Source organism: Miscanthus floridulus, chromosome 10 (assembly GCF_019320115.1).
Source record: "Miscanthus floridulus cultivar M001 chromosome 10, ASM1932011v1, whole genome shotgun sequence".
NCBI classification, from domain to species: Eukaryota; Viridiplantae; Streptophyta; class Magnoliopsida; order Poales; family Poaceae; genus Miscanthus; species Miscanthus floridulus.
The window spans coordinates 108128714-108200525 of NC_089589.1; the positions used below are offsets into that span (position 1 = coordinate 108128714).

The 71812-nt window shown below is 46.1% G+C and overlaps 3 protein-coding genes, 2 long non-coding RNA genes and 1 pseudogene across 7 annotated transcripts; 4 read left to right on the forward strand and 2 right to left on the reverse strand.

Annotated features, from left to right (window-relative positions):
* Positions 1 to 240: 240 nt before the first annotated feature.
* Positions 241 to 3004, reverse strand: LOC136486943 (uncharacterized). 3 transcript variants are annotated; one of them, XR_010767076.1, is made up of 5 exons: positions 2649 to 3004; positions 2050 to 2242; positions 1199 to 1443; positions 883 to 1093; positions 241 to 578 (listed from the first exon to the last, which is right to left on the reverse strand). It is a non-coding gene; the product is annotated as an uncharacterized lncRNA (long non-coding RNA). The 3 variants fall into 3 exon arrangements; XR_010767077.1 differs by having other exon boundaries at positions 883 to 947; positions 1052 to 1443; XR_010767075.1 differs by having other exon boundaries at positions 883 to 1443.
* A 1268-nt stretch (positions 3005 to 4272) lies between these two features.
* Positions 4273 to 5694, forward strand: LOC136489239 (probable E3 ubiquitin-protein ligase RHC1A). The gene is made up of 2 exons (XM_066485933.1): positions 4273 to 4306; positions 5210 to 5694. The coding sequence occupies exons 1-2, from the start codon at positions 4273 to 4275 to the stop codon at positions 5692 to 5694; spliced, it is 519 nt and encodes a 172-aa protein (XP_066342030.1).
* Positions 5695 to 16951: 11257 nt separating this feature from the next.
* LOC136489240 (putative FBD-associated F-box protein At5g50270) lies at positions 16952 to 49361 on the forward strand (annotated as a pseudogene).
* Positions 32071 to 35317, forward strand: LOC136486942 (uncharacterized). Its single transcript, XM_066484032.1, has 7 exons — positions 32071 to 32190; positions 32276 to 32489; positions 32579 to 32776; positions 32863 to 33036; positions 33110 to 33499; positions 33590 to 33799; positions 35108 to 35317. The coding sequence occupies exons 3-7, from the start codon at positions 32660 to 32662 to the stop codon at positions 35180 to 35182; spliced, it is 966 nt and encodes a 321-aa protein (XP_066340129.1). The 5' UTR covers positions 32071 to 32190; positions 32276 to 32489; positions 32579 to 32659; the 3' UTR covers positions 35183 to 35317.
* Positions 49362 to 51075: 1714 nt separating the features above from the next.
* Positions 51076 to 52025, forward strand: LOC136485278 (putative FBD-associated F-box protein At5g50270). The gene has a single exon (XM_066482192.1). It carries the CDS (start codon positions 51082 to 51084, stop codon positions 51886 to 51888), a length of 807 nt encoding a protein of 268 aa, XP_066338289.1. The 5' UTR covers positions 51076 to 51081; the 3' UTR covers positions 51889 to 52025.
* A 5291-nt stretch (positions 52026 to 57316) lies between these two features.
* On the reverse strand, positions 57317 to 58078 carry LOC136486263 (uncharacterized). The gene is made up of 4 exons (XR_010766737.1): positions 57863 to 58078; positions 57664 to 57774; positions 57475 to 57559; positions 57317 to 57392 (listed from the first exon to the last, which is right to left on the reverse strand). It is a non-coding gene; the product is annotated as an uncharacterized lncRNA (long non-coding RNA).
* Between the last annotated feature and the right edge of the window lie 13734 nt (positions 58079 to 71812).

The window sequence follows — 71812 nt, forward strand, 5'->3', positions numbered from 1 at the left end:
CATTTAAAAATGCCTTTAAAAGTCATCAAAATGCCTTCAAAAACCTTTTTAGGCATTTTTTTAGAATGCCGCCTATAACATGAAAGTAAAAGATCTTTTGAGACGTTTTTTTTAGAATACTTTTCAATATCAACATTTAAAGGCATTTCTAGATGCCTAGAATACTTTTTAGAGGAAATCTGTACTAGGCCTTCAAATATTGATGGAGGCGTTATTAGAAATGCCTCCAAAATCAAGGTATCCATGCAAGACTTTCTACCAATGTCAAATTAGCACATTAACAATTTGAGCACACATTAACATTGCATGCATCCAAACTTTATAGACATTAAGTTTTCATCTCCAAATATCGTACAGCAAGTGTCCAGCTAGTGCAGCTCACCACCGCGCCGCGCCACTGCACCATGCCGCCGCGCAGCCGATTATCTCCCGGACGCTGCGCCGCCGAGTCGCTCCACGCCGCTGTGCCGCCGAGTCGCCACGCCGCCGCCACGCCAGGCTGCCACGCTGGTGGATGTGATGGATCGCCAGGACGACGACGATGATGTGTACGTGCAACAAACAACATGTTGTTCAATCTGCACAGTTAACTGAAGCCTGAAGACTACCAACAGACAATCCAGGCTGAATAATAGAATGCACAGTTAACTGAAGCACCTGAAGACTACCAAAAGTTCACAGTTAACTGAAACCTGAAGACTACCAAGTTCACAGAAACCAGAATGCTACCTGACAATACACTGAAATCTGAAACCTGAAGCCATGCAATGGACAGAACTGAAACTGGATTCTAGCTAACATATGCTTACTATTGATCGTAATACAATGGATTGAACTGTCTACTCTGAACCTAAACAGAGGCATATGAGGAATGAAACCAACCTCCATCTGTTGCTGCACCTTGCAGGCCATCGCAGCATGTGCTTGCACTCCTTCTGTTCTTCCATCTATATCACCCATGACATGGAACCCAAAAAAAAGATCGTTCACAATAGGAGGATTAATACAGGAAACTGAAAATCACCATTTGTAAGACCCTCTGCTTGCACACCATCTGCTGCAGCATCATCTTCATCTCCATCTGCTCTTTGGTCTTGAAAACGAACAACACAGGAAAACATGAAAAAAAAAAATGAGAAAAATCAGAGCATAGAGAAGAAAGACATGGCAAAACAAAAAATCTGAGAAAAAAGAGCACCTATAAGAGGATTATGCAGATCAGCTATTTGTCCACCCACTGTCACTTCATTCTAAAAATCCCAAATAGTTCAATGAGGCCAAGATATTTCTCAAAAGCATAAAGAACTATCCAATTTAAATACCCAGGAGATCTGGTTATCACAAGATAATCACAAGATAATCATAAGCTTGTGGATCTCGACAAGGCAGACCAACCATCGGCAGCACCGCCCGGCCTTTTTTGAGGGCCTTTAATATGTCCATCTCTATTGCAACAAAGAAGAATAATTTCAGTCTGTGGTGGCAACATGGTACACGTTCGAGATCAAATATTACCTAGACAAAGCTATATATGCATCTGAAAAAATTATCAGTAGAAGCATCCGACCACTAAAGAGGTAACACCAGCATTCATATATTTGGACCACAGCCATTAGAAAATGCAGAAGTTCCCCCCAACAAAGTGACTGTAAAAACACAATGTTCAATAGTCGGTCGTCCAAAGATTAACCCAACGTAATGCAATATTCTACAGCCAAAGAGCTACATGATATGTAATTCAGATAGGTGAAGTTGATCAGAAATATTCTCAACAACTACTCTCCATACATAAATGTTTTGGCATGTTTGTTATCCAGAACAAACTAATATCTCATATGTGCAGGAGATCAGTCATCAGTGTAAAATAAAAACAACTACAGACCTAAAATATTCAAAATGGAAACATCCATTATGGACATAGTTTGACATTACACAAATCATGCGAACATAGTTTTGATCTATTGTCTTTTCTTGAACCCCATGTCAACATATGCTAATTCCAACAAAGAGAAAACACTCAAGATATCTACAATATGTTCATACACCTACCAGATGCGGTGGTTACACCATCCTTCTCAGCAATGAGTTGCCGGGGCAGCCTTGCCGCATGATCAAGCATCCACGATGTCACGTTATTGCTGCCAACAACAGCATCTTACTATCGGCATATAGGAAGGCACGCAGCTCATCAATGTGGACGATGTCCAGTGCTCGGCAAGCCACCAGAGGTACCACTGAAAAACTGAACCCAAAATATAAATTTATAATCTAATTGAGGAAGTCATTTAGCAAAAAAAGGCTACATGCTTAAAGTATGGATCATGCAGCAGCTGGCATATGTAAGAGTAAATAACTACACAGATTGAGTAGCACATCTGATTAATTTGCCCTTCCATTCAATTGGAATGTCGACATACACAAGGTACATAAATGTGTCAACAAAGACCAAATTTAGAACACAACTCTACACTCAAGAACAAAAATAAAAATTAAGATGATAGCATCATGGTACTATTGAATCTAAATAACAAACATGCCAAAACATTTAGAAATGTATAGTAGTATGCAGACACAATCACATGAACCTGTAGATCGGGGTGAAGAGGGATGGATGGATGGACCGGTGGCACCCAACATGTAATGCGTACCTGACCGAAGAGTTCGAGACGAACGCGGTACAAAACTTCCCCGTGGGCAAGGAAGCAGCCGTCATCACCCCGTGGGAGAAGGTGTCGGCCGGATCTGGGGGAAGGCGAGCAGCCGCTTCCCATCACAAATTGGGAGCCCGGCTGCCTGCTTATGAGGGTGTCGTGTCATGGGCGACGAGGCTGAGTGCCAAGGAGGCCAGCGAGTTCCGACCTATCTCCGCAACGGCGACGCGTGACTTCCCACGCCGTTGCGCCGCCGAATGCCACCGACCTCGCGCGGCTCCCCACGACTGAGCGACAGCGGCGTGGGAAACATGTGCTGTGAGCAGCAGCGTGGGTTGACAGCGGGGACGCGAAGGGCGCGGCGGGAGGGGAGAGAGAGGAGGAGGAGGGAGACGAATGAGAGGAGTCGGGGGTCGGGGTCGGGAGGAGCTCCGCAAATTCACGTTCGGGGAGTTTTCTGAAAAATGACAAGGTTGCTGATTTTTTTCTTCTTCACGTGGAAATAGAGTACAGACCAAGGTCCTATTTTGGAACGCGTATATACTACGCGGTCTTTCTTGGATGGACTGCGGGTTTATTTTATAAAACATGGAGTACTTTTTTGCAAATCAGTGGAGGCCTGGCGCGAAAACGCCTCAAATAGTTGCAGGTTACTAAGGCACTTTTGACAAAACGCCTTCAATTGTCACATGTAATTAAGACGTTTTTTAATTTTGCCTTTAAAAATATGTTTTTAGAGACCTTTTGAAATAAATGCCTTTATGCAACAAGAAATTAAGGCACTTTGAAGAAATGCCTTCAACAAAATGCCTTCTATTAAGAGACATGTTGTAGTGAAAAAGGTGTTAAGAAATTTTGCTTTTTCAATATTAGGTATAGATAATTGAATTCTTTCGGAAAAGAGTTCCGAGTGTAGCGTGGAAAAGCGGTAGACGTGTCGTCATGACACATATCATCATTTGTCTTGCTAGAATGGGAGGAAAAGCAGACCCTCAGATGCTGACAAAGTGACATAACAGGAGTGGGTCAACCTGAGTTGCTGTTGCCTTCACTACTAGAAAACAGATCTTTCACCTATTTTGATTTTAGCCTTTAGTCTCGATATTTTTTGCGTTCGGGACTAAAGGACTTTTAGTCCCGGTTCGTAATACCAACTAGGACTAAAAGTCATCTTTAGTCCCGGTTGGTGTCACCAACCCGGAGTAAAAGTTCACCAACTTTTACCAACCGGGACTAAAGGGTAACCTTTTAGTCCCGGTTGGTGCCTTCAACCGGGACTAAAGGTCTTTTACCCAGGACTAAAGGTCTTTTACCCGGGACTAAAGGTCTCCCACGAGTCTATTCAAAAGAAGAGCGCACATGACTTTGTCACAAGTGGTGTGCAGTTGAGTTGGTAATATACCTACGCGCGAGGAGAGAGATGTTGGCCTTGAGGATTTCCTTTATTTTTTTCTTCCGTGGGTGACCTTTAGTCCCGGTTCCCAGTGTAGACCTTTAGTCCCGTGAATTTAGTCCCGGTTGGAAAAACCGGGACTAAAAGGCCTTCCCAACCAGGACTAAAACCCGTTTCTCTAGTAGTGCTTGTTGGTAAGGAAACTTGGATCAAATTTATGAGCGATGGATGGGCAGATTCACCTCTGACGCACAGGCCACGGGTAGTTAAGGTTGTACTCCTCTGTCCCTAAATAACTATTATTTTTTATTTTCGTACCATAAGTTTTACTAGATTTATAAAAAATATAACATTTGTATCTCGAAGTAAATTGATTATAAAAATAGATTCAACGATCTATCTAACGATATTAATTTGGTACCATACATATTAATATTGTTTTTTATATATTTAGTTAAAGTTGTTTCTCGGAAAATAAAAACGACAGTTATTTAGGGACAGAGAGAGTATTTGGTTTGAGCAATAAGTTAATCTATCATCTAGTCATTCCTAAAATTTTTGTTTGGTTTGTGGAATGGAATAAGTTTATTTATGTATCATCACCTTATTCCTCGTAAGTTAATAATTTAGTATTAATATTAGAAATAAAGTCATTTAAGCAAATTTGAGAAATGGAGTGACGATTATATATATATATTTATATATATATAGAACTACTACTCTGTAGCTGGCTAAAAAATAACTTATTCTGTAGCCACTTTAAGTTACGATAATTACTATATTAATTTATGAGATTATAATAACTCCTTACTAAGTGGTTTACTATAACGTTATGGTAAATATCCCCGTGTGCTATAACAACACAACTATAGTAAATATATATTGATATTATCGTAAATTAGTATATAAAATTATGGTAAATGGAGGTGGCTATAGAATAACTTATTCTGTAGCTGGCTACTGAATAGCATGTGTGTGTATATATATATATATATATATATATATATATATATATATTGTGTGTGTGTGTGTTAAGTGACAAACCAAATACATCCTAAATATATCTGTCTAGTGTCTATGCACCTCGACCAGAATTACTAGCAAGGCATAGCAAAGCAGTTGCGCTGCTGTGGTTTGCGATGTTGTCCGTCACCTGCCTCGCAAGGCGCCGCCGCATGCACTGTCGCGGCAGCGACGCCGCGGGGTCGGCTGCTGCGGCTGCCGCAGGACGGAGTGCCGGCACGCAGCAGGGACGGCTGCGGCGCCCGCAGGACGCAGACTCGGCACCAGAGTACGGGCGGCGGCGTCATCAGTCAGACGGTGCACGGCGAGCATGCTCTGGCTCCAGGGGCCCGCAGGCAGCGAGGACGTACGGGCTCAGCGGCCGCAGTCGCGCTGGAGTCGACGGCTGCTCGCGATGCTCGCGGCGAGGCGGAGGAGGACGCGAGCGCGCCGTCGTCGGAGGCCTCGTCCGTGCTCTGCGCGGTCTGCCTCGAGGAGGTGCGGGGCCGGCGGGCCGCGGCGGCGGAAGCGGAAGCGATTACGCTGCCGTGCTCCCACGCGTACCACCCCGGCTGCGTGCTCCCATGGCTCGCCGTGCACCGCGCCTGCCCCTGCTGCAGGGCCACCGTTCCGTCGCCTGAGAATTGACTTCAGAGCTCCATGGAGCAGAAGCTTCCCATCCATCTCCTGAAATCATGTAGTCCAATTACTACTGCCTGTGTGGTATATGTTCTAGATAATTTGGGATATTATGCTTTCGATGTACAGTTTTTTTCTTAAATAAACTGAAGATTGCAGTGGCTGTTGAAAATCGCTAGTTCTGAGTGTCCACGGGCAGCTGTCTCGCTGCACCGTGCTGTGAACCACCTGTATGCCTTCTCTACAGAGGTTGTTCATCCCCTGCACCTCCTTTCTTAATTAATCAAGGGATGTTGGCCTATTTTATTCCTTTATCTAGATATATGTTCTGGACTATATACATATTATATTTTGTGTACGCTTGTACTGATTTTGACTCTAAAGTTTCTTGACAGAACTATAGCTTATCGCTCGTAAATTTCTACACGATCTCAACCTCACCTGGTCCTTAGGAAAAAGAATCGAACTCCATACTATAGAGCCATCGATGATCGATTTGAAAACATGGTCGTGTTAGATTTAGAGCGTTAATTTTGGATTGGAAATGTGATATCATATTAGATTTGGATTGAAAAAGTTTGAACGAGGGGTAAGATGCAGATGTGGGAGTGTAATGTGCGAGTGGGCTGAGATGGATGAAAAAGTGAGGGAAATCAGTTTTTTTTTATATTATTATATAAGGTATAGGATGAGATGATGATTGTCTCTTAGCCTTTGTTATCCGATAATGCTCAGCCACGGGCGTATGGACGCCCGGACGCGGTTCCCACGCATGCGCAGCGGACTGGCTCTCCATATCTCTCTCTCAAAAAAAATCCTCATCCCGCCTCTCCTCGTCGCGGCATCACCGCTCATCCGCTCACTGCACTTCGCCCCGCCGCAACCCTTCCCCCGCCGCGCCACGTTCCCCGCCGCGCCACGCCCTTCCCCCATCGTGCCGCACCCCATCGACGGCCACGCCACGCCCCATCCCTCGCGAGCGGACGACGCTGGACGACCGCGGCCATGCGAGCAGCGGGGCCATGGCGACGAGTGTGAGCCTAGGCCACGAGCAGGTGCGGGAGAAACGCTGGACGAGCGACGAGCCACGCCGATGGGAAAGAGCGTGCGGAGCGACAACCCCTTGACGTGAGTTTGCTGGCTACCGCAGTCCCCCACCAGGGAGGCTGTGGCCACCGACGACGCTGTGTTTCAAGTGTTTCAGGCGTTTTAGACTTATGTTTCAAGTTTTTCATCTGAATGTTGCAAAAGTATATATGAGATGTTGCATATGTTGCACTTGCAATGACAACATACACATGTTACAAGCTTATGTTTTCAAGTGTTTCAGGTGTTTCAGGCGTATATTTCATGTGTTTTATTTAGATGTTGCATATGTTGTTATGACTATACACGCATGTTTTAAACTTATGCTGCAAGTGTTTCATCGGGATGTTACAAACGTAGATCTGGATGTTGCATATATTGTTATGGCTATACACGTATGTTTCAAGTGTTTCATCTGTTTCAAACATATGTTGCAAATATTTCATCTGGATGTTTCAAAAATAGATTTGGTGTTGCACATGTTTGCAATGGCGCCGGTGGCTGGTGGACAGCGGCCTGCCGCAGGGCTTCGGCTCCTACCTCGCGCCGCGCCCTCTCCTCTCCCTCCTCTCCCTCCCTTCCCTTCTCTCCATCTCGCCGCGGCAGTTCAAGGTCGGTGGGGAAACCCTACTCAATGAGCGCACAAACACCCGTGCAGGTGGTGGCCCTGAGTGGGCCGACGACGGTGTGATGCCCGCGTGGTGGCCCCGCAACAAGCTTTGGTCCAGGTCGAGACGAAGCTTACGCACGGGAAACAGAGCAGCAACGGACATCCGGGCGCTAGTCCTGCCGCTTGTAAAAGAGTGTTGGGTGACTGGTGATCTCTCTGGTTACAAAGTTGAATACCGACTCTAATTTCCATACTTCATGTTGTCTTGGACAAAATTAATAAGGCAACACTTTTAAGAGTTTGACTATGAAAATTCTTAATATTAGTTTGAATACAAAAAGACAACACACATAGGTTAGTTTTCAAAAGTACTTTAAAAATTATCTATTTGTTATTTCTTTTTATAAGTGCAATAGAAAATCATTGTCTATGTTTGCCAGACAACTGTCATGTTTGTACTTTGGACGGCCGCCTTTGTAAGCCTTCTGAATCAAATCTGCTAATGGTCTCAAATCTGCTAATGGTCTCAAATCCAATCCAAAACTATGGCACTCGGCAAAGGCCTAAAAACACTCGGCAAAGGCTTTGCCGAGCGCTGCACTCGGCATAGGCTACTCGGAGAAAAAAAAGTCGGCAAAGCCTTCTTTGCCGAGTGTCATTTGTCGGGCACTCGGCAAAGCCTTTGCCGAGTGTCGATCGGACACTCGGCAAAGAAAAGTAGCCGTTAACAGTGCGCTTGCTTTGCCGAGTGTCTCAAGGACGACACTCGGCAAAGAATTTATATAATTTTTTTCTCAAAATTGTTTGCCGAGTGTCGGCTCTCGGCAAAGAATTTTTTTATTTTTTTTAAAAAGTCTCTTTGCCGAGTGTCTGCGGTGACACTCGGCAAAGCCTTCCCCTTTGCCGAGTGCCGTGGCCTGACACTCGGCAAAGAGCCCAGCTTTGCCGAGTGTCCTTGCCATTACACTCGGCAAAGCTGGGAAATCTGGTGTTTTCCTCCAGTTTTTGCCAGCTTTGCCGAGTGCAGTGGGCATTGCACTCGGCAAAGAGGCCTTTGCCGAGTGTGACACTCGGCAAAACGTCTATAATTGCCTATTTTTTTCTTGTTTTTACATTCCAACACTTCCATCACACATTCAAACAGAAAATTTCACAGATATTCATCACATTCTTCAAATCCATGACATTCATCACACATCCATCCCATTATCACACATTCATCACTTACATATCACAAACACCATTTAGAAGTCACAAACATAAGTGTCTGAATATATCACATCGAAATTCACAAGTTCAAAAGTTGTTCATCATCTAACATCCAGTTTATTACCACAATTCCATAAACATGGATAAGTTCAAACTCATTACCAAATACGCCTTTGATTGGGCGGTGACTGATACGAATCCTGAGGATTAGGCGGATTATTGGAACCCGCCGACTGAGGCTGCACAAAGGAGTATATATTCTATGTGTTAGACATGTACTTGGCTAGCTAATAAGAAATTACTTGCATGTAAGAGACTGCAATTAACTTTCATACTCACATGTGTAGGTCCATCCCAGGGTGAGGCTGCAGGTGGAGGTGGTGGAGCGAGCAGCTCAGGTGGCACAGCAAGACCCGTATGTTGCCCAAGGCTTTGAAGAAAGCCCGTGATGCTCGACAACCGAGTCTCATAGGTCTCCGTGATGCCCATCAACCTACTCTCATAGGTCTGACGCTGGGACATTAGCTGCGCCTGTAGCTCTTGATGCTGCCGAGCTTCTTCTTCGAGCCGGGCCTGCAACATTTCACTCCAATGTTTCAGTAATGCATAGCTAATTACGGTGTGTAAAAGTCAATATACGATGAGTCAAACTGAAATTACCTCGAGGACGTCGACCCGCTGCTGTGCAACGGTCGGCCGTGTGCGTATGGCCGGGCTCTCGCTCGTGCTCCAGGCTCGGATCGTGGAGAGGTCGGGGACAGCGGTCGAGTCGATTGTGCCATCGGCAATCCACATGCGGCCGTGCTTCTTCCCTCCTCCCAACCTCATGACGAGCTCCGTATCAATCTCCTGCGTGCACGGGTCAAAGTCTGGCCCATGGACTGACCTTGCCGCTGACGTGTACTCGCTGATGTGGGTGTGGACGCTCGAGTTCGTGTACTCCTGGGGCCCGTCCTCCAGGCTGAAGGAGACGTCAGACGTCGCCTTTCCCTTGTGGGACATGCACCATGCCTGGAAGTCCGAGCACTCCTGGCCTTGATGTGCCGCCCTCTACGAGAAAGACATCAAGAAGATTAGAAATCAGTCATAATTGAGCATCAGAATAGATAAATGAATTCGTGTACCCATGCGTCTCTGTATCCGGTGAGGTTGCAGCTGCCTTGATGGTGTGCTGGTCCTTGCATCTCCAAACGCCGTTCCCTTGCAGCGTTGTGCGTCGAGGCATACCCCTCCATAAACCAGTTGTCCACGATCTTCTCCCACACCTCGGGATACAATCCGCACCACCAGGGAATCATCTACATGTCATCTGGTAATTGACATATAAGATGATCGAATTAAACCTACTTATTCTCAAAACGAATCAATCTGGATGTTCTCATGTACCTCAATGTACTGCTCCCGGGTCAGGTCCATGGTTCTGGCATCGGCCTTTTTGACCCTCTGTCCAAGCTTCGACCCGTAGTAGGTGACAACGGCCTGGATCTTCGCCTCGTGAATCATGTCGACGACGAGCTTTTTGCAGGCTTTGGTCGCCACCTGATCCTTCCTACCCTCAAATCCCTCCTCGCATTTGAAATAAGCCTCTAGACAAACATGATATTTGTATGGATATTTTTTAAAGAAAAAGTTCAATGAAAGAAGCAATGCTATGCGAGGAGACTTACCCAGAACTCCCCAATGACCTATGCTGCCTTGTTGGGGTACGGCTCCGTATCAGCTGCGATGGTGTAGTGGTCAAACGAATAGGCCGCCAATGTGTTGTTCTTGTACGTGACGACGCCGGGGTAGTGTTGCCTACACAGAAGACCCAGGTGCCATTGGGGGTGCGTGCACCAGCACCGGACACAACCACCCAGTTCCTGCACATGTGATTAAGAAAAATTAGTAGTTCATCTTTGTTTGAACTTATCATATGAAGTAGGGGCAAATAAAATGTCAAGTTTACTTACTTTTTTCCCTTCAGGGTGAATCACTCGGCGGCGGTGAGGAAGCAGAAAAGCAGGGAGGCTCGCGGGACCTCGCAGGTACACCCTCGGGGCAGAGGAAGAGGAACCCGTGCCTCCCGCCAACGCCTCCTGCTCATCGCCCTCGGGGGGCGTCTGTGAAACCTCCTCCTCCTCCTCCTCCTCCTCCTCCTCCTCGTGCGCCCTCTCCACAAGCGTCACCGGCTCCGCCTCCTCCGACACCTAGAGACGTGCCGGGGGCCTCCTGCTCCTCGGGTTCCTCCTCCTCCTCGCGTCCGACCCCTCGGCCTCCTCCCCCGCTTGGTAAAGCGACCTGATGGGCCTGTGACGCCCACCCGCCATCTTTGTTGAATCAACTGAAAAAAAGAAAAGTATTACATGTATTAGAAATAATATTCATGCTTACAAAACACTTAATTAGAAATAGATGCAAAATGATAATCAACTTTAGTATTACATTTATTAGAAATAATCGTCATTATTTGGATTAGCTGGATCATAGGTCTCATCATCGCTATCAACATTGTCCAAATCATCAACACTAATTGAAGGAGGAATGTTGTCTTCATTGTCATTGCCTAAACGTAATCGCTCAAGCATTTGTCGGTCATCCACATTTTGGACCTCATCTCCAGCATCCTCATCATCAACCCTTTCATTGTCTACTTCCATTTCTATCGCTTCGGTTAAGTCTATCACAAAGCTTCCTTGTAGCCCCTCTTCTTGAAAGAACTCTCCCTCATATGTGCTTGGATTGAAGTTGTAATCTTCATCGTTTGGGGTAGGTAGTTTACCATGTGGTGATACCTTGTGCATAATAGCCCAACCCTTAAGCTCTTCGTCTTGGCACGCGTATGGCATATAATACACCTCGTAGGCCTATTGAGCCACAATATAGACATCTTTTCCTGGGTAGACGGAATCTGGTTAAATCTCCACTAGCCGAAGATTAGGGGTCCGTCTCGTTGCTCCAGGATCAAACCAGTGGCATTTGAATATGACAGGATTAAGAGCTTTGGAACCATGAAATGAAAGTTTATAGATTTCCTCAATTCTTCCATAATATTGGACCTCATCAGTGCCTGGTGTTAAAACTCCGCTATTTGTGGTCTTTCGATTGGGCCGACTCTGCTCGTAGCATGTTGTTTGAAAGCGATATCCATTCACGTCGTAGCTGTTAAATGACTTGATCCTAATGGCATAGCCGTTTGCAACCTGTCTTAACTCGTCACTTATAGTAACATCAGTTTGGGCCTTTCGTTTAAACCAAGAAATGAAATCAGGCCTCCCTGGTCCCGCACCCTTTGAAAGAAGGGTATCAGTTTCCTGCGGGGTTGGATCCCTTCGTCCTTGCCAGGTTTGATGAGTGAATTCCCTGTACCAAAGAGAAATAAGGGGTTTGGATGCGAAATAGTGTGACGGCGTATTGAAACAAGGGGGTTGAGAACTTACCCAATGAACGGCTACACCTCGACAAGGTTGGTCAACACATACAGCATGATACTGCGCCACTCTTCATTTTTCAATTGCTTAGTGGTCGATGCACTTGCGCTTCCGAGCTGCCCTTGGAAAAGGCTGAGCTTCGATTCATTTTCGCCAGCATTGTAACGAGGGGGTGGATTATGCACGCTAGGAAGGAGGTTCGATTTGTAGTATTTCTGTGTGAAGGTTCCCACCTCCTCCCTAATAGTTTCCTCTGCAATGGAAGCCTTAATTTTGGCCTTATTTCTACATTTTGTTCGAACAGTCTTCAGACATCTCTCGATTGGATAGCACCACCGGGCCTACACGGGCCCCCCCCATATGTGCCTCATAGGGGAGGTGCACAATCAAATGCTGCATCGGCAAAAAGAAGCTGGGTGGAAAGATCTTCTCCAACTTACAGACCAACACAGGTGCCGCTTTTTCCAAGTCACGAATGATGGACCGGTCAAGCTCCTTTGCACAAAGCTGACGAAAGAAATAGCTCAACTCTGCAAGCACTTGCCATATATGATCAAGGACATAGCCTCGAACCATCGCTGGAAGAAGCCGCTCAATCTAGATGTGGAAGTCATGACTCTTCATCCCATTGACTCGCAGAGTGCCTAAGTTGACTCTCCTCCTCAGATTCGCTGCATACCCATCAGGGAACATTAGCGTTTGGATCCATTGAAGTACTTCCCTCCTCTGATCCCTGGTCAAGACGAAATCGACCTTAGGCCGCCTCCATGTCTTGTTGCCTCTAGGAGGCTGCATCTCTTGCTTTGGTCTATCACATAACGTTGCTAGGTCCACTCTAGCCTTAGTGTTGTCCTTAGACTTTTCAGTGTCCATGAGTGTTCCCCAAAGTGCCTCGGCGACATTCTTCTCGGTGTGCATTACATCGATGTTATGTGGCAGAAGAAGGTCATCGAAATAGGGGAGCCTCGTCAAGCCTGACTTATGTGTCCACATATGTTGCTCACCATATCCCACAAACCCACCATCTGGAGCGGACACGAGAGCATCTATCTGCGCATGAACCTCGGCACCAGTCATCATCCATGGTGGAGGGTCTGTCACTACGACACCTTTCGTAAAGTTCTTGATGTCTTGTCTGAATGGATGCTCAGAAGGGAGGAATTGCCGATGTGCGTCGAACGACGAATACTTGCCACCCTTCCGTAACCAGATGAACCTCAAAGCTTCCTTGCATACTGGGCATGGGAGCTTCCCATGAACACACCAACCGCTGAATAACCCATACGCCAGGAAGTCATGCATGGAGTACTGGTATAAAACATGCATTTTGAAGCTTGTCTTTGTAGCTCTGTCATATGTCCATACCCCTTCCTCCTAAGCATGGATCAATTCATCAATCACTGGCTCCATGAACACACCCATATTACTCCCCGGATGTCTAGGAATTATCAACGACAAGAATATGTTATGTCGTTCAAAGGAGACACCGGGGGGGAGATTGAGGGGGATAACGAACACGGGCCATGTTGTGTATGGGGCAGCCATCATTCCATAAGGATTGAACCCGTCTGTTGCCAACGCAACACATACATTACGAGCCTCTCTAGCTTTTTCACGATATATGTCATCGAAGTGTTTCCATGCTTCACCATCGGCTGGATGCACCATCTTCTCCGGACTGTACCGTTTTCCATTTTTGTGCCATGTCATCTGTTTCGCGGATTCCTCGTTCATGAATAGCCTTTGGATCCTCGATAGGAATGAAAGGCATCGTACGATCTTCACTGGGACTGTCGTCTGACTCTTCTGACCATCACCAGAGTCTGTCTCCAGGTACCTAGACGATTCACACTTTGGATAGTACTTTGCGTCCACATGTTTTTTCCAGAATAGGACGCACCCCTTCGGACAAGCATGTATCTGCTCATACGGCATCTTAAGTGCTCGAAGGAGCTTCTGTGAGTCGTACATGCTCTTTGGCAGAATGTGGCCCTCCGAAAGTAGGGTGCCAATCATGGTCAACATCTTATTGAAGCCGTCTCGACTGATGTTTAACTCGGACTTCAACGCCATCAAGCGTCCAATGGCGTCAAGTTCAGACACCGAGGACCGATCATAAAGGGGCTTCTGAGCAGAGTTCATCATCTCGTAGAAAGCCTTTGTGGCTGCCTCCATCTCCTCCTTCTCACGTTCGTCAACGCCGAGTGCTTGGTGAACATCATCTAATAAGTCTGGTACACCGGCATCATCATCAAAAGCTTCGACGTGTGGTCTCACCACCTCCTCTCTCGTACGATGGGCTTCACCATGGTAGATCCACCGGGTGTAGCCCGGCATATATCCATTCTTCACAAGATGTTTACCCATGTCGACCCTATTTATCCTTCTCCTGTTTGCACATTTGGAGCAGGGACACGGCTCTAGCAGATGTGATGACGAAGCCTTGGCAAATGCCTTGTTCAAAAAAGTCTCAGTCTTGCGAAACCATTCATCTGTGTACTCCATGTGACTTTTCTAGCCCGTATACATCCGCTCACGGTCATCCATCCTCTAAAATGCCAGCGAGTAATGCAACCATCAACTACATCTACATGACTTTCATACTGTCTAATAGGTGAGGATAGGTCCTAATGCCACCCGCGGATGCCTAGATGAGGTTAGTTACCATGGTCTGCTCCTATCCCAGACATAATTTCGGCAGCACCTCCCCGCTGTTCTCCCGATACACGTCCTGGCAGGGAGAGTGTGTATCCGGAGAACAACGGGGAGGTAATGCCGAAACCCTGTCTCGGATCGGAGCGGACCATGGAAACTAAACTCATCTACGCATCCGCGGGGTGTCCAAATAACGTGGACAATCTGAAAAAGATACGGCCGTAGATATGCAAAGATATGCATACCACCAACCGTATCTCTTTCGGACGGGAGACGCCTAACTTGGTTACGCGATCTACGACCAAGGTATGCAAAAGAGGGGTTATAACTAGGGTGTCGGTGGAGTCAGGCTAGCGGGGCGGTGGCGAGTCGGTGCAGTGGCGAGGCGATGCGGTGCAGGCATACCCGCAACGCCGAGGAAGACGATCGGTGTAGCCAAGGTGCTCCGGCTCCGCTCAGACAGTTCCTTCACCTGCATGAAAAACAAATAGATTTGGGTCAATTCTAAATTTTGGCAGCACCTTCCCTACACGGGGAGGTTTCCAAAACCTGCAAAAAACAATGGCACAAAGGCCGACAATCACAACGGCTCGAAGGCCGACAATCACAACGGCTCGAAGGCCGACAATCACAACGGCTCAAAGGCCGACAATCACAATGGCACATCATTATACCTTGGTGGCAGAGGCGTCGACGAGACGGGAACACGGGGAAGATGGCATCGAGAAAGGAATGGGAAGGCAACCTCCTTCCTCCTTCTTCCTCCTTCCTCTCCTTCCTTCTTCCTCTCCCCCTTCTTCCTCCTTCTGCACCGGTCATTCGGTGGGGCGTGGAGGGGCGGGGAGCGGCGGGGCAGCGGCCGGCAGGGCCGGGTGCGGCGCTCTTCGCCGGTCGTAGCGGCGGGAAGCGGGGCTGGACGCGGCGCGGCACAAATCGGCGGCGGGGAGGGTCGGGGCGGGGCTTGATGCCGGCGTCGGGGCAGCGCGCGCGTGCAGCGGCGGCGCGGGGCGGGGCGCCGGGGCAGCGCGGGACGCCGGGGTAGCGCGCGCGGGCGGCGCGCGCGGGCGCGGCGGCGGCGCGTAGGCGGCGGGGAGCGGTTGTGTGGATAGGGTTTGGCCGGGGTGGGCCGGCCGGGGCCCATTTTGATGTTAGGTCCTTTGCCGAGTGCCACGGGCCGGCACTCGGCAAAGGTTTTTTTATTTTTTATTTTTATTTTCTTTGCCGAGTGCCCTGTCTCTGGCACTCGGCAAAGACCCCCTTTGCCGAGTGCCAGGTCTGGCACTCGGCAAAGATTTTTTTTTGCTCCCAGATTTTTCCTTTAGGGTTGCTACAGTGCTTTAAAGTACATGTTAAAATTTGGTTGAATTTTGTGACTTTTTACTATATTTTTAGAATTATTTTTGTTTTGTTGATTTATTTCGCAAAAAGCAAGTTTGAACTGCAGGTGCATCGAATAATGAAATCTAATCATTCGAAAAATGATTGTCATGCTAGTGAGTGTGTTTTGAGGCCGTATCCACGAACTTGCGGGATATTTTTCACATTTTGTTAACGAAACATGAGGACAAAGTTGCGGCCAAAGTGTTTTTAAATTGTATAAAATTCAAACGTATTCAGAAAATCACGAAACTTGTGGATGCATCGTTATATAGCATGTGGAGCCTATGGTAAAAATTTGAAAAAGTTTCGTGCACGTTGTCATGTACGGTGCTTAGAAACCAGGACATCTCCACACACGGCAAACTAAGACATTTGGCACTCGGCAAAGTAGGAAACACTCGGCAAAGCCCCTATTTCCCGTAGTGACACCAAGCCATTCTATTTAGCAATTTTAGTCCAATCCAAACCACCCCTACTACTCCACTTCTCTAAACTAAACCAAGCCAATCCACATGGAAATTGAAGCCAAACCACGCCGTGACTATGGTGTTGAAAGCAGTTGCAAATCGTTTAGCGCTAATATGGTTGTTTCACTGGGTTACCACTACCCCGTCGGGCCAAAATTAAATGCTTACCAAAAAATATTAAGCTTGGAATTGTGCAAATGAGAGGGGCCCACAAGGCCACAAACAATACCATGCCGGACGCCCGGAAGTCCATCTGTCAAAAAAAACCCAACCGACTTTTTCTCCCTCAAAAAAAAAAAAAAGGAAAAACAAATCGAGCCCTTCTGTAGTTCTGTGTTGCGGTGGCGTCAATCTATCTCTGTCCTCCAAGCTTCAACCTTGCAAGTTGCAAACCCTAATCCCAAATCAACAGCAAACGCTGTCCGATCGTCAATCGATACGTCTCCTATATGGGTGGAGATAAACGCCGCTCCGGCGAGGATCGCATCAGCGGCCTCCCCGACGAGCTGCTGCACGACATCCTCGTCCGCCTGCACTCCGCCCACGCCGCCGCGCGCACCAGCGTGCTCTCCCGCCGCTGGCGCCACGTCTGGGCGCACCTGCCCGAGCTTCGCCTCGACCAGCGGGGAGCGACATCAGGCCCTTTCCTGGACACCGTCGACACTGCATTCGGCGGCTACTTAACGCCTACCCTCGAGCACCTGATCAGCATCTCCCTCTACGCCGACGACCGTGGCCGCCCTCCCGTCCCGGCCAGGCGCATTGCGCCGTGGCTCCAATTCGTAGCGGAGCACGTGGTGGGCGAGCTCTCTCTTCGTCTCCGTGTGCCTCATTGGTTCCTCTATGGCTCTATCCGGAATCAGGAGTCAGAGGCAGTGCTCGAGCTTCCCGCCTGTGAACGAGCGAGGCAAATCGAGCTCTCGATCTCTTACACATGCATGGCGTGTCCGGCCCCAGGCGTCCGGCCTGTTCACGGCGCTGACGACCCTGAAGATAATCTCTGCCCGCACGGTAGGCACCGAGCTCACAGCTCTTGTGTCCACGCAGTGCCCGAGCTTGAGGGACCTGACTCTTTTCTTCATGGTGGAGCTGATTGCCGGCTCTGACGTCTCGCTGCACTCTAACTCGTTGCTCTCGCTGGTGCTCCGCGTCAGAAACACGCGGCGGCTAGAGGTCGTGGCCCCAAAACTGGAAGAACTCACTGTATATCATCAGCCAGTGGAGGCTCATATCTCTGCCCCAAAGCTTGTCATGGTTGCTTGGAATGCTGCTGTTGGCCCTCATCTAAATCAATTTGCTGATGTTGGCCGTTCCCTCCGGCTAATAGAAACCAACAAAAATTCTGCAGTGCCGTTCCTGACTAAGCAGTTCGATGAAGTTGATGAGTTGAAACTAAACATCAACGTTGCACAGGTGTGTGTTGGCATTAACGAATTTCTGTTGGCCATTGGATCTTCCACACGGGTGAGCCGACCGCTCACCGGTGTTGTCGACCACATACTATGGCTAGAGATAGAAGAAGAGAAGGAGAACAGAACGCACACACACAACACAAGCACTAGCTTTGGCCGAAGCTCTGCAGAGGAGATGGCAAAACCGAACTCGCTCGCTTTACTGAGTTGCAGTGCGAAGCTATATATACAACTCTACCCATCTAATCCTAGTACACAGACATGCTAGGCTGCCATGCTGCTATAGTGACTAGATGTGACAGCAGGGCTGACTTTGGCCCCTGCCCCTGCTGTGGCTACAGTGTGGCAGGGGAGCCTTTCGGCGCCTGCCCCTACCGCGGCTACAGTGCAGCAGCAGGGAGCCCTTTCAGCGCCTGCCCCTGCTGCACGTTCACACGGTGGAGAGCAGCAGATTACTTTACAATTCTACCCCTAATCCTGCTGCTAACCCTAGAAACTCCACCATGCCAATCATCTTCTTCAGCTACATGAATCGAAGACGGCCGAGCGGCTTGGTGAGGACGTCCGCAAGTTACCGATCAGTTTCGACGAACTCGATGACGATCTGCCCTCCATCGATACAGTCCCTGAGAAAGTGGAACTTGATGTCGATGTGCTTGCTCCAGTCGTGGAGAACCGGATTCTTCGCGTGGGCGAGGACGAGCTGGTTATCCACCATCAGTGCTGGTGGGTGAGTTTCCACACCGGTCAGCTCGCCCAGCAGCCGGCGCAGCCACACAGCTTGCCACGCCGCTATGGCTGCCGCCACGTACTCTGCCTCGTACGTGGACAGCGCCACCACCTTCTGTTTCAGCGACAGCCATGAGATTGGAGCTGACCCGAGGAAGACGAGCACGCCAGAGGTGCTCCGCCGTCCATCGATGTCCCCCACCATGTCGGCATTGCTGAACACAGTGAGCTGCAGCCCAGTTCCGTAGGTCTTGGGGAAGACGATCCCCTGATCCACCGTCCCCTTGACGTAGCGCAGTAGCCGCTTCACTGCGGCCTAGTGATCCTCTCGGGGATCCTGCATGAAGCGACTGACGTAGCCCACGACGAATGCAATGTCCGGCCTCGTGTGGACTAGGTAGCGCAGACCGCCAATGATGCTCTGGTAGAGTATTGCATCTACCTTCGCCATGGTACTGGCCTTCGTCAGCTTCAGTCGCTCCTCCATCGGAGTCACGCATGGCTTATACTCAGCCATGCCGCTCCGCTCCAATAGCTTCGAGGCGTACGTGCTCTGACCGAGCGTGAGCGCCTCCTTCCTCTGTCTCACCTCGATACCAAGGTAGTAGGAGAGCGCGCCGAGATCGCTCATTCGAAAACGAGCTACCATCTCGCGCTTAAAGCTATCGATGTCCTCCACACGCACGCCGATGATGATCAAGTGATTCATATACATGCCGACAATGTGCTCCTCTTTCCCCCGTCGCCGCGTGTAGAGCGCATGCTCGGTTGCGCACCGCGTGAACCCAAGCTCGCCCACCGTGGCGTCAAGCTTGGCATTCCACACTCGCGGGGCCTGCCATAGCCTGTAGAGCGCCTTGCGTAGTCAGAGCACCATGTGCTCCGCTCCCTTGACGACAAAACCCGGAGGTTGCCTGACAAAGACCGTCTCCGCTAGCTCACCGTTGAGGAAGGATGATTTTACGTCCAGGTGATGGACGCGCCAGTCCTTCGCTGTTGCCAAAGCCAGCAGCAGTCGGATAGACTTCATGTGCGCTACCAACGCAAAGACTTTCTCGAAGTCGATGCCCTTGGGCTGGACAAAGCCTCGAGCGATGAGGCGCACCTTGTGCTTAACAATAGCGCCATGCTCATCCAGCTTGACCTTGTACACCCACTTCAGGCCAATCGGACGGCATCCTGGAGGTGGATCGATGAGCTCCCAAATCTCATTTTCCTCGATCGCCTTCATCTCCTCCAGCATCGCCCATTGCCAATCTGCATCACGCTCGGCTAGCGTGAATGTGGGTGGTTCCTTTACTCTAACGAGAAGCAGCTCTGGATCATTGAGCAGCTGACTCACCAGGCCTGAGGACCCTGTGCCGCCGATGACACTACAAGAAACCTGTTAATCTGTGACGAACCAAATCTGTCACAGATTGCTGAAAACCCGTCATAAAGCAGCGTCTGTGACGATTTCAGATAACGTCATGTATTGAGCGTCACAGATTAACTCAGGTGATGTTTTCTTCGTTATCGTCACAGATCAGCACAATCTATGACGTTTTTAAACTATCACAAACCACCCTCAGGCCCGTGCAACCCAGCCCAGACCCAATGTTTTGTGACGAAAATAAACGTCACGGATGGTTGCCACGTGGCGACCATCTTGGCTGGTGACGTGGATATGGTTGATGACGGGGTGGTGACGTCGATATGGATGATGACATGGCTGGTGACGTGGACGATGACATGTCGGGTGACGTGGGCCCATTTGTTAATGGGCCCATTTTGAACTGGGCCACTAACATGGGCCATTTTTCAGCCCACTGAATCAGATCAAAACCCACTAAACATGCCTATTAAAAATTGAGCCCACAAAATTCAATCTAATTTCTCAGCCAATATATCACAATGATCATTACAGCCCAGAATACATACCAAATTATATCAACCCATCAACCAAAATAAATGTATCTTAGGTTTACATTCAAATCAGATACAACAGCAAACATAATCTCAGGTATATTCTTAGTCTACAAAGAATCTCGGGAAAACAGATTAAGGCTCTGTTCGTTTCAGCAGGGACCTTGAACTGGCGGGGGTTGGCAACCATGGTCATGAGGCGCTCAATCTCATCTGGGGACAGCTCACCAGCCCTGCACAAAAATATAATCGTCAGAGCTGAACTGAATTAAGAGTAACAACCTACTGACTATGCAACAGTTTGGAACTATGTTTGCTGGTTGTCTAAATAGTGTTCAAGGGGCAAAATCTCCAGATGTTCCCAGGGATCTAGAGGTACCAGTTTGTACATCTAGTGGGTATCCAGAACAGTGAATAAGTTGTAACTAGGTGGTTAGCACAGCTGCCTTCAATTCTTTGCTAGCATGTAGTCATGAAACAGGAGAGAATCTTTGTTCTTTCAATAAATAAGGTGAGTCAATTTGAGTTCGATTTGTAACTCTGGTTTTGAATTAACAGAAAACAGAACATCAAAAATTAGTAGCCTTACATGGCTCTATTTTGGCCTCCATCCAGTTGTTCATATTTCTTAATATGCCCAACCTACCATGCTGATTCATCAGCTAGAGTACAGTGATAGTGAGCAACAAATCACTCGGACATATGGCTAGAGTCAGTATCTAAACATACCTGCAAAGCTACAACATGTACTGAATCTCAGTGAAATGCCCAAGCATAACTGTGACCCAAAAGAAAGGAATCCCTTCCACTCGAACTACCGTATTGACATCACTTTTTCAGGCCGCAGGTTCACCTGCATCAATGGTGAAGTATTATTTATTTATAAAAGCAAAGTACATGAAAAGATAACTCTGAAAATATCACCAGCCCCCAGATGCAACCAGCTGACAAGAAGCTTACAAGAGTGGGCAGTTAGGTCACTAAACCTTGGTTTAATCACAACCCATAACACTGATCACCTTGAAGGAATAACAAGAATGCTTATGACCCAATTGTATGCTATACTTATCATGGACAAAACTAAAAAAAATTATAGCCAGTTAACATAGTACTACGCTAGTAGAGCGATAGCTTTGGGGGGGCGAATACAATTAGGACAGAAACTGCATTGCCTAAAGCAAGCAATACTTCTAGGTAAATGCGATTTCCAAGCAAATCAAGTGTTGGAAGGAAAAAAAATATTAACCTTGTCAGGCAATTAGTCTGCTCAGCCTATAGCCAGGAAATACGTATCAAATCATACCATTTATATCATGAAATTTAGGCAGGAAAAATAGCAGGTCCACATTGGTACAATTCATTAGACATTAACTAAAACAGTTTGACATGCGAGAAAAAAATATTATTGTAAGAAATTATATAGGACTGTTTGAAGCTTGAGAGCAATCTATAATGGGTGCATCTATTCCAACAATCACACTATATAAAATAAGTTTCAAATAATTGTACAACTCAGGTATAATACCAAGAACATAAGGACGCCCTAGCCTCACTCAGGTATAAGACCAAGAACATAAGGACAACTCCAAGCGCAGCGATGATGAACAAGGGCACCAAGATCAACCACACTGGCCCTACCCAGATTTGCTACAATCTGTAAAACAACTCAAGAGACACAAGCACAATCCAAATGGAAACACAAGGTACACAGTACTATAACTGCAATCCCAAACGAAAAATGTATACCTTGTGCCCATTTCATCGAACATGTTGAGGGCATCATCCATAGAAGCATCCACACTACCATAATATCTCACTGGCTACATCATCCACCCAAAGTTCTTCAAATTAACCGAGAAAAGGAAGGGCAAGTAAGAAAAGGAGAGGCACATACATCTGATCAGTACCATAATTAGATGCTTATTGACGGACCTCCTCCAAATCCGTGAGTAGCTGTCGCACGATGGCGCCATACGTGAGGGCGAACAACTCCAGATCGTCGCGTTGTCCCTCCCCTGCTTCCACAGCTGTGAAACCCAAACAAGCAGATCAGAAAGCGAATGGAACGCAATCGAATCAAAGGATAAGGATAAGGAGAGGGATTGTGTGAGCTCAAATCAGACTCCTGGATGATCCTCCTGGCCTCGCGGAGGACGGATGGGGAGACGAAGACCTTCAGAACCCTAGCTTCGGCCCCACTGCCGCCTTGGGCGCCGCCTCGGCCTCCACCTCCTCCATGGCGTCCTCCGGCCTCAGCTGCATCATCGTCGGCCCCTAGACAAGCAGCGGCCGCAGCCTCTCCATCGCGCGGGAGAGGAGCCGCAGATCGAGAGCGCTGGCACCCACACCACACGGTGTCCGACGGGGACTCGGTGGGGGGACGGCGGCGGAGACGTGGAGGCGCGGCTTCCCGACGGCGTCGGGAGGTGGCCGGGGGGCAGGGGCGGCGAGGGCTGTGGGCGGCGGTGGCGGGGGCAGGGGGCGACGCAGGAGAGGGGAGAAGAGAGGAGTGGCTGCGAATGAGAGGTAGGGTTCGGGGGGAGCCGGCTCGAGGGTTTTGATCCCCCAAGGAAGGTGCGCAGCTGTCCATCTGGGATGGACGGTTCAGATGAGGCGCGACGAAGTTGGGCCATTTGCGCCTGGATGGGCCATTTGCAAATCTATGACGAAAATTTACATATCGTCACTGAAACGTGGCCCAAATTGGAGCCCGAATGGATCATTTGCAAATCTATGACATTTTCTGTAAACGTCACAGAAAATTCGTCACAGATTAACAGGTTTCTTGTAGTGGATGTCGTCCAGCCTATGGAACCGCACCTCCTCACCATCGTGGAAGACATCCATGAACTCAGTGATGTCGTTTGGAGGTGAGACGAACTCGATCGGTGTCGATAAAGTCCCTTGTTCCGCCCAAGTGCTCGGCACCCCGGCTATAGTGCTTGGCACTACTCCTGGACCGCTCGTCACCACTCTTAGAGTGGTTGGCACCACTATAGGAGTGCTCAGCACCAGTCTTGGAGTGGTTAGCACCATTGCAGGACCGCTCGGCACTCCCTCTCGGAGTGCTCGGCACCCCTCCCGAAGTGCTCAGCATCACCCCAGGAGTGCTTGGCTCTGTTGCTAGAGTGGTCGGCACCTCCTCTCCAGCGTATCCACCACCATGGATGACCAAGTGCTCGACGACGAAGGTGCTGGTGAAGCCGCTAGCTTCCCCCGTGCCCGGACTGTCCTAGTCCTAGGCCGCCTTCTCATCGAACACGACGTCGCGCGAGACAAGCACCTAGGCAGAGGTCTCCTTCTATTCCTCCTCGTTCGACTCCATCTTCATCAGCCCCGAGAAAAGAGAAGACTCCTCCTCCTCCTCCTCCTCCTCCTCCTCCTCCTCCATCTTCATCAGCCCCGGGAAAACAGAATTCTCGTCGTCATCCTCCTCCTCCTCCACCTCAGCCCAAAACAAGATCAAAGGCATCCTCGCAGTCACAGAAAAGGTCCTTGGATTCGGTCGCTAATGCCCCCAAAGTGGACCAACAAAAAAGAAAAAGGCCGTTCAGTGGCAGCGTTACAAACTTGATGAAAGAAAAATTTACAACACACATCTCGAAGGAAGATTGTGTTAGTTTCTTCAATCTATGTGCCTCACTGTCTCCATTTTTGTTGAAGTCCGAATTCGAAAGGCAAACACAGAATCAGTATGCTACAACAAGAGCCGAAGAAGTACACAATGAAGATTTAAGGAAGATACAGAAGTACGTCGAAGACAACCCTGAATTAACCATGGAAGAGGCCGCGAACATCTATTATGATGTACAATGGACGGGAACACCGACAATGAAGTATAAAAGGGGCGATCTTTTGGTTCCTGATCACCAGTATAAAAATTTGACAACATATATACGCCAGTTGCATGAATATTATATGGCTCAAACAACAGAGACGGAGGACTTTAGTTTTGAGGTTATTATCCGTTCGCCACATGTTTTTCATTATCCTGAAGAAGAGAAGTTCGATGTCGAGTGTGAGTGCTTGTTCTAGCTATACTAGAAACGCTCTCTCGATACACAAATGTTGACGTTGTGGACTATGTAAGTATCCTACATGCACAATATTACAATTAACTACTCTCTCGGGACACAAATTGCTAACTTTTGAGCACTTCCCCTAATTTTATGTAGGTGTATAGCAAAATTTTGCATACTAAAAAGCAAATGGGATAACATAGACTTCTTGGACCCCTTGTGAGTCAATGAGAAGACATGTTTAGGCCTCCATGGATGTGACGTGGAAGACCTGAAAGTGAGATTGATTGCTAATTCAAGATGAAGAACAAAACCCACATATTTCTAGCCTACAACTGCGAGTATGTATTCTCGGCTTTTAATTTTATGCTTTTTTTTGTTAAGATTATTCGATAATTAGGATTCTGTGATTGCAGCAACCATTTCGTCTTCATTTGTGTCAATCTTACTAAAAATCTGATCGAGGTGTGGGACTCAAAGAAAAAACCATTTCATCATCTGGATGCACTGGTGGCAATGCTGAATTAGTAAGCGATCCTAATAACATATTATTTTGTAATCACACATACCGCTTTCTAATGTTTCTCCTTTTAATGTTGCACAATGTCCGAAGAAGACATATTTGTGGGACGTAGGTCCCATTCAAGGTTGTCGAAATGGAGGGAAGTACCTAAAACAGCCGGCGGGAAACAATGAATGCGGGTTTTATGTAATATGGGCAATGCTTCGCTACATCGGCGGGAAATCAAAAGAAGCATATAAGTTGGTGTGTATAATCCCCATTTCATTTATGTCTGTTAATAATTCAACAAAATGATTTACTGATTCCTCTTTGGATATCATCTTTTTTGAACGACAGCGTAAGAAATATAACTACGAAAGGCTGTTAGACATGGAGATCGTCGCATTGCAATCGGAGCTGACAAAATTCATCTTAGCCGAGGTATTGGAAAAAGATAGAGTATTTTCCATCGCACAATCCGTGAAGTTCAAGGACCAGTATGGCCCAGAGCGGCTCACTAGATTATTGTAAGAAGTCCGAGAACATTGCACAATCCGTGTAGTCGGGGAACATTTCTTTTTTATTTTGAGGGATCGAGATCTTGATAAGAACATATAACCATAACATTTGTAATGTTTAATATTGATGGACCTGTCGTCTACGTAGCATATATATAAAGCGAAACCCGATTCTATGAAAAAATATAAATTAAAATAAATTATAAAACAATAAAATACGAACGGGACATCACTGTGGGTTAGCAGCAAACCGGCATTGTTGTCGTAGCCATCACTACCGGTTAGCAACAAACCGGCAGTGTTGTTATAACTATCACTGTCGATTAGCAGCAAACCGCCAGTGATGGTCATGAAGGCACTGCCGGCTTGAGCACCAAACCGGTAGCGTTAGATTAGCTATCACTATCGGTTCTTGTCACAACCGGCAGTGATTCTTATGATAACACTGCCGGTTGAATCATAAACCGACAGTGATGTTCGCGGTCACACTGCCGGGTGGTCTCTTGTCACAACCAGCAGTGATTCTTACGATAACACTGCCGGTTGAATCATAAACCGACAGTGATGTTCGTGGTTACACTGCCGGACATGGTCTCATGAACCGGCAGTGTTGGTGGACCTGAATTCTGCCGGTTTTAGTAAAGAACCGGCAGTGAAGTTGAAGAACACTGCCGGTTTGTAGGAACCGACAGTGATAGCTAACCCTCATCACTGCCGATATGGTTGTGCCGGTTCAAAATCCGATAGTGATGGGGTGTTTTGAACCGGTAGTATTGTCGTGATCTGGGGTAGTGCTGGTTCGTCATGGATTCAGCACGCACAACCTCTACCTGGCGCGCCACTATCGACGAAATCTGGTCGACAGTCTACCGAGGGGTATGTCCACGGTAGTAGATGAATCGGTGGAGATGCACGTGAGGGAGCCGGATGGTGACACAGAACGTAAGAGACAACGATTAGGCATGTTCAGACCGTTAGCTTGACGTAATACCCTACGTACTGTGTCTTTGTGGATTGTATTGTGAGAGATTCGATGCCTTAGGCTAAGCCTAGGATCTGTACGAGGATGTTGACTAGGAGACTGCTGCCCCTCCTTATATACTCTAGAGGGGTATGGTTACGAGAAAAAATATCCTATATGGTATTACAATATCTTCTTGTAGCCTTTCGATGCACGCAGACTAGTGTCGTGCGCCGTCTGTCTTCTTATGGACTGGACCACTTCTGATGGTGCGACCCATATCTTGCCCTGGTACCGGGGTTCATAGCCCCACAGATACCATCTCGGGCATCCGAAGGGAAGTGCGCATGGATATTCGGGCACAGCGCTACTACTACTGGAACGCGGCGGTTCTCTGCGCCACCGGCACATGTGGCAACCTTGATTGCCACGGTGGATCCTTCCTCATCGTCTACGTGGGCTCCAACATCGATGAGACGTGGATCTCTACCTACTCATCTGGCACTTGGAGTCTTGGAGTAACACATTCGTCCATGATCACCCCTACGCCTACCCTGATAATGACCACATCCGTGACTATATTATTGGTTCGACGCCCTGTGCGCACATGGGGAATGCAGTCTAGTTTCTGTCAAAGTCGTCGAAAACAGTTGTCAAGTATGATTTAGGTTTGCATGAAATGTCTGTCATTTTAGTACCGCATAAACCCGACCTTTTATCAGCCTGCTGTGCTCACAAGCATAGAGGACGGTGGGCTGAGATATGCCAATATTTATGGATTCAAACTCCACATGTGGTCGAGGAAGGGCCCTCAAGTAGATGCTGGATGGACACAAAACGGAGTTATTGACCTTGAAACTCAGCTCCGTAGTAATGCCATCTTGACCTCACCTTGTGTGGTTGGCTTCGTGGATAGGATGGGCGTTGTTTTCTTGAGTGCGGAGGACATGATCTTCAAATTTGATCTAAAGACCGAAGACCTGAAGAATGTATCAAGGGCGGAGCTTTATATGACGTCTTGCCATGCATGAGCTTCTACACTCCAGGTATAGCTCGTTGCTCCCCTAAGTTTTGTTTTGTACGTACTATTCAGATTTCAGAATGAGTAATATTCTTCTATCTAGTCACTAATATAAGATCTTGATGGTAGTCTTGAGATTAAAATAGAAACAGACCGCAATATTGGTACTAAAATGACCGGACATATTTGTTTTGAACTCGATTTTGTCATCCATAAATAAATTTGTGCTAGTGTTCCTCTTGAACTGGATTGTTCTGTCACATCCTAAATGAATTTGTGCTGGTGTTTCTACTTTCTCTTAACTGTTGCTGTGAATTTCTGTTATTTGATTTGTGAGAAGCGTGTTCATCAAAGGCAAAATTGATTTTTTAGTCATCTAATGCTATTTTCAAATATTGTAAATTTCTACAGCACTGGGAGCAACTTGTGAGGGACCAAGCGTATAGCTGGCTCAAATGCATGAAAACTCAAGGTGCTTTATGTCAGGGCTGCTTGATCAAGGGGAAATCTTCTAGTAATAATGGTAAATCCCATGGTATCCATGGTGGGATAGCATTGTTAGCATTAGTGAGGACGGTGAGGTCAAGATGGCATTCCTATGGAGCTGTGTTTCAAGGTCAATAACTCCGTTTTTTGTCCATCCAGCATCTACTTGCGGGCCCTTCCACTACGGGAAACGGTGACAATGCCGAGTGCTTTCTGTTTGCCGAGTGCATTATATCGAGCACTCGGCAAACATAACATTTGCCGAGTGTATACTCCAAGACACTCGGCATACTATTACACTCGGCATATCTATTATTTACCGAGTGTCAACACTCGGCCTCTAGGGGACACTCGGCAATAACCACCACGTGACCCGCCCGTGCGCCGTTCTACCGGGCGGCGTGCCGGCCGTTAGTACTTCGCCGAGTGTCCGTTAGAGACACTCGGCGAAGTATTGATTTGCCGAGTGTTTTATTCCGGCACTCGGCGAAGTGTATGGGTTTGCCGAGTGTTTATGGAGACACTCGGCGAATGAAAAACAATTTTTCCCTCCTCGGCCCTCCACAATTTTTCTACTCCCCACATACGACATTTTGTACTGCATGTTAAAAGTTGGTCTATTTCTTGGTCTGTTTGCTATATTTAGTGAATTAATTTCATTTTGAGTAATTTATTGATTTAAACGAAATTTGAACTGCAAGTGATTGAAATAATAGAATAAAATGAGTGGAAAAATCATATTCATGTCATTGAATCCGGATTGATGTCTCATACAGGAAATGAAAAGAAATTTCGAACATTTTGTTCAGGAAACACGACCACGAACGTGTGTTCGAATGATTTTAAAATTCTACCAAAACCAAACGAAGTCTGAAAATCACGAGATTTGTCAAGATGTCATGATATCATATGTGGAGGCTGTGGTAAAAAATTGAGAATGTTTCGCATAATTTGTGACGTATGATGCTTACAAACGGAAGCATCTTCGGAGAAAATTCGTAGAACTTAGAAGGATCCGATAAGATTTAGAGTCCAAGTGACATTTTAATTGGGTTTGAGTTCAAATTTTTTTGTATAGGCAATACACAACATAGATTAGTTCATGTCAAATTTTGACAAATTAATGGATCCGTTTGATATTTTTTATTTATTAATTGCAATTATAGAATTTTAGTTGATATAAATTAATTTTGAGCTATAACTGCATGAAATAATGAAATAATATTAGTAGAAAAAACAAATATGCATTTTGAGTGAATTTGACAAGTTTTTTTTCAAAATATATAGGAAAAAAGTTACTAAAAGAAGCTATTAAAGGTATACATAAAATATTAGCGTAGTTTGCCGAGTGTTTCTATATAACACTCGGTAAAGTATCTCTTTGCCGAGTGTCTTATAGAAAACACTCGGCAAAGTCTTGGTGCAGGCCCACTGCCGCGCGAGTAGACCCTTTGAAAAAATAAAAAAAATAAAAAAGGAGCTATGCCGAGTGCCAGATCGCGGGCACTCGGCATACCCCCTAACAGTTAACCCGGCGCTTCCGCGCACGCCACACACACGCACACAACGCACACACGCCACAGACACACGCCGCGACCACGCGACCCCGTCCCGCCGGCGTGCCCGCCGCCTCCCCCCGCCGGCGTCCCCGCCCCCGCTCCATCCCCCGGCGGCGCCCCCTCCCGGTCCTCGGCGTCGCCCTCCCGGCCCCGGCGCGCCACGCCCGCGGCGGCTCCACCCGGCGGCGCCACCGCCCCCCCCCACACACACCCGGTGGCGTGGCCGCGCCCCTCGGCGTCGCCCTCCGGGCCCCGGCGCGCCACGCCCGCGGCGGCTCCACCCGGCGGCGCCACCCCCCCCCACACCGACGGCGCCCGCGGCGGCGAGGCCACCGAGCGGAGCGGGAATCGGAACGGAATCGAGTCGAATTCGTCCTCACCTTCTCGTCGTTGCTGGTAAGGAAGCCCTAACGTTGCTTGATTAAAGAACTAGGACACTGTTTGGCCCAATCGAGCCAATCGAGAAATTCCTGTAATTCCTTGTCGGGATGGGTTATCTGACCCAATCGAGCCCCACTAGCTGCTGGATTGGTTCTTGATTTTCAATACATGAATTTCTGCCGATCGATAGGCCGATAGCTACACTGCATTCTTGTTTGGTGGTTAGATTCGTGAGAGCAGCCGTTCTTCTGGCTTTCTGTTTGCTGAACCCTTTCCAGGGTTGAATATTTGATGTGAAAGTGATTAAAGAACTAGGACACTGTTTGGCCAGTTAAAGGGCTTACTTTTAGAGATGCTTCATTTTTTTTTCTCTTGTTTGTAAGAACACACACTTGTTTTATGTACCTGATACATAGACTGATAGACACGTGAATGCAGACAAAACTGTGAAGATTTCTCCTCTTATGGAAAACTGTGAAGATTTCTTCTCTTATGGTTTGGGGCTTTTTAAGTGAGAAAGAACTAGCAAAAAAAAAAGGAAAGAAAGAAAGAAGACAATTCACATCTACTGTGCCGATCCATTTTAAACCACATCTACTGTGGTCATCAATTTTGAATGATGACTATGTGGCCATCAATTTTGAATGGTGACTGGAGATAATGTACAGTACTTAGAAGTTTCACTAGTTGGGTTACAAAGTGGAAAGCTTAAAATTCAAAGTCAAAAGTCTGATTTGTCTAACTTAATGTTTGAAATTCTGAGAAACTTATAAAAAAAATTAAATAAAGTTGAATGTATCCCTGCTTGTTAAAGCATTATAAGTAGACTTAACAGAAAATTTCTGATTTTTTTCTAATGTCCAAATGATCTTATCAGGTTCATTTACCAGAATAAAAGGTGAAGCATCACACCAAATTTCCTCCCATCTACTTCTTAATTCTACAGGAAGCCATCTTCTAAATGTAACTTGAACTTCTCCACTTTTAATTCTCTCAACAGAGGCATCTTTGCATTCACATAGCTCAAAGAGAATAGGTTCAGTAGTACACAGTGCCTGAGGATACAGCCATCTATCTTTCCAGAATCTAGTTTGACGCCCATTTTTAATGCATATTTCTCTCCCTAGTAAATAAACATCTTTGATTTTCAACAGATCATACCAAATAGGAGAATCAGTCAACTTGTGAGAAACACTAAAGATACTGTCCTTCCTCAAATACTTATGTTTGATAATTGTTTGCCATAAACCCTCTTCTCTTTCTAGTTTTCACCACCATTTGCATAAAAGACTGATATTCATTTTCCTCAAGTTCTTAATCCCAAGCCACCTTTTTTCTTGCTTTTACATATCTTTTCCCACTTAACTAAATGATACTTCTTTTTTGTCCTTCGTCCTTGCCAAAAAAAGATTCTCCTTATTTTATCTAATTTACCAACCACTGTTTTAGGCAAACGACAGACAGACATATGATATATCGGTGAATTGTTAAGACTAGCACTGATCAAGGTAGATCTGACCGCTATAGACATGCAGCTACCCTTCCAAACATCTAACCTTTTACTGCTTTTCTCTACAAGGGGGAGCCAGTCACAAACATGTAACCTACTTGGGCTAACAGGAACACCCAGGTACTTAATTACAAAGAACCCAACTTGACAGTTGAAAAGATCAGCATATGTCTGCCCCAAATTCTCCTCATCATTTGCCCTGTTCGCTTGGCTGATAAGTATGGCTGAAAGGACTCGCGGCGATTTGCGAGAGAATCGCCGCTGTAGGGAGGGGTTCAGGTTCAGGTTCTGGGCCAGGGTCAGTTTCTGGGAGGCGTCGAGGTAGGCCTCGAGGCAGGGGTGAGGAGGAGGAGGAGCAGGACCAGGAGCAGGAGCAGAGACAGAGGCAGAGGCAGAGGCAGAGGGGTCGACGGAAGGGTAGGGCGAGGACCCCATCGCCTGAACCTAACCCCCCGACGTCTGAGGAGGAGGAGGTACCTTCCGCACACGCCTCTGGTGAGGAGGAGGAGGAGGAGGAGCAGGAGCAGGAGCAGGAGCAGGAGCAGGAGCATGAGCAGGAGGGGGAGAGAGAGGGGGAGGAGGCAGGGGATGCCCAGTCCAAGATCTGGTTGCGAGGTCCCTCGTCCCTCCCGAGGCGTCCGATACCTGAGCATAAACGCCCGCTGATTAAACCGACAGGGACCAGGTAAGTAACTTTAAATATTCGCAATAATTTTGATATGTTGAAAATTATAAAAGAAACTAATAATTTATATTAATCACTTGTGCAGGAGTTGGATTAAGCTCAGTGGGGGTGATCACAACCGCAAGGTCAACGGCATCCTTGGCCTTTTGTGCAGGGAACACTTCCCTGGCTTGGTGGTGTACGCCGGACAGCGGGAGCCGGCCTACACGTGGGACCACTACGTCGCCGCCCCCGACGTCTCTGATCGTGATCGCAGGAGATTCACCAACATAGCGGAGCGGGTGAAGGGCGAGCTATGGGTAAGTATTCCTCGTACTACATTGCTCAATACATCACCTTCACTGGACATTCTTGAAATAATAACTTTATACATCGCCTCTATATGCAGGACTTCTACAGATGCCAGGAGGGATTCGAGGCCAAGGCGAAGTCCGTCTCTGAACAAGCCGCCAAGAAGCTCGTGAAGGACATGCACTACGAGGCGCGCGTCCAGGCCATCATCGAGTTCTACGCTCAATACAGAACCATGAAGGTTAAAAAAGAAGAGGCAAGGACAATGAACCTGACCAAGGACCAATTCATGAGTGTAAGCAAAGAACGTTGATACTTACTTTATTTGAGATTAATTACGCTTAATTTCTTTTTTCATAAGTCACATGCTTGATGATGTAGGTGCCTCCGTGGTGGTGCCGAGCGCATATCCGGTGCTGGGAAAAGATGGTGGATGAGTGGTTGCAGCCCGGGTGGTTGGAGCACCACCTTGCTTGCCGGGAGCGGCGTTTGCAGATGCCAGGTGCATCACACCATCAAGGCAGCCTGAGCCTTGATGAATATAGGGAAAAATGGGTATGCAACTCCATTTCTGTATTCTAACGCTCAATTCTGCATAATTTCTAATCATTTTGCATTTTTGCCGTAGTCGTCGTCACATGATGGCCAGTCTTGCTCCCAGCTCAAGGCATGGGTTCTGTCCAAAAAGGGCAAGGCGACGGCCGACATCGACTTCAACCCGGAGGACCCGCCTGAGGCGTACAGCCATCCAAGCATCCACAGCCGCGTCACCCAGTATACAACGATGGCAAGGGAGGTTCACGGGCCACAGTTCGATCCGAGCTCCCAGGATATTGATGGAGAAATCGTGATGAGGGTGGGAGGAGGCAAGAAGCATGGTCGGTATTGGATTGGCGACAGCGTAATTGACACGGCCTCTACTCCCACTCTCTCCCAGATCAGAGCAAGGAGCACGGACTCGAGCCCAGCGATACGCCCACGGCCGACCACTGCACAGTTCCAGATAGAGGCTCTACAGGTTCTTTCTCTTCCATTCATCATTCGTTGGTTCTTACGTACTTTAGCTTTGCATTGCTTTGCATTGTAACATTGCGATGAAATATTTTAGGCCCAGGTGGAAGCAGAAAAGAAGCAACGGGAGGAGATGGAGGCGAGGGTGGAGCGGTTAGAGGCCGAGCGGCAGAGGATGGACGAAGAAAGTCGGTTGAGGATGGACCAAATGTTCCAATACATGCAGAATTTTGCATCGAGTATGGGTCAACCTTTGCCACCGCCACCGATGCTATTCCCTTCACCTCAGCCACCCACAACTACTCCAGTGAGTCACTTGACACCTTGAAACTTAAATATTTTAGGCTTTTATTTCCAAAATTTTTCTGTTGATAAAACTTTAAACAAAAAAATACTTAGTGAAACTTAAATATAAATGCAAATATAGATGTCATGTCAAAAGAGAATGTCAGGCAACCATTGGTGCTGCTGACTACCAGAATAGTAAATTATACTTCTATTACGTCACCTAAGCTTGAATGGCAAATCCACTTTTCTCAGTTCAATAAATGGTGCACTGGTTCTCCAAACAAGAAAAAAAGAAGGGCGGAGCTACACACCAGTGACATGATCGGATACTGAAATGAGCATGATGCATTCTTCACTTTGCTGTCATGAATGGATGTGTTCCCTTTTTTTTGTCAACCTTGCTGACTTAGTAATGCGCATCATTGACATATTCAGCTCTGATTTCCTGACGCAAAGAATTCTTCGTGTCGTCGTGACCCAATAAGGTCATCGGTTATCTTTGCTTTGTGCTGAACATTTTTTTGATACATCGGTCTTGTTATGACCGCATTCTGGCTATCTGTCTTCTTTCCAAGATCTAATGGAGACCACACATTTGTTTATAGTCAATGAAAAAGGCCTAGGTTCCGGAGGTTTGTGTTGATTGGTACTTTCAGTTGCGTGTAAGAGGCTCATTAACCACCTGACGACATATGCTTCCCAGTTTAATTCTTTGCATCATCCACGACCACTACTACACATAATAAGATTCAGTCATCACACAAGCAAGATAGAGCCAGTCAGCGTGCATGTTACTACAACTAGGAGATTATAAAACGGCCAATCATGTCACTATATTTTAACCTCCACGGTGCCTAGCTCCAAGTGTCAAACCCACCGTATATAGCTGAATACAGCAACACGTACCTAAGGAAGGTCGGTACTGAATCCATAATGCAGTTAAAATATGTTGGAATCATTGCCAGCAGTTTAATACTGTTCCCTATGAATGACGCGTGTCTGTATATGCATTCATGCACGCTTCTAAATATTATTCAGAGAGGCAGGCCGTGTAGCTCTGCAGCAACGAACCTGCAGAATTGGTTAAAGAAATCTTTGTAGCAGGATAAGGTAACGTGCCTCATTGACTGGATGCATGCACTTTTCATCCCTTCAACTCTTGACACGGTTTAAAGAAAAGAGAAACCTCCTCTCACTACGGGAAACAGTGACAATGCCGAGTGCTTTAGATGCACACATTTCGATACTGAAATTCACTTTGCAATATGAAGTCTAACACTGTTAAAAAGGAAGCTAACACTGTTTCGAATACTTCTCTTTTGTGCAGAATCAATCGGCGGCATCAAATAATCAGTTTCAAGACCCGGATTTGTCGCAGAGGTTCCAAGGGCCTACGCAGTGATTGCATTTGTATTGTGTCTTAGTTGTGACTTGTGATGATGGTTTATTGTAAATTGAGATGATGGTTTATTGTGACATGTGATGATGGTTTATTGTGAATTATGATGATGGTTTATTGTGAATTATGATACCTGTGACAAATAATTATGCCTGTCATGATGTTTTATTGTGAATTGTCATGGTTTTTTTTGTGGATTGACAGATATGTGACATTATTAAAAAAGAGACCATTTTCCATTCTGGTAACCTTCTTTGCCGAGTGTATTCCAGTGGACACTCGGCAAAGTGACCATAAAATCTGACCGCTGGAGCTTGTTTGCCGAGTGTTTTAGTTCTGACACTCGGCAAACTTGGGAAACTTTGCCGAGTGTTTTAGTTCTAACACTCGGCAAACTTTGGAAACTTTGCCGAGTGTTTTAGTTCTAACACTCGGCAAACTTTGGAAACTTTGCCGAGTGTTTTAGTTCTGACACTCGGCAAACTTTGGAAACTTTGCCGAGTGTTTTAGTTCTGACACTCGGCAAACTTGGGAAACTTTGCCGAGTGTTTTAGTTCTGACACTCGGCAAACTTTGGAAACTTTGCCGAGTGTTTTATTTCTGACACTCGGCAAACTTGGGAAACTTTGCCGAGTGTTTTAGTTCTGACACTCGGCAAACTTGGGAAACTTTGCCGAGTGTTTTCCGTCGTGCACTCGGCAAAATCGACATCGCCGTTCCATCCCGTCAATTTTTTTTGCCGAGAGTTTATTTTTGCCGAGTGTTTACTGACAGTCGGCAAACTGTTTGCCGAGTGCCCGATGAAAAACACTCGGCAAACTACTGTTTGCCGACAAATCAATGCCGTGTGCTGTATGCCGAGTGTAACACTCGGCAAAGTATTTGCCGAGTGTTTTTGGGCGTTTGCCGAGTGCCCTTGACACTCGGCAAATCTACTGTATCCCGTAGTGTTCCTCGACCACATGTGGAGTTTGAATCCATAAATGGTGGCGTATCTCAGCCCACGGTCCTCTGTGCTTGTGAGCACAGCGGGCTGATAAAAGTTGGGTTTATGCGGTACTAAAATGACAAACATTTCATGCAAACCTAAATCATACTTGACAACTGTTTTCGACGACTTTGACAGAAAGTAGACTGCATTCCCCACGTGCCACAGGGCGTCGAACCAATAATATAGTCACGGGATGTGGTCATTATCAGGGTAGGCGTATGGGTGATCATGGACGAATGTGTTACTCCAAGTGCCAGTATCAGATGAGTAGGTCGAGATGCACGTCTCATCGTGTTGGAGCTCGCGTAGACGATGAGGAAGGGTCCACCATGGCAATCAAGGTGGTCACAGGTGACGGCGGCGCAGAGAACCACCGCGTTCCAGTAGTAGTAGCGCTGTGGCCGAATGTCCATGCGCACTTCCCTCCGGACGTCCGAGATGGGGTCCTAGACCATGAAGGGCGCATCAAATAATCTCGGAAACTCCAGGAGCGCGCGGCCGTGGTGGGTGTTGATAGCGTGCCATGGGCGCAGATCGTTTAGCGACAGACAAAAGGCGGAGGTGGTGGGCAAGCTGGACGTACGTGGGCACGAATTTTTTTGAAAGAACAGACGTGGGCACGAATCGGGCTGTATCATCGAGGCTGCCGGCGGAGGCACAGAGAAAAAATCCCAGCATGGGGGCGGTGCGGTGGAACTTGTGGTACCTGCGGCGGAAGCCGGCGCTGAAGATGAGGCGGCACCATGGCTTGCAGACGATGGACGCGCGGAAGAGGAACGCCGATTCGTCGGGTGGGAAGCGGAGGAGGATCTCCTCGATGATCCCCTCTGGCGGCGCCGCCATCCAAGGTGAGAGAGGAAGAATGATCAACCACATATCTTTATGGACGGCATGTCGAGGAGACCGCTAGCTGGGCATGGGCGACGTCCGCTACCGAGAGTGGCGCTGCACCGAGAGACGAAGTCTGCGCCGTGCATTGTGGCATGCAGGGACTGCTTCTCTAACAGGGGCTGAAGCCTGAACTAAACTGAGCGTCTGAACTGAATGAAGCAGACTCGGGCGCGCCAGTGCACGTGATTCAGCTGCGGGCGGTGTCGGCCCAAAGGCCCAATCTATGCTAGCACTGGCATACGTTAAAAAAATTTGTATGGGCTCCTGCATTTTTCAATTAAAAAATTCACGAAAAGAGAGGAAAACGATTAAGCTTCCAGAGATTATCGCCGACGTAGCCCTTGTAGAAATCGTTGCCGGTTGACATCAAGCTTATGTCTGAAAGGCGAGCTGCTGGATGCGGTGCAGTAGACATCAAGCTGCCGGCCTGTTCACGGTGCTGACATCCATGAAGATGATGCGTGGCCGCATGAAAGGCAGCAAGCTCACAATTGTGTGCACGCAGTGCCCGTGCTTGAGGGACCTTACCCTTATCTTGGATCTGATTGTTGTCTCTGACGTCTCGTTTCACTCCAACTCGTTGCACTCAGTGGTGCTCCTCTTTAGAAACATACGGAGGCTAAATGTCGTAGCCCCAAAACTGGAAGAACTCGAGGTATATTATCACCCTATGGAGGCTCATATGTCTGCCCCAAAGCTTGCCAAGGTAGCTTGGCATGCTGATGCGTGATGCCTACGACCCTCATCTCCATCAGTTGCTGATGATGTTGGCCATTCCCTCCATCTACTGGAAATCAACAGAACATCTGTAGTGGCGTCCCTGGTTAAGCATTTCGATGAAGTTGATGAGTTGAAACTGGAAATCTGCATTTCACAGGTGTGTTGGCATTAACGAATTTCTTCATCACGATTTTTTTGACAGTCTAAGTGATTAGTTTGTGCCTACTGTTAGATATTATGGGCTTGGCCCATTTATTTAATATCTCTATTAAACTCTATGGTCCGTACATGTACATTAATGGTTTTTATACCATATGGGAATTTAATCGAGAGGCGACTCTACTTAAATACTTGATCATTGATCGATCTATTTGAGAAGTAAAAGTGAATCACCTGGATGCCACATGCGCGCGCGCGCCGCCGCCGCCTGGCCCGAGCCCGTGCGCGTGGCGGGCGGGCGAGGCCTTTATTTTTGAAACTCCGTTTCCTGTGACGAATTGATTGGAGGAGTTTCTGTTAACTCCCGTGACTTCTGGCTCTCCGTCTCTTAAGCTCTCTTGGCGAAGTACACCACTTTCCAGCAACGCAAGTTCTTCCCGTTCCACCTCCGGCGAGCACCAGAGATGGAAGAGTAGGCCTCCGGAACGCGTCTCCGTCGTGGGCTTCATCTGCTCGGGTGAAGACGGGCGATTACGTTTTTGGGGAGTGTCAGTGGTGGCACGACTACTCGCTGGTGAACCAGTAGCGGTGCCTCTTCACGGCGTCCTTGTCTGCACTGCATCGAGCGGGACGACTACAACAACAAAGCACCACCATGGCCTTTCCTGGTGCGAGCGGCTCCGCCGCAGGGTATAATCTCCTTCACCCTCTTCTGAGTTTCATTATCAATATCATGATGTTCCTAGGCAATACTGCTTTCATATTCAACATGCTCTATTTGGATGATTATGCTAGTACTGTTTTTCTGGTTCCTTTTAATCTTGTGATCATCATGATCTTCATATTTGAGAACACATCTTTTATATTTATGATCATGTCTGTGATGCTTCAGCTGTGTAAAACAATGTTTCACATATGTTTTGGCTCTATAATTTGTATTATCATCATGTTAACATTTGTCATGAATTGTTTCTATCTTTTTATTCATGACTTCACTCTCATTTTTATTGCGTCATTTTTATGGATTAAAATAAATATGAAAATGTCTTATTCTTCAACATTCCAAAAACGTAATTTCAGGCCATTTTCATCTGTTGGCTTTGCGGGCATGCTAAAGCCTACGCCGTTTGAGGGCACTCACTACAAGAGGTGGCGTGAGAAAGCCCTTCTGTGGTTGTCGGCCATGCGCTGTGGTCATGTGCTCAATGAGCAGCCTGCTACTGTGAGATCCGATGAGGATGAGCAGGCTTGGGGACATGCTGAGACCATGTGCAAGGCTGCACTGTTGAGCATCATCAGTGATTCTCTGGTTGATGCCTACATACCACTCCCGACTGGCAGAGCTGTGTGGGAGGCTCTTGAGGCTCGGTACGGTCTATCCAACGCCGGTTCTGAGCTGTACATCATGGAGCAGTTCCATGACTACAAGAAGGTTGATAACCGTGCTGTAGTCGAACAGGCTCATGAGATACAGGGACTGGTGAAGGAATTGGAGCTGTACGGCTGTCCTCTCCCTGACAGGTTCGTGGCAGGGTGCATTATTGCTAAGCTGCCACCTTCCTGGACTGATTTTGCTACTACCTTGAAACACAAGAGGCAGCAGTTTAGCATTGCTGAACTTGTTGGCACTCTTGATGTTGAGGACAAGGCAAGAGCAAAGGATGTTAAGGGAAAGAGCAAGGGCGGAAATGGTGAGGCGACTACTAGTGCACATGTGGTGCAAAAGTTTTGTCCTAAGCCACAAAAGAAGAAGCCCCAACAGGAGCTTAAGCAGAAACCCACTACCTTCTTCAAGAAAGGTAATAATAAGAAGATGGGATTAGACAAGGCAAAGATGAACTGCTTCACTTGTGGGAACACTGGGCACTTCTCTAGAGAGTGTCCTGAGGCTAAGTGGAAGCCCCCACCAAAGGCGAAGACAGTCAACACCATTGAGACTGATGCAGACGCTTCTGGGCCGAGAGGAGTGGAGCCTTGCTGATGGGGAATGGCGCGCGTGCTGGTGTTCATGGTGTTGGTACGGTGGATCTGAAGCTTACTTCGGGGAAGACCGTGCAACTCAAGAACGTGCATCATGTCCCCTCAATAAGGAAAAATCTTATTAGTGGCTCTCTGCTATGTCGAGACGGTTTTAAACTTGTGTTTGAGTCGAATAAATGTGTTATGTCGAAGTATGGAACCTTTGTTGGAAAAGGCTATGAGAGCGGAGGCTTGTTCCGCTTGTCTTTGGTTGATACTTTACCTCTTGCAGTGAATAATGTCGTTAATAACGTTAATGTTGAGATGAATGTTTGGCATTCTCGATTATGTCATGTTAATTTTGGTTGCATGTCCCGCTTAGCTGGTTTGAATTTAATTCCTAAATTTGACGTTGCCAAAAGCTCCAAATGTCATACATGCGTTGAGGCAAAACAACCTCGCAAGCCTCACAAGGCAGTTGCGGCGAGAGAGTTGGCATCACTTGAACTCATTCATTCCGATATTTGTGAAATGAACGGAATTTTGACAAAAGGTGGTAAGAGATACTTCATAACGTTCATAGATGATTGCACTCGATATTGCTATGTGTACCTGATTAAATCAAAAGATGAGGCATTACATTATTTTAAAACCTTTAAAGCTGAGGCTGAGAATCAACTTGAAAAGAAAATCAAACGGTTGCGGTCCGATCGCGGGGGAGAATATTTCTCTAATGAATTTTCTGAGTTTTGCGCGGTGCATGGTATAATCCATGAGAGGACACCTCCATACTCACCACAATCCAATGGGATTGCTGAGAGAAAGAACCGCACTCTAACTGACTTGGTGAATGCCATGTTGGAGACAGCTGGTTTATCTAAGGAATGGTGGGGTGAGGCAATTTTAACTGCGAATCATGTCCTAAATAGAGTGCCCACAAAGAACAAAGAAATCACTCCATTTGAGGAATGGGAGAAAAAGAGGTTAAATATTTCTTATCTTCACGTTTGGGGTTGTTTGGCCAAAGTGAACGTGCCAATAAACAAAAAGCGAAAGCTTGGACAAAAAACTGTAGATTCACTACGGGAAAACCGGCCTTTCCCGAGAGCCTAAATAGTTGCCGAGCGCAAAACAAAGGGCTCTCAGCAAAGAACTGATTTGCCGAGAGCACCTCTCGACAAAGTAAAACTCTGGGCAAAGGTTAACTTTGCCGAGAGCATGGCTCACGGCAAACAAAAATGCTCGGCAAACTTGTCCTTTGCCGAGAGCTGCGCTCTCAGCAAATAAGAACTCACGGCAAACATAACATTTGCCGAGAGCCGGCCTCTCGGCAAAGAAGTCCGCACGGCAATAGGCTTTCAGAGTTGTTTAGGCTTACGGCGTTAATTATTTGCCGAGAGCCGCTCTCGGCAAAGTGACCTATTTGCCGAGAGCCATGTATGGCTCTCGGCAAAGGGTGCTTATTATTTCATGTGTTTCTCTTCTCCTCGCTTTTGTCCAAAAATATTATTATTTTTTTATTTTGGGCGCTCTAAACTTTTTTCTCTATACACATACTATAGGTTCTACTCAATATTAAAATTTTGTGTATTTTTGTAATTATTTGCTATATCTATTTAATTAATTGCATTTCAAGCAGTTTTTTTAATCACGAGTAAAAATTAAAATTTGAACGACGAGTGATTTAAACACGGGAAATAATTAAGTATAAATTGGTATTCATGCTATTTATGCATTATTGAGGCCAAATAACATCTTGTTGACGTTTTTTCACCTTTTATTTTACGAATCGAATACCACGAAAATGTCGTCGAACGATTTAAAAATTCTTAAAAAACGGAAACGAAGTCGGAAAATTGTGATATTTGCAATAAAGTCATGGTACCACACTTGGAGGCCGTGGTAAAAATTTGAAAAAGTTTCGCACAAGCGGTGGCGTCTGATTCTTACCATCTGAAACATCTCTGAATATGTTTCATAGAGTTGAGAAGGATCCATTAGGATTTTCAAACAATGTCATGCGTGAATTAGGTTTTGGACTTCCAAACTTTTTCTATAGTCATTAGAAAGCATAAATTGTAACACGGCAAAATTTCGTAAATTTTGGGAGCCGTTTGCTATTTTTTAATTCTTTTTTACAAATTCTTTGCCGAGAGCATATGGGTTTTGCTCTCGGCAAAGAACCTTTGCCGAGAGCTCTCTGGTTAGCTCTCGGCTCCGATTTCTTTTTTTTACCTGGCCTGCATCAAGGGTTTGCCGAGCGCCCCTAGAAGCTCTCGGCAAAGAGTTATTTTTTAAAAAAAAATCATTTTGAAAAAAAATATTTAAAAAAACCTTTCTTTGCCGAGAGTGGCTCTCAGCAAAGATTTATTAGGTTTTGCCGAGAGCAGCTCTTGGCAAAGGATTAAAATTTTTTTCCATTTATTTTGAAAAAAATCTGGGCGGAGTAAAAAAAGAATTTTTTTTTTGCTGCTGCAGTTATTTAAATAAGAAATAAGTATATTTTTCAAAAAAAAAATGTTTGCCGAGAGCCGGATCGGCCTGGTGCTCGGCAAAGATGGGATGTTTGCCGAGAGCCGCCATGACCTGGCTCTCGGCAAAGTGGGCCTCCAGGTTATTTAAATTTTTTTGCTGCTGCAGTTATTTAAATAAGAAATAAATAATTTTTTCAAAAAAAAATGTTTGCCGAGAGCCGGATCGGCCTGGCTCTCGACAAAGGCGGGATGTTTGCCGAGAGCCGCCGTGATCTGGCTCTCAGCAAAGTGGGCCTCCAGGTCTTATCCAACGCGCCCGCGACACAAAGGCTATCCAACCGCCACCGGCCCGCGCTCACTGCTGCCCGCCGCCACCGCGCCCGCGCTCACTGCTGCTCGCCGCCGCCGCCCGTGGAGCTCGCCGCCGCCGCCCGTGCAGCCCCGCCGCCCGCCCCGCAGCTCAGCCCAGCCGTCGAAGGCGCCAGCACGCAGTAAGCGCGCCGAGGCAGGCACTGCTGCAAGGCTGGCTGGACGCGGTGCACCGAACGACCGGCAGCAGGCTCGCCCGGGTCGCCGAGCCGCGGGCTGGCCGCGGCCGACACCGCCCGCCTGGCCCCGCGCTCGCACGCCCGCCCGGCAGCACCGCGCCTGCCCGCCCGGCCGACAGCCAGCAGCCCCCCCTACCCCGGCCACACCGCAACGCCTCCCTGCGATTCGGCCCCGGCCGCGCCCGCCCTCCCCAGCAGCGTCCGCCCGCCCGTCACTAGCCGATCCCCCCGGCCGCCGAGCCCCTCGCCCCGCCGGCGTCCGTCCTGTCTTGTGTCCTTATGATTTTCAGAGAAGATCCCGTCGGAGGCTAGCCGGAGTACCTCATCTTCCTTGACGTTGCGGGTCTGCCTGCACCGCGTCGCCTCGCCACTGCACCGACCCACCACGGCCCCGCTAGCCTGACTTCACCGCCACCTAAGGTATAACCACTATTTCTTTGTCATGGGCATGTATCTCCACGTAACCCAGTTAGGCGTCTCCCGTTCGAAAGAGATAGGGTTACAAATATGCAGATCTTTGCATATCTATAACTGTATTTGTTTTGAATTGTCCACATGCATGTCGGCCATCGTGCCGTTGATATGTGATGGGAGGCCTTCGTGCCGTTCATATATATGTGTGCCGGCCATCTCGCCGTTGATATGTGATGGACGGCCATCGTGCCGTTGGTTTTCTTGCAGGTTTTGGAAACCCCACCGTGCAGGGGAGGTGCTGCCGAAATTTTGATGTGTCTAGGCTTAGATTTCAATTTTATACCTAGTTCTGCAAATATTGACTTGTGTACGCTTAGATTACAATTATATGCCTTAGTATTACTATAATTACTAATTTTTCTTCTCCTTTGTGCAGAATCAATCGGCGGGTTCGAATGAGGGGCCTCAGCAGCCGCTGTCGGGAGGGTCGTGGCACGCGCCGTATCCACCACTTCCGCCGCATCAGCAGCCGTCGGGAGCGTCGGGGTACCAGCAGTATCCACCGCCGCAGCAGCAGCAGCCGCCGGAGGGAGGGTCGAGGGACTGGGATGCTTGGGGGTGAGCTTGTTGCTCTTCATAATGTATTGTCGTGCACTTTGTGAGATGAACTGTTGGATTTGAGATGTTAAGATGGATTATGTGAGACATGTGATGTGGATGGCATATTTGTTAAATATGTGATATTTGTGATATATATGATGTGTTATATTTGTGAAATATGTGATGTTGAAGCTGGAAATATAAACAAAAATAAAAAAAATGCTCTCTGGACTCTTTGCCGAGAGCTAATATTTGCCGAGAGCCCAACTAACTGGGCTCTCGGCAAAGAGTAAGATTTGCCGAGAACCTAACTCTCGGCAAATATGACTCTTTGCCGAGAGCATATTCTAGGGCTCTCAGCAAATCTTTCCTTTGCCGAGAGCTGGCTCTCGGCAAACCTTTCCTTTGCCGAGCGCTGGCTCTCAGCAAAGAAGTTTTTTTTAAACCACCTCAGCCCCATAATCTATTTTATTTTTTTTTAAAATTCTTTGCTGAGAGTTGCTCTCGGCAAAGAAGTGTATGGGACGACCGTTACGGGCGGGTTGCCGTTACAGCGGTGATATTTTGCCGAGAGTTAGGTTTTGCTGAGAGTTTTTATTTTGCTCTCGGCAAAGAGTTTGCCGAGAGGGGCTCTCGGCAAATAAACCTTTGCCGGGAGACCTTTTGCCGACCACTCTTTGCCGGGAGCAGCTCTCGGCAAATGATCTGCCGAGAGTGAAATCCTCTTTGCCGAGAGCTTCGGGCTCTCGGCAAAGGAGGGGAATCCGGTAGTGATTGTGTTTTCCTAGGCTATGCCATTCATAGTGTGGGCTATCGGTTTTTAATAATAAATTCTAGTGCTCCTGATATGGCTGTTGGAACGATCATGGAGTCTAGAGATGCCACGTTCTTTGAGAATGAATTTCCAATGAAAATAGGTGCATCTAGCGTGTCTAGTCATGATCCTGTTCCTGAATTTCATGAATCGAATATACACGCTGATGATAACACCCATGAGCTTGAGCAAAATCCTGAGGAGGATGATAATACTGTCACTCGAAGGAGTAAGAGGCAAAGAGTTGCAAAATCCTTTGGAGAAGACTTTATTATATATCTCGTGGATGACACTCCCACAACTGTTTCTGAGGCATACTCCTCTCCTGATTCTGACATGTGGAAGGAGGCAGTGCAAAGTGAGATGGACTCCATTATGTCCAATGGGACGTGGGAAGTGGTTGACCGTCCATTTGGTTGCAAACCTGTGGGCTGCAAATGGGTGTTTAAAAAGAAGCTGAGGCCTGATGGTACAATTGAGAAGTACAAAGCTAGGCTTGTTGCTAAGGGTTATACACAGAAGGAAGGTGAAGATTACTTTGATACTTACTCACCTGTTGCTCGATTGACGACCATTCGTGTGTTGCTATCCCTGGCTGCCTCACATGGTCTTTTCATTCATCAGATGGATGTTAAGACAGCCTTCCTAAATGGAGAGCTTGAGGAAGAGATCTACATGGATCAGCCTAATGGGTTTATTGCAAATGGTCAAGAGGGTAAAGTTTGTAAGTTATTGAAGTCCCTGTACGGCCTAAAGCAAGCCCCCAAGCAGTGGCATGAGAAGTTTGATAAAACTTTAACATCAGCCGGCTTTGTTGTGAATGAAGCTGATAAATGTGTATATTATCGGTTTGGTGGTGGTGATGGTGTGATACTATGCCTATATGTGGATGATATATTAATATTTAGCAACAATCTAAATGTGATTAAAGAAGTAAAAGATTTTTTGTCGAGTAACTTTGAGATGAAAGACTTGGGAGAGGCTGATGTTATTCTCAACATTAAGCTTTCAAGGGAGGAAGGAAATGGTGGGGTAACCCTAATGCAGTCTCACTATGTGGAAAAGGTCTTGAACCGATTTGGGTACAGTGAGTGTACGCCTGCTCCTACTCCGTACGATCCAAGTGTTCATTTGAGGAAGAATCACAGAATTGCAAGAGACCAATTGAGATATTCACAGATAATTGGTTCTCTTATGTACCTAGCTAGCGCAACCAGGCCTGATATCTCATTCGCTGTAAGCAAACTGAGCCGGTTTGTGTCAAATCCAGGAGATACTCACTGGAATGCTCTTGAGAGAGTGCTGCGCTATTTGAAAGGGACAATGAGTTACAGCATTCACTTTTCCAGGTATCCGAGGGTACTAGAGGGTTATTGTGATGCTAATTGGATTTCTGATGCGGATCAGCTGTATGCCACGAGTGCATACGTGTTTCTACTTGGAGGTGGTGCTGTTTCTTGGAAGTCTTGCAAGCAGACTATCTTAACGAAGTCTACAATGGAAGCAGAACTGACCGCATTGGATACCGCTAGTGCTGAGGCAGAGTGGCTCCGTGATCTCCTGATGGATTTGCCGATTGTTGAGAAACCAATCCCGGCAATTTCCATGAACTGTGATAATCAAACTGTGATCACTAAGGTAAACAGTTCTAAGGATAACATGAAGTCCACAAAGCATGTGAAGAGACGTTTGAAGACTGTCAGAAAACTGAGAAACTCCGGAGTAATTGCATTGGACTATGTCCATACATCAAATAATCTGGCAGATCAATTCACTAAGGGTCTATCACGCAATGTGATAGAAGGTGCGTCGAGGGAACTGGGTTTGAGACCCACATAGAGCCATCAACAGTGGTAACCTATCCTATGTGATCGGAGATCCCGTGAATTAGGATGGCGAAACAAGCTGTTGATTGACTGAGGGAGAGACCCCTTAGATTATAGCTCAGTTCGTTGGAGATGCACCGTCTCTCCAATACTGTTAGGCAGGATGATTAAGTTCTTAATGTGATCCGAGCGGCTTGGTATAGCGGGATGTTGTCCTACAGAACATCCTATAAGGAACACACCTATATGAGCTCGATTGCTAGTCACAATCTATGAGATGTGGGTAATCTCTAGATGCTCATGAAAAGGCCTCGAAGTGTGACTTATATGCTTCAAAACAGAGGGAAGGCACTTGGCAGTCTAGTATCAGTTAAGAGGCTATGTGAAACTCATCTCGCACAAAACTGTCAATTCAAGGTTCTGTCCATTGTTCAGTTGTGGATGAGTGTAGCTAGCTTTCTAGATGGATGTTCAACTTAACAGTCTCCATCGAAACACTGGTATATAAAAGGAATGTGGTTCTGAGAACTTCAAACTGCGTACCCTAGAGTTTGGTGGGGATTGTTAGATATTATGGGCTTGGCCCATTTATTTAATATCTCTATTAAACTCTATGGTCCGTACATGTACATTAATGGTTTTTATACCATATGGGAATTTAATCGAGAGGCGACTCTACTTAAATACTTGATCATTGATCGATCTATTTGAGAAGTAAAAGTGAATCACCTGGATGCCACACGCGCGCGCGCGCCGCCGCCGCCCGGCCCGGCCCGAGCCCGTGCCCGTGCGCGTGGGCGTGGGCGTGGCGTGGCGAGGCGAGGCGAGGCAGGCGGGCGGCGGCGAGCGAGCGGACGGGCGGGCGAGGCCTTTATTTTTGAAACTCCGTTTCCTGTGACGAATTGATTGGAGGAGTTTCTGTTAACTCCCGTGACTTCTGGCTCTCCGTCTCCGTCTCTCCCACCGCAGAAGGGAGGTGTGACCCCTCGGTGCCGTCGGCTTCTCGTCTTCTGGCCTCTGCCTATAAAACAAATCCTCCCCTCTCGGTTAAGCTCTCTTGGCGAAGTACACCACTTTCCAGCAGCGCAAGTTCTTCCCGTTCCACCTCCGGCGAGCACCAGAGATGGAAGAGTAGGCCTCCGGAACGCGTCTCCGTCGTGGGCTTCATCTGCTCGGGTGAAGACGGGCGATTACGTTTTTGGGGAGTGTTAGTGGTGGCACGACTACTCGCTGGTGAACCAGTAGCGGTGCCTCTTCACGGCGTCCTTGTCTGCACTGCATCGAGCGGGACGACTACAACAATAAAGCACCACCATGGCCTTTCCTGGTGCGAGCGGCTCCGCCGCAGGGTATAATCTTCTTCACCCTCTTCTAAGTTTCATTATCAATATCATGATGTTCCTAGGCAATACTGCTTTCATATTCAACATGCTCTATTTGGTTGATTTGGATGATTATGCTAGTACTGTTTTTCTGGTTCCTTTTAATCTTGTGATCATCATGATCTTGATATTTGAGAACACATCTTTTATATTTATGATCATGTCTGTGATGCTTCAGCTGTGTAAAACAATGTTTCACATATGTTTTGGCTCTATAATTTGTATTATCATCATGTTAACATTTGTCATGAATTGTTTCTGTCTGTTTATTCATGACTTCACTCTCATTTTTATTGCGTCATTTTTATGGATTAAAATAAATATGAAAATGTCTTATTCTTCAACACCTACTACATATGGCAGGGTGTAGCCGGGTATGAAAGCTTCATGAATGAAACAAATAAGCTTCCCAAGTGTAAGAGCATCAGGATATTCTTAAGATGCAATAGTACAAAGAAGATTTCAGTACTATTGCTGGGTTCTAAGAACCCACTATGGGTAATTTATAAGATCTTTGCCTTTACATGAATCATCATAATGTTGGTTGTTATATATTTTTATTGATTATTGTGACCTTGGACTTGTTATTATTTGATAATTAGGAGTCTCCTAATATATTTTTTTCTTGAGGTGGGTCTGAGTCTCTGGAAATGTTTATTCAATATGCTCAAATTGTTGATATGCTATATAAACCATTGGACAAAATTGAAGATTTGTGCGTTAGCTTGTGAATCTTTGTTTTTTGGTTGCTCGTTTGAATTCATGTTACTATGTTAGCTTGATCTCTAGCTGTAATGGAAGAGGGACTGCATAGGTAGCATAATTGGCAGGTGTGGTCCTTGTCACTCGGTAGTGCTGCATGCAATGTGCTTGCTTAGATATCTATGACTTAGAGCTAGCTAAACCTCTCATCAACAAACGAAAATATAGTTGTTTTACGAATATAATTAATAATCTCCACTAGCGCAATAACACTGCATTTTTTTAGTTTCCAGTGGCATTCTTGCTCACCATCTTGCCCTTGTCGCTTGGAAGAGAATCACAAGATTGATGGAATTGCTCTCAGTTCACTTGAAGAGGTAGAAATCAGAGATTTTAGAGATTCTCTTGAAAACATGGAACTTGTGGAGTTTCTATCCTGCAATGCAGCAATCTTGAAAAGGTTGGTCATCAATTACACGATATTATCTGCTCCTCCGCTGACCAAGGAAGTATGTGAGAAGGTCCGTGGCATATGTCATGCAAATGTTGAAGTCAAATTCAATGTGTTTCGTCGTGGGAGGCTAGTACCCTTTGACTGAATTGCGGTAAATGTAATGTTGTGGTTTTTCCTAGGCTTTTGCACAATATGTGCAGGATTGTTTCAGGACATTTTCAGGATTCATCCTTTCAAATTCGACCTGATCCATTAGCATTACCCCAAACAGTGGACGTGCTTTTTAGACTTTGATCTTTTTTTGTTTAACTAGTGGACGTGTGCTTGTGCAACGCATATGTATTTATAATTTATGGTTGTGATATATAGGAAAAAAAACTTTTGACATCGTAGGCTGTATCACAATATTTAGAACCTGAGTTTGCATAACAGTTGTGATGGGAAATTAAGCATGGTTACATAGCGCAAATCTATACCCAAAGTTTTTGCAGAGTTGACATTGCAACAACTTATTTACATGAAAAGAAAATTTGTAGCTTTTTAAGAGAAACTGTTCCTTGACCACTGTGGGAAATCTTCCTTTTCAGAGGCTCTATAAAACCTTGGGAGTTGATGTTACTTCTAGAGAAATGGCTATGTGCACAAATATTTTTCAGGTTACATCGAGACATTGTGAGTTATGGACTTAAGAAAGTGTTTTAGTTGTTGATGGGTTGTTCACTGCTGTGTTGGTATGTTTTATTTTAAACTAAAAAAATAGGTAAAAATCAATTAGGATTCAGAATATTGATTAACCCTTTTATTGCCTGATTTGTCGTGTTATTATAGCGCTAAAGACATTGTAAAGCCCCTATCACTAAGTGCCGCTATACGCACACAAATATATATATGCACACACAAGCAGAGGCTAGCAGGGGCCGTGCCCCTCCAAGCACTGTAGATTTAGTTAATACCTATATAAATATTTAAATTTATAGCACAAAAAATATCAATTTTCATCCATTTTTATTATAAAAATTATGATTTTGATTACAAGTAGTGTAAATTTTTTTAAAAATTGTTGAAACATATAATTATATATATTTTATCACATTTATCACACTAAAAAATACGATCATATTTGTGTGGCCCCCCTTAATCAAAATCGTTGGTTTCGCCTCTGCACACAATGTTGTGTTTCCAGAAGAAAATGGAAAATAATTAGGAAACGACTAATCCAGTGAGACTGACCTGTGTGTCGGTTGGGTACAAGGGAATACAATGATGTATATTATATTGTTATTTTCATCCAACCATCCTCTATATATCTTGATTCTTGCCCTGAAGTCACAGGAATTTACAGGAGATTTTACGAGAATACAATTCTTGATACTCGTTAAAGAAGGAATGAATGTCAAAGTTGTCTTCCAAACTAAATTACATGTAATTTTCACCAATTTGATTGATCAAATTACACCAGGTTAGTAGCTCCTCAGTTCTTAATAGGTTAGTGTAATAGTGTGCAAATACCCGGTCACCTGTATGGACAAATCAAACCGATACATATTCCTCAAGAAAAGCTGTGAAAAAGTTCCTCAAGAAGAATCATTTTCGAATAGCAAGCAGGCTTTTCTTTTCACCATAACGTGTTATTCATGCTGATTTCAAGAGTTGAGAATCTAAATGTCCAGAATAATTTTGTATGTCAAAAGGAACATAAACATCCAGTTAGAATTTTGAATGCGAAACGATCAAGTGAAACAAGAAAAGTTCAATGTAATCTTGCGTATTGTCCTTTTGGTTATCCACAGTTCATTTTTTTTAGGAAATTCTCCAGAGTTCATATGAAATAAAGAAAACAAGAATTAAAAAAAGCCCAAAATAGCCTGTAACCGAAGCCCCCACCACACGGCCACACCCTAACCCCCAGATCGATTTCCTCTAAAAAAAAAAGAGAGAAATCCCAGATCGATTCGTCCGCCGCCGCTTATGGGTGACGATGACCACCGCCGCCGCTACCCCAGCGAGGACCGCATCAGTGGCCTCCCAGACGAGGTGCTGCAGGACATCCTCGTCCGCCTAGGCTCCGCCCGCGCCGCGGCGCGCACCAGCGTGCTCTCCCGCCGCTGGCGCCACGTCTGGGCCGACGTACCCGAGTTCATCCTCGATGGTGGCCCCGACGCGCCGCCGCCGTCGTCGCCGGCCTCGTTCCTCAGCATCATCGACGCCGCCCTCGACGCCCACGCCGCGTCAACCGTCCAGCGCCTCCTCATCGCCGTCAGTGACGCTTACGCTGACGCCATCACAAACGGACGCGCCGCGTCGTGGCTGCGTTTCGCGGCGAAGCGCGTTGCGGGCACGCTCTCCCTCCTCGTCCCTCGGGGTCTGGGGTGGCCATCGTCTCTGCTCCCCGTCGAGCTTCCCGTGTGCGGCCGGGCGAAGAGGATCACGCTCCAGCTCCGAGACGCATGGCGTCTCCAGACCCCGCCGGACGGCGTGTTCACGGCGCTCACCGCTCTGACGATACTCTTCGGCCGCATGGAAGGCAGAGAGCTCACAGCCCTCGTGTCCACGCAGTGCCCGTGCCTGAGGGACCTCAAGCTATCCCTCTCGTTGGTCCATGTCTCCCATGTCTCCGTTCACTCTGACACGCTGCGCTCGCTGCAGTTGTGCATCTCGAATTCATCGCAGGTAGAGGTGATCGCCCAAAGACTAGAGAAACTGTGTGTATATGACACCTTCATGGGTCGCATCTCGGCCCCCCAAGCTTTCAGAGTTGTTTTGGACAGGCGGTAATGCCAATGTTAGCCACCAGTTTGACGTTGTCAGCCGCCGTCTTCGTCTTCTAGAAATTGTGGGTCTAAGATCTATTACGAAGTCCATGCTGCAGCAATTTGATGAAGTTGAGGAGCTGAAACTGTTTATGTCCATTCCAAAGGTATATATGTTGATATGGAAAGAATCTCTTTAGAAGGAATTGAGTTCTAACACTTTGTCTCTACTCATGACAGGGAACAGATGGGGTACCAAAGCTTCTTGAATCAAATAAACAAGCTGCCTGTGTGTAAGATCTTGAACGTATCGTTGTCAGATTTCAATCACCATGGCTTGGCACCAACCTTGTTGCATCTCTTGAAGATTTGCAACAGTACAACAAAAGAGGTTTACATTCAACTGATCCCTCATGACTACCAGCAGGTGGTAATTTCTATGGTATTTTAGCCTTTATAAGAATCTTCTTCATTTAAGTCGTGAATGGTTTGATTTTTTACTTATAGCATGTTTGAGAATGGAATTCTTTTTCCGAAAATATTGAATTAGTTAAAACCTAGAGCACAAGGCCATTGAGAAGACTAGTACGTGCTCTAGCTAGTCCACATCATCGGCGGCTCGTTTGGTTATAACCTCGACCTATCTAAAAGATGGTCATGGCATATTGGTCTATATGCATCATTTAGGGCCAAATGAACACCGCATGTTTAGTTAAAATAATGGAAGGGGCTTACAGTGCTTTTGTCTATGCATTCTCTGGTCTTCAGTCCACTAATATGAATAGTAATACCGTTTCATTTTTTTTCCAGCAGTATTCTTGCCCGTCATATTGCCCTTGTCGCTTGCCAGAGAGTCAGAGGGTTGATGTCATCACTCTTAGTTCACTTGAAGAGGTCACAATCTGCTCCCATTCAAAGTCTTATGAAGAATTGGAATTTGTGCAACAGCTATCCAAATGCAATGCCACAAGCCTAAAAAAGTTGGTCACTGTCCGTGATAATGTCCATGATAATGAGAGATTCCGTGTTCATGTGGAAAGCAATGAGGTAACGGAGAAGATCCGCAGCTTGTATCCACCAAATGTTAAAGTGGAATTCTATGTTATTCGACATGGTAGGTGGGTGCCTTTGGATTGAAGGCCTGTGAAAAACTAATGCAATAGTCTTTATTATTTACTGGTTTCTGTACTCGTGTGCCTATTTTGTGTAAGATTGTTTTAAAGGGTTATCAAAATACAGTTTAAATTTACCATACGATCTTTCTCCACCTAAGAACATCTCCAATAATTTAGTAAATCTACTCCAAAGACCGTTTCTGTTTTGTAGAGAAAGAAACAAACATACTCCAACGGCTCTTTATCTTAACGGGACAGCTAGCGCCCGGACGTCCGGCCAAGCAGCGTCCGGACGTAGCTCCCAGCCATCTGATTTCACCCATCCGATCCCATCCGTCGTTCCCTATCCCCGGTCCAAACATTTGGAACATTCACTTGCAAAAACACTTGAAATATTTGGAACATATACACTTGTGTATAACCAATGCAACATATGCAACATCCAGATCTGCTTTTACGACATCCAGATAAAACATTTGCAACATATATCTAAAATACTTGGAACATACACTTCCAACATGTGCTTTCAACGCAAATATCTACTTACTGTTTGAACAAATGGAGGCTCGTCGATGCGGAGTGGCACGCCGCTCCTGTGGAGAAGGCGGCTGGCGCGGTGTTGAACGCCATGACAGGCGGATGGCCCGGTGGAGAGGAAGGATGGCGAGAGGCGGCGCTGGAGCGTGGTGGAGAGGGAGGACTGCGGCTGGTCAGATGCGGTGTGGTTGTGCTAGAGCACACTGCGGCGGTGCGGTGAATGGAGTGGAATGGCGGTCCGGAGAATGGAGACGATGGGCACACGAGCAAATATGGTTGGGGGCGAGTGGATGAGCGAATACGCGAGTGGAAAGTGTTGGGCTGTTGGGATGGTGTCGTGGCCCACCAATGGGTGCCGCCGATTGAGAATGGACTCGTCGTTGGTGAGCATGCAGTTGTCATACGCTTCCGGCCCAAATGACCGAATTTCAGTGAAATTCACCCATTTCAGTGAGGTCCGAAACAAGAAGGCAAGTTTTGCTACACGACATTGGTCGTTCATTGAATCGGTTGCTGGACACAGTATTATTTTTCTTTGCTCTAGGTACATTGAGTGGTGTCCTACAAAGAAATTAGTGTCCCACGGCCAAGAAAATATATTCGGCGTGGCTAGCACCCGGACATCCGAGAGCTAGCCCCCGTACGGACAATAGCGCTCGCCCCGCCTGCAATGCCCATCCCACCTGACACGCATGCAACTGCTGCACTGGCCTGCACATCCACCCCCACATGTCACATGCAACTGCTTCGCCTGCACACCCGTCCCTGCAGGTGCGCCTATGCATGTAGTTGTGCACCTCATGCATGCTAATGCCCGCCTCGTGCCTACTGATGCGCATGCAGGTGGGGACTACCCACCGCCGCTTCGCTTGCCACACATGTGGGGACCACTGTGCCCGCGGGCATCGCCCTTGCATGCGCCCGCTTCCTGCGACTGTTAATGTTGCAACATAAAGCATTTCTGCAACATACGTTTAAAATAGGTGAAACATTTGCAACATACACTTGCAATATATGTGCATAGCAACTCCATTGTATACAACATCCAGATAAAACACTTGCAACATATGTCTGAAACAGATGAAATATTTTGAATAGACGCTTGCAACATATGTATATAGCCACTGAAACATTTATAATATGCAAATAAAACACTTGCAACATACATCTAAAATAGATGAAACATTTAAAACATACACTTGCAACATACATATATAGCTATGGCAAAATATGCAATATCCATATGAAACACATTTTTTTGACTGAATCCAGATGAAACACATACAACACCCGGATGAAACATATGCAACATCCAGATAAAACACATGACACATACATCTAAACGCATAAAATATACGGAGCTGGTGCCATAGAGTATGTAGGCCCAGCGCTTCTCTCTCTCTCTCTCTCCCGGTCCTGCTCTCTGGTCACAGCGCATGGAAGGCCCCCACGCGCCGCATGCACCCCACACCTAGTGAGGCCGCATGAGCTACCATGCGCTGCCCCGCGCCGACGCTGAACGAGTGGCTGCACGAGCTCCCATGCGCTGCCCCGCCGCATGCACCCCACGTCGAACTAGTGGCCGCACATGGTCCCATGCGCTGCCCCGCAGAAAGGATCGGTGCAGGCCCCGCTTGATTGCAACTACGCGCCTCGATTCTTTTTTTCTTGGTCGTCACACGCGTGCCGGGGTTGGTCCGTCCGGATGGACCGACACCCTCAACCAAGCATCACCGAAATATATTTCAATGTCCCACGACCAATTTCAAATAAGTGGAGTGTCCCACAGCGAAATTTTCCAAACAATATTATACCGGTCAAAAATTTCGATTAAATTTGAATTTTTAGTCAATTCTAGAGTTGAAACAAGTGTGTCGGTTTGATAAAAGGGAATATAATGAAGCATATTGTTTTCTTTTTCCTCCAGCCATCTTGCTTCTTCCCCAAAAGTCTCAGGAATTTACTAGAGATTTTACAAGAATACAATTCTTGATACTCGTTAAAGAAGGAATGTCAAAGTTGTGTTTCAAATAATTCATATATAATTTTCACCAATTTGATTGGTCAAATTAAAGTATTCACCTACTTAAAGCTGTGAAAAATTTCCTCGAGAATCATTTTCGAGTAGCAAGGCTTTTCACCATGTATAACGTGTTATTCATGATGAATTCAAGAGTTGGGAATCTAAATGTCCAGAATAATTTTGAATGTCAAAAGGAACATAAATATCCAGATAGAATTTTGAATGCCAAATGATCGAGTGCAACCAGAAAAGTTCGTTACAACCTTGCGAAGAAAAGTTCGTTACAACCTTTGCGTCTTCTCCTTTTGCTTCAGTCAGGGCTGCCTCTGTTGAACGAAAAATCCAGACTCCAAAAAAGAAAGCCCAAAATAGGCTCCAACCGAAGCCCACGGGCCACAGACCACACGCAGTGACGCAGCAAATGGATGCCTCGCCCTGTAGCCCACTTCGCTGCGGAGCACGTAGCGGGCGAGCTCTATCTCTCTGTGCCTCATTGACTCGGGGAGGATGAGGCAGTGCTCGAGCTTCCCGCGTGTGAACGAGCAAAACGAATCAAGCTCTCTCCTGCACATGCCTGTTCGCGGCGCAGACGTCCCTGAAGATATGCCATGTCTGCATGGATGGCAGCGACCTCACGGCCCTTGTGTGCACGAAGTGCCCGTGCTTGAGGGACCTCGATCTTTTCTTGCAGCTGATTGTCCACTCAGACGTCTCCGTGCACTCCAACTCGTTGCACACATTGGTGCTCTGCGTATTTAACACAAGGCGGCTAAGGGTCGTGGCCCCAAGACCCGGAAGAGCTCACGGTATATAATCAGCCAACGGAGGCTCATGTCTCTGCCCCGAAGCTTGTCAAGGTAGCTTGGCATGCTGCCTATGATGACCCCGTCACTACTACAAAAAGCATTTTTAGGGGCGGCTGGTAACCCTTTGTAGGGGCGGTTTGGCCAACCGCCCCTACCGAACCGTCTCTACAAATCATGCATTTGTAGGGGCGGTTCCCAGGCCGCCCCTACAAATCGATTTATAAGGGCGGTTGGTGATTGAGCCGCCCCTACAAATCAATTTGTAGGGGCGGCTGGTATTACGAACCGCCCCTACAAATCTATTTGTAGGGGCGGCTCAAGAACCAACCGCCCCTACAAATCTATTTGTAGGGGCGGCTGTAGTGCCAGCCGCCTCTATAATACCTGTTTGTAGGGGCGGTTCAATCTAGAACCGCCCCTACAGTACATTTTCCCGCCAAAAAAAATTCAAATTTACAATTCAAATTCGACCAGAACTGTTTGTTTCTGCGTATTCCATCCAGCATCCGCGTTGCCGAACGGCCCGCGACCAACGTTCCAAACCGCGTTCGCGTTGCCGAACGCCACGCGACCAACGTTCCGAACGCGACTATATAAAGTACAATTACAAGTCCAATTCGTAATGATATATATATACAATCCATCATTAAATATACAAATTTCATACACATTGTTATCAACGTCCTAGAGCTAGCCTTTCAGTCTCACGAAGGTGTTGGTACTGAGGATTTGTACCTAAGTCAGACTCTCGATCATGGTAGGCGCCTCTGACGTGTACAATCTGGTCCAATATGAAGTTGCAAAGGTCGCCGACGAGCTCTAAGAGTTGGTCATCCTTGTATGGGTCTCTTTTCATTTCTTTCTCTTCTCTCCACTACAAGAAAACAAGTTTCAGTTTAGTATTTCATACCATTTATGAAGTTTTTATACTACGGGTGAAGAGGTTCAAACTTACCCTTAAGGGGTGTCTCCTGTAGGCACCGGTGTTACTCATCATAGAACATATATAGTATCCACAATGTACACTCCCAGGCCTCTGCTTGGGGCACTGTGTGTTTTGCATATGAAAATATTAGGTAATGCTTTTGACAGCCATGTAACGGAGTACTGAAGAAGTAAGTTACACTTACCGCACATAGTGTTTTTATAGCCAGCTTTTCCTTCCTCGCTGGATCATGCCTTCCGTGATGATGAGAGACATAGAACCTAAATGCCCTGTTCGAATTATTTTAGCAAATACAACTTGTTAGTATGCATAAGTGAACGTTACAAGTATGTATACAGACATATAAGCTAATGAGGATTGTCGATATGTATACGTCTTGAGAATCGATATGAAGTCTTTGTATGTCGCCGGGTCCTTATCTATTGAATCAAAGACCCATGCCATGCTCTTCCCGACATCGACGGCTATACAAATCCAGTGGTTGCTGCATGGATTTAATCATAGAACTAGATAAGCTCTTTTACATCGAATAAAATATATCGAACATAGCTTTAAGTTATAGTTGAACTTACTCGAAGTTGTATGGTAGCCATATAGTAGAGTGTTGTTGGAGATTTTTGAAAGCCAGAGCAATGTATGCCGCAACCTTAAGGGACTCTTCCCTTAGCTTCGCACTACGGATGCGCTCTTTCTCCCGAAGAGTCTTTGCAGCTGCTAGCTCTTTGGCATCCAGTGTCCACCGTTTAGGGTAATTAAAATTTGTTTGGGCTATAGCTTGAGGGTCTACATACCCGACTTTCACACTTGGCATTTGTTTGACAATGTGCACTTGCATTCTACAAATCACGGCGTGGGTTAGTTACAACAAAATTCAAAGATTACATTCATATCATATCGGAAGGACAAGGACTTACAGGCACCACGTGCGAATTAGATTCATCTCCATTTCTCCCAGGTGAAAGCATGTGTGCATGTCATTGAAGTCAAAGACAATTTTCCCGGCTGGGCTTCCAAATGTGCCGGTGGGAAAGCATGCTTGTATGATATCTATGCTCGTTGGGAGAACACGCAAGTACCAATCATGAAACCTTCTCATTCCAAGTGGTAGGCGCTGGATGTCCCGGTTTGGTAGGAAGGGCTTGCCTCTTTCATATTTTTTCGGGCAATCCTTTGACCATTCGATGGCATCAACATTTGGATACTGCTTTGCAATTTGGTGAAGTTTGCTACTGACGGCCTCCTCAGAACCCCGTGATGGGACATTTTTAACTTGGTTTTCAGGCTTGAACTGATCATGGGAATACCACTTGAACACCGACGAGACGTCTTTGATCGGAACATAAACTGGCCTTATGTGGATTGGAATCTTCTTTCGGAGTTCCCATTCAGGCACGTCCTCATCTTCTTGTGCATCACCTTCTTCAGGAGACACTCGTTGTTCATGTATCGGTTGTGCTTATTGAGAAGACTGTGGCATCTCATGATGCACTTGCCCGGTACGAGCTAGAGAAGGTTGTGGCATCTCATCAGGCACATGCTCGATAGGAGGCGGGGAAGAATGTGGCATCTCAGGAATGTGGGGGTCACGAGACGGTGAAAATATCTCCCCGGCCTCAACAACTCGCTCCAAATTTGGGAGAGGGGGAGGCGGCGAAGAAGCAGTCAATATAATGTCCCGTTTGTGCCAGAGGATGAACTGCCCCATAACGTCTCCGAGTAACACCAGCCCCTCGGGAGTTGCATAGTCTATCCTCCACTGCATGAACTCGGGCTTCACTGTATGCACCTCGACCATAGTGTAGTCCGGCGGTATGTTATTATTGTGGTGTAAGCCACCGGGAGGATGTGCAACACCCGTTGCCACCTCCATCACAGTGTTCTGCCGGCCACTGAGAAACACCAAGGTGCAACTAGTAGGTTCCCGTATGAGATCGACTGAGGTTGTGGCTGTAGTGGAACCTTGGCTGCTAGGAACTTTCGGAGGGCTGCCAACTAATGCCAGTTCTCCCAGTGGCGTCACTAATATACGTGGCTCCATAGACATTCCTTGCTCCTCCAGTGCCTTCGCAACTAGAGCCTTCACTTGGAGCTCAAGACTAGTCTCCCGGTCTCGGCCATGTTTCTTGTACATGTGCTTGTCCTCTTCGAATCCTTGCTTCCAAGTCATCCTTTTCCCTAGCCCCCTGGTGCGGCCTGTGTGCTCCTTGTTTCCCAAGCCAAGGCTAAGCTCGTCCCTCTCTCTGGAAGGATTGAATGAGCCCTTCTCTTTGTCTTCAGCATATTTCAGTATCCTTGATACCGCCTCTTGGGTCTCCGGCTTATCAAACTTAAGATTACTGCCGGATGGTTCTGTACTCCTCGCATATATCCAGTTCCTTGAGCGTACCTTCAACTTCGTCACATCGATATTCCCAGCAGCTGCGGCCTCTTCATCCATCTTTCTAAACTGCTCTTCCTTGGCATAGTAGCCACCGGGGCCTAGATGATGGTGGTGTTTGTTCCTCTTCTCTAGCTCGGTGTTACGAGCACTGAGCTCCAATGCCTCCGCTGAAGTCTTCTGAGCCACGAGCTCCTCCCATTGACTAGGAGTTATTTTACCGAACTCGTTGAAGGGAGTTAACCCCTTTTGGATATACTTCGTGTTAAGCTCCGACCTCCAACGTCGCAATGACTCTCCCATCATCCTGATAGCATTTTTTTTACCAATTCGTAATTTCCCTCCGGAAATCTAAAATTGACCTTCAGCTACCTATCCCATAGTGCATTCTTTATGTTCTCTGGTACCTCTTTCCAGTTAGGGATTGCTGGGTTCAATTTATCTCTTACTAGGGCCCCGATCGCATTACGGAATCGTCCTCTTAATTCCTTTGGCTCAAGGATCTCCCCTGCTGGCCCAACCTCCGTTATCACATAGCAAGCCTTATCTAGATATAGATTTCCTTTTCTATCCCCTCGTTTCCTCTTAGGCTTAGTAGTCGTGGTTGTGTCTTGAGTTTGTGGAGCAGAGGCATTGTGATCCGTCTCTGTGGTTGTTGCCTCTGCTCTCCTTTCCTCTACTCCGTCTTGTCCAGCGAGATGCCGCGGACGTCGACGTCGTCTTTTCTGAGTTTCAGGAGGGACCTGTATATAGGACAGGTCAAAGTGTTAGCAGAGGTAACACAGCCAAAGCTTTAGCAAAATTTACAAGCTAAGGCTTCTTCCCTACCTCCTCGTTCGGGTCAAAATCCTTGTCCAAATCTTCCTCCGTTGGCCTCTTTCTTGCTTCAGGTGGGAAAGGATCCTCGGGACTTTCATATCCCTCTTCTGACTCATCATCCTCTTCTTCTTTGCCTTCAGCAGCCTGTCCTTCAGGGCCTTCCTCCTCGTCACACTCCTCCTGAGTAAGCATCACTTCTAGATCTTTTTCTACCTCATTATCGAACTGTTCCTGAGTAAGCTGGTCCTCTAGTGCTTGCTCCTCAAGGGTTGGCTGCTCATCATGCTTGGGGCATCGAGCTGCATGGTCTGTTGTCCGCGACATTATTTCGCGCTTTGTTCTAAAAGATGCAAGAAAGTGTGCTTTAGGTACGCGAGAAGGTATAAGAAATCAAAAAGGTCTATAAACCAAAGTAGTCCTATAAAACAACAATATAAAAAAACGAGAAGTAGCAGTGGTAGAGGCCTCAGAAACATGTCAATCATCATCTGATCTTGAACTTGGAGCATCAAGGCATCATAACAGAGAAGAGAGGAGAAGGTAATGTAGGGGCGGCTGCTAATGATGCCAAGAAGTTCCTCACAAGTTCTTGATCATCAGCTCATATTCCATATAATGTATGGACTTGGACAATTTCATCATCGGCAAAACAAAGGAGAGGAGAGGAGAGGAGAGGGGAGATTTGGCAAAAAAAAAGCAACTGCTGCTTAACAAACATAGAGAGGAAAAGGTATAAAAAAGCAGCTGCTGCTTCCCAAACATAGAGGATAGGAAAGGTGGCAAAAATAGAGGAGAGGAGTAGTAGGAGTAGCAAGTAGTAGTAGGAGCAGCTGGCCAGCAGCCACCAAGTAGTAGTAATAAGAGTTGTAGGAGACCAACCAGCAGCCAGCAGCCAGCAGCCACTGGTACATGGGCAAATCAATGATTTCGCTCATGCTAACCACATTTCTAATACTCAAAATCACCAAACAGGAAACCAAGACATCATGATAAAACAAAGAAAACGTAATACTACGTTTTTGCTGAAATTGATGCCACTTGCACCTAATAATAGTAGACAAATAGGATGCAAGCTGCAGACAAATAGATTGCAGGTCGGATGAAGAATAGGATGTAGTAGCTGCAACATCCAAATATTATATGAAATAGAGATAACTGGTAAGTGCATAGGCAAAAAAGTCATGAAATATAAATAACTGGTAATATTATATGAAATAAAAAGTTTCTAGCAGATCCTAAACAAGGTCACAACAGAAATTAGCATTTTAGTTTTCACCCATATAGAGCTACAGTTAGTTTTCACCCATATAAAATTAGCTTACAAAATCAGCTATTGTTTCTATCTATCACATGCTTAATCAACTAACGATGTCTTCCTGGTTGCACTAGGGTACTAGATGTCTGATTGGGTACAAATAGCTTTGATGAATGAACAAAAGCTAACAAACACCTGCTGTTATTGCTGTGTTGAAGTAACAAACTTGCTGAAGTAACAACCACATAATTGTTGCCTTCAACTTTTATGAAATGATTTTTTTTTGTTTTCCTTCAACCACATAATAATTGCACTAGGGTACTAGATGTCTGATGCCCTTTTCATTTTCAGGACAAAAAATGGTTGTACAAACAAGAAAAAATAATTATGGCTTCCTCACTGAGTATGAGAAGCAAAGGTTGCTGGCATTGCAAGGAATAAAAGGGTTCTGGAATCCTATGATGGCCTTGACATGAGCAGCAGCAACACCCATCCAAGAGGAAAAAAAGGTGATTTGTCTTATAAATGTGCACAACTACTAATATTCTAAATTGTTCTAATACACAAACAGAGCTAGCAGGAAAGCCTTTTCTAGCAGCTAGTGAACACAAGCAGTAGAGACGAATCCCAAAAATACCAAAATGATGTCAATATTTTCTAGTTCACTCTAAGTGTGTGTTCTAATAGCAAACCCGAATAACTTCTTAAATAGTTAAATTACGATAATAGAAACCATTGACAAAACAAACAGATAAGCAATACTACATTTAGCTCGATTCTATGTGGCAGCAATCCTTACGCCTAAAAGTAGAAAAAGGATGCCACTTGCTATTTTGATGAAAGGAAGAGTATTCCAACACAAAATGTAACCAACAAAGCTTTAAGTTAATCCTAGCCAAATGCAAGCTCAAAAAAGAGTGTATTGCCTAGACAAACAGAGAAAATATATACAGGAACAAGTATGACATGGAAAGACAGTAAACCAGCCTTATTTTCCAATGAGAATGCCTACACAAAATGTATGCCCACTTGACCTTACATCTTCCTCAAAAAATTATGCATTTCAAATTCCAATATGCTTCTGATAAGAATATCCTAATAATAACAAGACTAGCATTCCATTCTTATGACAAACCTAATCTTACTGAAAACGTTATTTAAAAATTAGTGTAGAAGCAGCAGTCAAGCTTTATGCTCAAATCAAAATTTGGATTAGTAAATAGTGAGTAAACAGTCTGAACACATTCTATGAACGTTTAAGATCCATTTTACAGTAACAAATTATATTGATAAAATTTCGCTAACAAGACAAGCATTCGACCTGAATTAAAAATCCAACCAAATCATTTAGTACATTCCATTAACCAGATCTATATCTATAATGCCTATTTTTACCATATCTTTATATGTATTGTAGTTCTGAAGTTCAACAAAAAAAATGGCTGTACTATGAGCAACAACACAGATTGCATTAATCATTTAGTACATTCCATTAACCAGATTCTAACATAAAAAATGGCTGCAGAGCCTTGCATCTCAGCCAAGATGTGTCGTAACAAATCCATCAGATGTGTAGTAGCTATCCTTGCATCTCAACTACCATTTTTCCAGACTCATATGTAAGAAATGGGTCGTACAAATCCATCGGATGTGTAGCAGCTATCATTTAATTACAGGATCACAGACAAGATGCTCAAAGTGGCAAGATTTCTCAATACAGAATTTTTCAAGTCTGAAAACGCAATAGGATAGATCAAATGTAGCAAATAATAGCAGGCTACTTAACATCTAGCTTCCCTGTCTAACTGTCCACAAACCTCATGGAAATTTTTTACATTTGGACAGCATACAAAGTGGGGTTAGCTACTCCATAAGAGTCTGGGAAAATGCTAGTTGAATTGTAGAGACAGGGCACTGGAAACGCAATACAAGGCTGAAGAAACATATCTGGTGGGTGATTGTCGCCAGTGAAGAGGTGGCGAAGTGGGGCGGGGTTCGCCCAGCCGTTGGAGGGGTCGCGCGGGTGCGCCGCCGGTGAAGAGGTGGCGAAGTGGGGTAGGGTTCGCCCAGCCGTTGGAGGGGGCGCGTGGGTGCGCTGCCGGCCGCCGGTGGAGGTGCGCGGAGACCGCCCGTCGGTCGAGGTGTGCAGAGGCCACCCACCGATGGAAACCCTAGGGAGGCGTGCGGGTGCGGGGAGGAGCAGGCGCGCGCGGAAACCCTAGGGCGGGGAGGAGCAGGCGGGAGGGGGTGCGGGTGCGGGGAGGGGGCGTGGGTGCGGGGAGGGGGCGCGGGTGCGGGGAGGGGGCGCGGGTGCGGGGAGGAGCAGGCGCGCGGGTGCGGGGAGGGCGCGCGGGTCCGGGAGGCGGCGTCGGTGGGGCAGCCTGACGGCGTCGGAGGAGAAGAGAGCGCCCAGACTGACTCCCGTGCGTCGGTTCTCCTATTTATACTCCCTCCTATTTGTAGGGGCGGTTCCTGATCTAGCCGCCCCTAAAAATGCATTTGGTCAAATAAAAAACAACACTTTGACTCTAGTGTTATGAACTCTAAATGACTTCAAATTGAAAAGTTTTGAATACCAAGTTTGTTAAACGAATCAAGATCTACAATTGTTGTTTTGGTCAACTTTCCATTTGAGAAAGTTTGGATGGTTCAAATTTGTGATTTTTAAATTTCAACGCCTACAAACTAGTTTTCAGAACCCTAGGTTATCTCAAATTGAAAAGTTTTGAATACCAAGTTTGTTCAGCTCATCAAGATCTACAATACTTATATAGTCCATTTTTTCATTTGAGAAAGTTTGAACAAAATGTAGTTCAAATTTCACAAGTGTGTGACATAGTTTCAGAAAGTCTATATGAGATTCAAGAATTTGTGACTAGTGTTTGATAAAACTTTCTCAAATGGGAAAATGAGATATGTAACAATTGTAGATCTTGCTGAGATGATCAAACTTGATATTTAGAGTTTTTTCATCTGAGGTCATGTAATGTCTCATTTGAGCAAGTTTGACCAAGTCAAATTTGGTCAAATAAAAAAACAACACTTTGACTCTAGTATTATGAACTGTAAATGACTTCAAATTGAAAAGTTTTGAATACCAAGTTTGTTAAACGAATCAAGATCTACAATTGTTGTTTTGGTCAACTTTCCATTTGAGAAAGTTTGGATGGTTCAAATTTGTGATTTTTAAATTTCAACGCCTACAAACTAGTTTTCGGAACCCTAGGTTATTTCAAATTGAAAAGTTTTGAATACCAAGTTTGTTCAGCTCATCAAGATCTACAATACTTATATAGTCCATTTTTTCATTTGAGAAAGTTTGAACAAAATGTAGTTCAAATTTCACAAGTGTGTGACATAGTTTCAGAAAGTCTATATGAGATTCAAGAATTTGTGACTAGTGTTTGATAAAACTTTCTCAAATGGGAAAATGAGATATGTAACAATTGTAGATCTTGCTAAGATGATCAAACTTGGTATTTAGAGTTTTTTCATCTGAGGTCATGTAATGTCTCATTTGAGCAAGTTTGACCAAGTCAAATTTGGTCAAATAAAAAAACAACACTTTGACTCTAGTATTATGAACTGTAAATGACTTCAAATTGAAAAGTTTTGAATACCAAGTTTGTTAAATGAATCAAGATCTACAATTGTTGTTTTGGTCAACTTTCCATTTGAGAAAGTTTGGATGGTTCAAATTTGTGATTTTTAAATTTCAACGCCTACAAACTAGTTTTCGGAACCCTAGGTTATCTCAAATTGAAAAGTTTTGAATACCAAGTTTGTTCAGCTCATCAAGATCTACAACACTTATATAGTCCATTTTTTCATTTGAGAAAGTTTGAACAAAATGTAGTTCAAATTTCACAAGTGTGTGACATAGTTTCAGAAAGTCTATATGAGATTCAAGAATTTGTGACTAGTGTTTGATAAAACTTTCTCAAATGGGAAAATGAGCTATGTAACAATTATAGATCTTGCTGAGATGATCAAACTTGGTATTCAGAGTTTTTTCATCTGAGGTCATGTATGTCTCATTTGAGCAAGTTTGACCAAGTAGAGTGGATGTTCAAATAGAGTCATCTGGATGTTGCAAAGGGTAGTCTCACACGCATGCATAAAATGTAGTCTCACACACATACAAAAATATATAGTCTTACACACGTACACAAATATATAGTCTCACACGCATGCATAAATGAAGCCTTACAAACACACACAACTAGCTAGCCCGCTGTAACGACTTTCCCCTTGACACCTTTTCGTTCCCATGGCATTATATCTTTGGGGATGTTCTTTTCCACACCACTGATCTTCTTAGGAAAGTCTATGAATAGCGACATCTCATCATAGTTATTGTAAGCTTCAACATCATCCTCGCCATCAACTCCAATAATGTGTTGTTTCCCGGAGACAACCACGTGCTTTGTCTTCTTCTTCGTGGGGAGGTTACTTTGTGGGTCAGACATATAGAAAACTTGTGCAACACGTGAAGCGAGCACCCAAGGGTCATCTTGGTAGCCTAGATTCTCGAGGTCCAGGACTCTCAATCTGATCTCGTTCAGTTGGTGTTGTTTGATCCAGCGGCATCGAAACAGGGCCACCGTTATATCCCTTCCATAGTCAAGTTCCCATATCTCTTCAATGATGCCAAAGTATTGGATCTTTCGCCGAATTCATCGAGAGCCTCTATTCGAACGCCGCTGTTTTGGTTCACATATTTACTATCCTTTGCGTGGGTATAGTACGTGTACCCATTGATGTCATAAGCATTCCAAGATGTCACTTGTCTCGATGGCCCCTCCGCCAACCTACTGATGGTAATAGAGTCTATGGTTTCTCCAGGCGGTATGTTTTGGTCCTTCAACCATATAGTTAGTCGTTGCTTGTGCTGTTTCATGACCCAATCATCCGAACGGCCATTTCTCTCTGCCATAATGATAGCCAAATGTTCATCAATATACGGTTGCATCAGTTGTGTACTCTGCAAGACACTGTAATGCGCCCGACTCACCTCTTTGTAATCATGGTCGATGAACACTTTTCTACCACTGGTGCCCTTCCCAGCCAGCCTACCCTTGTGACGAGAATCGGGTTTACCAATCCCTTTCTGTACTTTTAGGTACTCTTGATAGCACTCGACGACTTCTTCAGTACTGTAACCCTCTATCATGGAGCCCTCTGGGTATGCTCGATTATGCACGTATCGACTTAAAACCGACATGAACCGCTCATAGGACCACATTTCATGCAAGTAGCAAGGGCCAAGCGCTTGTATCTGATGAACCATGTGAATCATGAGATGTGGCATTATATCAAAAAAAGCAGGAGGTAAACACATCTCCAGTTGGTTTTGTGTCTCCACCACAAATTCATGTAGGTCACTCAGCTCTTCCTTGCCAATCGTCTTCTGTGAGATCTTCGAAAAGAAGTAGCACATGCGGGTGATGGCCATTTTCAAGAACTCTGGCTTTATAGCCCTGATTGCAATAGGTAGAAACACTGTCAGCATCACATGACAATCGTGAGCCTTGCAGTGTGTTATTGACAAGTCCTTCATCGACACTAGCTTCTTCACATTTGCTGAAAACCCAGTCGGGACTTTGATCCCCCTTAGGAAAGTGCATATAGCTCTCTTCTCGTCTGGTGTTAGGTTGAAGCACGCCGCGGGCAGAGTGTATTTTCCATTAGCCTCAGGTACCGGGTGAAGCTGTGGCATCATGTTTAGCTGCACCATGTCTTTCCGTGCTTTCAGACCATCCTTTGACTTGCCTGTGTCCATCAAGGTAGCAATGAGACTCTCAAAGACATTCTTCTGTACGTGCATAGCATCAATGGCATGGGGGACCTCCAAGTCTGGCCAATAAGGCAGATACTGAAAGAAGATCGATTGTTTCTTGAAAGGTACGCCTTCGATAGGAGGTGTGCTTCTATCTCTGTTCGTCCCATCTGGATTCTTCTTTCCATAGACGACGCGTATATTTTTCACCATTCTGTACACATGTTCTCCGTTATGACATCTCTCCGGAGGGGGTTCAATCTCTAGGGCGTTGTCATAAAATCTAAAGAACAATTTGCTGCGGTACTTGTGACTTGTCTTTAAGAAGTGTCGGTTCCTTAGGTAAACTATCTTCTTGGATGCATCCAGGTACACCCATGTAGTACCATCCAAGCAAACCAAGCATCCCGTCTTCCCTTTGATCTGTCCAGACAAAGCAAACAACGCGGGGTAATCATTGGTAGTAACAAATATTATTGCTCTACATATGAAGTCCTCCTTTCGGAATGCATCGTACATCTGCTCCCCATGCCTCCATAGTCTCTCCATTTCTTGCATCAAGGGCTCGAGGAACACGTCTATATCAATGCCTGGTTGTTTAGGGCCAGAAATAAGAATAGTGAGGAGAAGCTACTTTCTCTTCTGACACAACCATGTTGGGATGTTGTACATGGTCAAGATCACTGGCCATGTGCTGTGGTTGCTCATCCTCTCATTGAAGGGATTCATTCCATCGGTGCTCAGGCCAAACCGTACATTCCTTGGGTCATCGCTGAATTCTTTGTGCTTCTCATCAAACCTTTGCCACTGACTACAATCAGCCGGGTGTGCAATCTTATCATCATCCACCTTGCGCTCATCATCCCACCATGTCATGAGTGCGGCTTCTTTAGGGTTTAGGAACATACGTCTCAAGCGGTCGGTCACTGGCAGGGTACCACATTACCAGGGCAGGAATTCTTCTCTGCTTTGCATCGTTGCCTAATGGAGTGTCCTTTGGGGGCTGAGATTCTTGTACCACCTTTTTTGTACCCTTCTTATTCCTCTTTTTCCCCGTGGATGGTTCGTCCCCACCGTAAAGGTCATTGTTCTTGTACCGGCTGGCCCCACACCGGGGACATTTATCCAATGACTTGAACGTTTCACCACGAAAAAGTATACAGTGGTTGGGGCATGCATGTATTTTTTCAACCCCCATTGTCAATGGACTTATGATCTTCTTCGCTTGGTATGTGTTGGTGGGAACTGAGTTTGGTTGTGGCAGCACCCATGACAGGAGATGCAATAGATCATTGAAACTACAGTCTAACCAGCCGTACTTAGCCTTCAGGATGAGCAGCTCAAGCATGAAACGTAGCAATGTCCAATGTGTCGGACAACCCTTTTCAACACCATACACAGTCTCCTTCGATGCTTTTGTCACTCTTTCCAAAATTTCTAGACCTTTCGGGCTATTTAGTAAAATCTCTGGTCCAAGGGTTCGGATCATGTCATCTAAATCATCTTCAACTTCGACACGTGCTCCACCATCATTATTGGCACCACCTTCGTCGTTACCATCCCAACCACCAGCATCACCACCTTGTTCATTGCCAAACTCGAAATCCATTTGTGCATCAAGCTCGGCTGAATATTGGGACAGGGATTCTATGGTTTCATCGTCGTATTCCTCCTCATCCTCGTCGTTAACAATAACCGTTTCACCATGATGAATCCACACTGTGTAGTCCTCAACAAATCCTCGTATAATCAAATGTGATCTGATGATAGTCACATCTGTCCATGCCATACGGTTCTTGCAATCTTTACAGGGGCAAATAATTGTATTCTTATTCTCTTTCAATGTCGTTGCATGCTTCGTTGCGGCTTCAATAAATTTATCCACCTCTTCACGGAAACCTGCCTTGAACCTTAACGAACCATACATCCAAGAGTTCCTGTACTCCATCTTTTACAACAACAACAAAATAAACATTAAAGGACTACTTATTCAGATATATATAAAAATTAATCAAAGTAATAATTATTTGAGAATAATTGTATATACCTCAGATATATATGAATATAAATCTAATATAATTACATGAAGCATACAAACACACCATGGTAGAGGAAAATTAATTAATGGCCCATTTATCCATAAATAATTAAAATACATATTTATTGATTACAATAAACAATTTCAAAGACAACAATTAGCAATAATTATACTTTACACAATATCTTTCGTACAAACTCTAGTCCAATTTTATCAAACATAAATTTACAAAAACGAAATTAATAAAAAAACCAAACCCTAGATCTAGATCACATGCACATGAAACATCCATAAAACTAACTAATGGTTCACTAAAATCAAGAAACATGGACCAAATAAGGATATGATCTTGTTTCCCTCCCTAATTTACCCTAGTACATTTAAAAGTTGGGTCTAATTTGCTCATAAATAGCTCAAGCACCATAGAAGAGAGAGAAAAACAAAACTCTAATTATTCACTAATCAACCATTAAAACTTCAAAAAAAAGTGTGGAATAGCATTTTCTTACCTTCTATAACCTCTCCACCAAAGGATTTGAGACTAAAACCTTCCCCCCTTAGTAGAGCAATTTTTGGGAGGTGCCCAAGCCCTCCCCAACTTTCTTTCACGGGTTGGAGTGAATGACCCGAGGAGGAAGAAGGTGCTGCTTCAGTTTTATATGGGGGTCATTTGTAGGGGCGGCTGGTGATTAAGCCGCCCCTACAAATAGAAGCTATAAATACGGGCCATTTTTAGGGGCGGCTCAATCACCAGCCGCCTCTACAAATACCATTTCTAGAGGCGGCTGGTGATTGAGCCGCCCCTAAAAATCATACTCCATTTGTAGGGGTGGCTCGTATCACCAGCCGCCCCTGCTGTTCCATTTGTAGGGGCGACTGGTGTCTTGGCACCCGAGCACGCCACTGTAGGGGCGGCTCTATCACCAGCCGCCCCTACAAAAAAATTGAACCGTTGCTACAAATCGTTTTCTACGTAGTGCGTGTCAATCGGTGTCGGGTTCATAAACCTGGGGTCCCTCATGGATCGGCTTCCAAGCAAAGGCTCGGCTCAGCAGATAACATTGTGAACGACGCGCAACTCTTGGACCAGCCCAAACACCTAAGCGACAGGCCAGAAGGACAATCCACTCTCCGACCGGAAGGCCTGGCCGAGGAGGAACGGCGCCCGCTTCCGACCCTGACCCGCCTCTCCGACCGGAAGGCCTGGCTTCCAACTCCGGCCCGCCTTCGGACGGCCTCTCCAACCGGAAGGCCTGGCCAAAACACCACTTTCGACTCCGACCCTCTTCTCCGACCGGGAATGCGCCGAACCCCTGCTTATAGCTCATCTCCGACTGGCGCAATCAGAGCCGACTGTGACCAACCGACCGGGGACGCCCGCTCGATAAGGACCAGGAAACGGACGGAGAAAGTAAGGCAGCGCACTCAAGTCAACCGCAATTCTAAGGACCATACCCTGTACACCTGCAGGACAGTACCCTGCGACCTCCCTGGCATGACAGAACCCAAGCAGTGTTGTAGGCGCCGATATTTTCTCCTACTGTGTTGGGGGCTCCATCAACTCCCATACCAGACAAATACGGTAAGACTCCCCCACATGCCTCTAAGGCATTAACAATGTTGTGGGCGCTGGCATTTACCGTACCATGCGAACATGGTAAAACCCCTTGCATGCCTCTGGGTATCAACAGTGTGGCAGGCACCGACGTCTGCCATACCTGAAGAAGACGCAACCTCCTACGTGCATCTGACACTAAACAGTATTGTGGGAGCCTACCATCATCTTATACCCGTCGGCGTGGGCAGCAAGACTTAGCAGCATACGAACTCTCTCCCTCTCACTTGTAAGGCTATCCCCTTCATCTATAAAAGGGGATGCGCTCTCTTCCAACAAAAAGATCGATTAGTTCACCTATATTGATTCACCCTCTGTAACGTTAGACACTCTAAAGTTATACCGAGCACATGCTCCAATACTTGGCACACAGCAGGGCTCCCATCACTATCGGCCCTTCAGACCAGAGTCCGACCGGACCTCTTATACCCCGCATCTTTCTCCCTTCCACTTGTAACCCCACAGCAAACTTCGAGCACCTAGGCTTAGGAATAAAGCCACCGACCGACTCAAACTGGACGTAGGGCACGTTGCCTGAACCAGTATAAACCCTGTGTCATTGAGTGCTAGGCCACCTCCGATCACAACGTACAGCAAAACTACAAATATTTATGTGTTAGTCACTTTCTGCACCGACAG

Bases quoted from the DNA above. Each gene is read 5' to 3' on its own strand.
- LOC136489239 (XM_066485933.1), top strand. From the start codon at position 4,273: ATGGGCAGATTCACCTCTGACGCACAGGCCACGG. The intron at 4,307-5,209 runs GTAGTTAAGGTT...CTGCCTCGCAAG, and splicing joins CTCTGACGCACAGGCCACGG to GCGCCGCCGCATGCACTGTC.
- LOC136486942 (XM_066484032.1), top strand. From the start codon at position 32,660: ATGCACTACGAGGCGCGCGTCCAGGCCATCATCGAGTTCTACGCTCAA. The intron at 32,777-32,862 runs GTAAGCAAAGAA...TTGATGATGTAG, and splicing joins CCAAGGACCAATTCATGAGT to GTGCCTCCGTGGTGGTGCCG. The intron at 33,800-35,107 runs GTGAGTCACTTG...TCTTTTGTGCAG, and splicing joins AGCCACCCACAACTACTCCA to AATCAATCGGCGGCATCAAA.
- LOC136485278 (XM_066482192.1), top strand. From the start codon at position 51,082: ATGGGTGACGATGACCACCGCCGCCGCTACCCCAGCGAGGACCGCATC.